Source organism: Corvus moneduloides, chromosome 1 (genome assembly GCF_009650955.1).
Source record: "Corvus moneduloides isolate bCorMon1 chromosome 1, bCorMon1.pri, whole genome shotgun sequence".
Classification (NCBI taxonomy): Eukaryota; Metazoa; Chordata; class Aves; order Passeriformes; family Corvidae; genus Corvus; species Corvus moneduloides.
The window spans coordinates 121,783,802-121,855,890 of record NC_045476.1 but is presented as its reverse complement, the minus strand read 5'-3'; the positions used below and the strand labels follow the sequence as shown (position 1 = coordinate 121,855,890).

At 38.0% G+C, this 72,089-nt stretch overlaps 1 protein-coding gene across 4 annotated transcripts; it reads left to right on the top strand.

The window, feature by feature from the left end:
* The first annotated feature begins 28,212 nt into the window (after window positions 1–28,212).
* Window positions 28,213–69,125, top strand: PCMTD1 (protein-L-isoaspartate (D-aspartate) O-methyltransferase domain containing 1). Of its 4 annotated transcripts, none has more exons than XM_032125046.1 (7): window positions 28,213–28,450; window positions 45,486–45,912; window positions 49,843–49,945; window positions 61,490–61,661; window positions 62,169–62,189; window positions 63,210–63,333; window positions 66,340–69,125. In XM_032125046.1, the coding sequence occupies exons 2-7, from the start codon at window positions 45,606–45,608 to the stop codon at window positions 66,708–66,710; spliced, it is 1,098 nt and encodes a 365-aa protein (XP_031980937.1). In that variant the 5' UTR covers window positions 28,213–28,450; window positions 45,486–45,605; the 3' UTR covers window positions 66,711–69,125. The 4 variants fall into 4 exon arrangements, with proteins under 4 accessions (XP_031980937.1, XP_031980960.1, XP_031980950.1 ...); XM_032125059.1 differs by lacking the exon at window positions 28,213–28,450 and adding an exon at window positions 28,864–28,956; XM_032125052.1 differs by lacking the exon at window positions 28,213–28,450 and adding an exon at window positions 29,218–29,321.
* The last annotated feature ends 2,964 nt before the right edge of the window (window positions 69,126–72,089 follow it).

Genomic DNA, 72,089 nt, shown 5'->3' with positions numbered 1-72,089 from the left:
GCACTACATATTGTTATGTTGGTTTCTGACTTCAAGCAATTCTTTTCTTTCATTTCCTCCTATTTTTAGCATCTGAAGGCTGAAATTTTACAATATGCTATTGCTCTTTTTTTTCCCGGGAACAAATGTCAGCGCATCAAAAGCTCACCACTTTTGTGTGGTGTCACTTGAGATCACTGGGAAAAAATACTTTGTAAGCCTCCTTTTTGAATCATTAACTGTGGGCGCTACTATGAATAGTTTTCACAAAACTTCTGGGATCAGTTATTTCAGCATCACTTCACTGCTAAGTAAAATCCATAAAGACTCTCAACACTGAACAAGGGGGCAAAAAAATAAACATTATCCCAAAGGTGAAGGGGTATGAGATCAAAACATTTCTCTCGTATGTAGCTTTTGTATGGGTTTTGGTATATGCCTCGTGGTGTTTTTTCTATCAGTTACATAGTATTTGCAATGAAAAGAACTGTACACATTCACATATGCATATACTTGAGTTGTTCACCTCCTCTCTCTCTGTTTAGATGCCAGTCCTAAATCTTCCAGACCTGAAATGCTTTCTGTAGCAATCCTATCCTCTCACAACCATACAATAGTTGTTAATTAGGAAAAGAACTTTGAATCTCTAGGAAAATGGTTCACATCATCTTTCTGATCTATGGTTATCAAGGCGAGGGGATTGTGGGGCCACTGCAAACACATTTGGCAGATACAGATGAAGGCCACAGTAGCTCCCCTGTTGCCTTTGGTGTGCTGCCACAGAAATTCACCTTCAGTGTATGTACATAGTTATGTCATGGTCCTATAGCTGTGGCTGTGGACAGGGTCAATCTCCTCATGGCATACACAGCTGCAACTCCTATACAACCTTAGCTGCACCAAGTATGTATTAAAGAGCTAGAAGGACCCTTATTTTTTCTTGATAATCAATAATTACCTTTCCTGCCACCTGGCCAGAGGTGTTCACTGAGTGCTCAGAGGCATTCACTGATGACATAATGAATGTCTGGGAGAGGTATGATAAGCAGAAAGACTTCAATATATTTGGCAGGAACAAACAGTACAGGTTTTCCAGAATTCTATTCAATATGTCATTCCTCAAGCTGGTATCTAGAGCAATAAAGAAATTAAATATATTAAACATTTAAAACAGGGCTACTAAATTGCCACCTAGTGGTCTTGTAATGAAGCTAATGTCTCCAGCCTGCTGATCTGGCTGAAAAAATATCAGTGTGAGTTTTGTATTTTTGTCAGGGTCCCGATGCGGCTGTTCACTGGTGCCTTGTACATAGTGTGGTTGGAGCAGAGGGGTGTCAGGGCACAACTTCCAAGCCAACACAAGACAGAACCATTGGGACTGCTGGGGTACCAGGGGCAGCTTGTACAGGATGTAAGACACCAAAAGGGAATCTCTGAGCCACTCAGCCAGCCTGTGCATAGGGTAAAAAATGCTGCCAGGTAGGAGCCTTAGTCTATTATCTGTACTACTTGTTAACTTTTCAAACAAACAAAACAAGTAAACAAACAAAGTAAATAATTTGATATAAAAGGAAATAAAATATTTTCTGACTGTTGGTAAATTAGTTAGGAATTTTGTTCTTCTGAGGCTCAATTAGCTCCAGAGAGACGGTTGTGGCCTTTCAGTACCTACAGGGGGGTCTGCAAGAGACCTGGAGAGGCACTTCTTACAAGGAGAATGGAAGGACAGAAGAAGGGACAAGAGCTTTAAACTGAAAGTAGGTTTAGGTGAGGTATCAGGAGGAAATTCTCTACTGTGAGGGTGGTGAGGCACTGGAACAAGTTGCCTAGAGAAGCTGCTGATGCCCCATCCCTGGAAGTGTTCAAGACTGGGCTGGATAGGGCTGTGAGCAACCTGGTCTATTGAAAGGTGGCAGAGGGTTTGGAAGTAGTGGATCTTTAAGGTCCCTCCCAACCCAAACCATTCTGTGGTTCTATGATGATTCCAGTGGAAGAAGCACTTTGCTCTGCTGGGGTGTTCTCCCACCTTCTAGTCTCACTCTGCCTGAGCCATATGTTCATCAGCATGTGCTGTTTACACAGAGCCAAGCAGATGAGGAACAACAAGGAAGCACAAGTGGAACAGTAAGTTTTGCAGTTCTGCTTTTGTGATTAATCTGCCCAGAAGCGACTAAGAGAGATTAAAAATAATTTGCAACATGATGAACTGCATAAGCAAATTCTCTGGGGATTAATGCATAGTCAATCATTTACCAATAATCAGCTGGGGGAGTGCTGGACTGCATGTTGACAAAGCTGATGCTCACAGGAGGTGGAGGAGGCAGAGGCCTCGTGTTAGGAAGCATCCTGGAGCGGGGGCTGCTGGCTACATCTCTGGGAGGGCACATCAGTTGTTTCACAGATAAGTCAGAGATAAGTCAGTCCATGGCAGCAGAATCCAAATTATTCATCTTCCTCCTCCATGCTGTCACCTGCTGGGACCTAGTACAGTTAGTGGCTGAAGAAGAAACATCATACCTGAAAGACAGACTGAGAACACTTACTGCACCTTTATTGAGGTCCTGGGTAGATAAGGTGTCACATGAATATAGCATTGGTCTGAGGATGCTGCATAAACTGGAAGTTTAACCCTGGCCAAAACACATCCCCCTGCAGATCACTTGCGGATCAATACCTTGATTAAGGTGTTGGCAATTCTTGTGTCTCCTCTCCTCTTGTGATGAACTGAGAGCCTTGCAAAGGTCATTGCTTCCCACAGAATATGAGATGAGATAGGTCAGGAAAACTAGATGAAGAGAAAACAAACATGGATGGGGCATAGGGTAGGACTTGGCAGCAATAAAAACAATCAATCACTGACATGGATATTCTCTTCCTACACTTCAGATTTTGTGATTAAAGTACAACTCACCATATAGAGCACCATACGTAGTTCTACTTTTCCTCTCATACCACTTTTGGCCTGGTTGATATTAATCTGTTTTAAGATAAGTCTGATTTTTATTTGTGGACATTTTCCCCATCTTTTTTGTTTTGTTTTGTTTTGTTTTGTTTTGTTTTTTTTTTTGGTTTGTTTTTGCATTCACCTGTAATTTTTGTCATGTTGTACTTTGGTTTTGCCCAGTAGTGATTCAGGGAAATTTGCACCTCATTTCTCCTTGTTTCACAGATTTGATTTGCACACTATTTTGTTTTAAACAAATATCTATCGTTACACTAATGTCTGACCTCACTCCATAAACTTAATCATATTTTAGTCAATTAAGTTCTCTGGACAGTGAATAGCTATCTAAGCTGATTTACTTATTTCCTTTTTTTTTTTTGTAAGGCCTCAGCTTCCCTTCCTGTAGTTATTATTCCTCTAGTTATTACGGTTATTATGGAAGCACAGTAATAGAGGAAGCTGTAAACACACTCCACACACTGACGTGCCACTAATCTAAACTACGCAGTATAATAAAAAGGCACTCAATTAAAAGTTAGTTTACTTCTTAATGTACTCTAGGTGATTTGATCTTTAAGGAGTATACAATATAAGGTGAAAGGTAATCAATACAGTACTGTCTGAGAAATTGCAGATTTAACTGCATACCTGTTGTCAATAAAATTATCCAGGGACAGAATGCCCTATAAATGCAACCAGCTTTTTCAAAAAATAAATGCTCTGTTCCACACCTGAGAAGCTGGTAAGCCACAAAATAGAATCCACATGACAATTACTCATTTCAACTTTAATGTGTGCCATGAGTTTCTGTTTCCCCTAACCTTTTCTGAGTTAGTCTCTTCAGGGCTTATTAGGATTGCCTTTGACTAAAGGATTTACCATAGAGTCAGTCTGTTCTGCTATCCCAGTAGCTTCCTGAGTTTCCAGATTCTCCTCAAATTGCCATGCCAAATGGCATCCACGTAACTGTAGAAGACATGCCTTTGATTTCTGGGGCCTCATGCCTGCCATAGGTAATACTGAACACCTTCAAATACATCTCTTGACAAGTTTTACACTTCCCAGGTAGGAAGTTCTAGATCCTCCTGTCTTCATCCCCACAAATAACCAGAGTTAATGGCTTGGGAATGTGCTAGATGGATCATTCAGTACGGTACATTTTTTTCTTGATGTTTATACATTTACAAAACCACTGAATGCTTTCAGGAGGAAGAACACATCATCCAGTGTTGCTGTGCCAGCATCGAATAACTGTTCAGTTGCCCTGTGTAGAGAACATGCAGTGGTGAGAACATACTTGTGTTGGCTCTGAAATGGTATCCTGTCTGTCTTGTCTTCATCTTATAGGCTATGCAGTTTTTACTCAGTTCAGAGCAGTCAGACTGAACTGGTGCCTCCCCTAAAATACCTAAGATGTGCTGTAAGGGGCAAGCTACACTTACTGCTCTGGCAGAGAGCTACCTTAAGACTTTAAAAATTGAAGTACAGTCAGGCACTTAAAAATGGACCGTAGTTTTCTCAGCCAGTTGACATATCTCAGGTTAAATGCCAAAATTGGGCCTTCACAGGAATTTCTTCGAGAGATCTTAGAAGACATGAGCAGAATACTCACAGTAACAGAACAGTTGTGATCTGAAATAAGATTGTTCTCTGAATATATGGAATGGTATTCAGTCAAAGTGATGTAAAAGTTGAAGCACCCAGAATGTTGTGAGGTTTTTAAACAATTTTAAATCAAAATTTTGCATGAAACAAGCTTGACCTTCTACAAAGCAAGAATTGCTCTTATTTATTCGTTGTTTATTTTCACTTTGTGTGTGTGTCTGTCACCTCCAGGAATAAAAACACTGATGTCAATTCCCTTCTGCCTTTCTTCATATGGAACTGGTATTTATAATGAGCCTCCAGTCAGCTCTGTCATGTTAAAATGAACTTTCTGAATTATTGTTGTTCTCCTGATTTCACAATCAGCCCTTTGCAACCCACAACACTGTCACTAACAATCTAACCAAAGGCAAAAATTTCTTTAATGTCTAGATCAGTTTATGTTGAATAATCTCAACACCTTTCAGCAGCAGTAGGATTTAAATACAGCTGGAGTGGAACAAAACAGAATATCTGAATTTTTAAAGAGCCTCATGCTTCTTTCCTTCCTGCTGGAATCGTGTAAGTTATAAATGTTGGGGGCTCTTTTCTTCCTCTTTCTATGTCTTGCTAATACTTGGTGCTTTGCCTTGGGTGTAAAGGTTGAAAGGTCTTTGCCATAGAACATTAGAAAGCCAGTAGATTTATAATGCTATATATAAATTCCATATTTAACAACTCAGGTCAAGAAAAATTATCCATTCATCTAGCAAGTATGTCTCAAAATGCTATCATTTTGATAGATAGAGCAAAAAATCTACTGTCTTTTGGAAGTCCATTTCCACTTAATGTATTTTTCTTTACTTTTTCCATGACTATTTTTAGTTACAGTTTTTCAAAGTGAGACAAAAGATAGGTTTGGAGGGGAGTGTGAGGAGGAAGATAGGGAAAGAGATTGCCTATATCCATTCTCTATTCATCATCTTTTCAATCATCTTTTCATCTCCTAAAAAAAATTAAGATCTTCACAAAACACAAGGTAGATTACTCTTCTTCCTATGTGTTTACCTGTTGGGGTAAAGAAAATATTTACACCATCTGGTTCCAATAATTGTGCTAAAAAAAGACTGAAGTATATTCACAACAGGTGATTTTAAGAAAATGTATTAGGTATATAAAACATTAATAAGATTAAGAAAGTAATTTTAAAACTCTTTTAAAAATAATTTTATACATTTTTATCTCTGACAGCAACAGAACTGTTCAACTTCTATGCTCCAGGCTGAGATGAACTTTGAAAAAATGCTAAAGACAGGCCCCTGTGCTTATTACCAGGGTAAATTCTTTCTTTGCTATATAGTCCTCTGTGTTCAATAAAGATACACAGGAATAAATTCTGAATAAGATATGTGTTTTATTTCTAGTCCTATGGTAGAGGAATTAGGAGTAGTATCTGACTTTAACTCTGCTTCAGCACTAGCAGGATTCTTGCCTCTTCCAAGGGCAGTACCGCTCACTCACGGCAGGGCTGCAGGAGCTTTGTAGCTCTTTGAAGCAGCTCTGAATAAAGCCTCACCACTAACCTCAGCCACTTGCCAAAAGTTATCACAACTGCAGGTCGCTGGAAAAGCTCTGTCACTGAGCTGCAAATCAGAGCAGAAGAGAGGCTGCACATCCAACTGATGATTCCCGTTTTTCCAGTACTTTGACTTGCCATAAAGCTTGTGCGCCACCAGAGGGCATTCCATGCCGCAATAAAATGCAGCTCGGTAAACAATTGGAAAGCGACGGGAAATTATTGCTCTAGTCTTCTTAGGATGTTGGACATTTCATACTACTAATCAAAAGCTTACTGCAAACTGAACTATCCCAAGCGCAGCGTCTACCAGGTATTTCTCAACTGCTCTTTCATTCCAGTAGCTCCTTTACTGGGAAAAATAGTAAATTAATTAGTTCTCACTTGTAAACAAAGAGGGAAAATAAACAATTAGAACCGAAGACATATTTTCCCTTCAAAACAGATGAATATGAGGAAAAACTTAAGATTATTTTGATTTTTCACCTATTAATTGCATAGTTTTAGGTTTCATTTCTCCTAGTGCTTAGCTAACACACTGCAGATTTTTTCTACTTAGTGAGCCATATGTTTATGTGGATTTTGCTTTACTAGCATCAAGTAATACTGAATTTCATCAGCTGAGGAGCCAGCCTTTTGCATATCATTAGTTATAGAAATACGGCACAGCTGGAAGTACATTTGTCCTTTAAAAATTTTATTAGAAAAATATGCTTTCATTTTACAAGTCTGAAATCTTATAAAAGGATTCTGAACATTTTTTTCCATCTCAAAGAGCTTAACATGTAGACAGCCTCTAAATTGATACCTATAAATTCTGATTTTCTATAAATCAAGCAGAATGAATAATGTCGCTAAAACTGAAAGAAAATGACCATGGAAAAGACAAAGAAAATAGCCTTTCTCATGCTTTTGTGCAGCTTTTCATTGCAATTGCCTTAATGTTTGCATTCTTTTTTTCAAAGTCTGATAATTTTAGCAGCACTTGTAATGATCCCTTAGCTTCACACAAGAAAACAACTTTATTGTCCATCTCGAGATTCAAAACTAAGTTATCTCACAAACTCTTTTTTTACCAAGTAATGACTTGCAACTTCATAATATTATTGCATTTCCGTTCTTCAGGTAGCAATAGGGTCTTCAGGGAAAGCAATACAACAGGAGACTTCACATATTAATGTAGCAATGCATAATTATATCTTTTATATGTTACCAGATACTCTAATAGCCACTGCTTCAGTGGACCATACTAGCAATTTTCTAGACTGTTCTTAAAAAAACAAAAGAAAGAAATATGATTAAACAATCTTTTTTATAAATTCAACCTATCAGACAAAGTTTGGAATCATCTATATTTCTGAAATGCAATAAAAAGAAAGATTATTGAATAAATTATGTAAAATAATACATTTCTTTTTACAAAAACACTGAATTGTCATTGAGGTCATTGATTAAACTTTGTTACGTAAGAAAAGAAAAAATCTAAACTGTGGATAAATCATCACATAGTAAGACCAGAAAGTATTTTCTTCAGCAGAACACTTATTTTTACACAAGGATGTAAAGAATATAGCAGCCAATGATCTTCATATTATGCAAAGCATCCAGCTTTTCAGGTTTGTAGATGAGTACCTAACTTTAGATGTCAGAATTTAAACATGGTAATTATTTGTGTGTTTACAAGGCTGGCGTGTGCAGTGACTTATAACTATTCCTTGGATAGCAGAAGCCCATTGGATCATTTTCGAGGTGATTTTCAGAATATCATTACAGAGTAGGATGCACTCACTTGCCTGTTCATCCAGTGTGAGTTCGCTTCCTTATCTGAATACTGGCATAGCCAATTACTGGCTTATAGTAATGTCTATATCAGAATTCTACAATTTGAAAGTACAATGTTTACATATAAGTCCAGTCCTAAAATTAAAATATTATTTTGTTCTGCTTCAGTGGATGAGAGGGAAAATGCCTTTCCAAGAGAAGGATAAATGCCCAGAGGCATGTACACAAATGACTCACTGACACTTTCTGTACATTTTCCTTCTGGTTGTTTCAGAACTCAGCAAGACACTTTGTTGGTCACAGATGAGAGAAGTCCTTGTCCAGCTAAGCCTAAAATGATCTCAACTTTTGGCATCACCTAGGCTGCTCTATGAACAGGAAGGACTGTGCCAGGAAGCAAGGGCTAATTTGTCTGGAAAGCAGATGTTCTGATAGGCAGAATATATATTAATTGGAAACTATGGGGCAATATTAATTCAAACTGTAAGGTTAATAAGGACAATATTTGAGATGTGAAAGTCTCTTAACACAAATAAAAAGTGTTTTGAGTTGAAGTACACTGTGATTTCTACCCACAAAGCCTGTAAGTCACTTAACTAGAACTTGGCTCAAAGCCCATTTCTGGATATGGGCCCTGCAGTCCCTTGCTATGGTGCTATAAAACCTTACACAGGTGCTCTGAAATTTGAGCTATCAAAGTCAAGGAGTCTGCTCTCCAGCATTAAAAAAACCCTCTTCTACTTCATTGGAAGGAATGGGTGGCAGAAATCTTTTCAAAACACCTTCTATTTCTTACTACTTTTGCTGGCACTTTTTTTTTTAATGTCAGCTGTATATCACAAACACAGTGTAACCCAGCTGGCATGCAAAGAGGTTAATTTGCCACATGTGAGCAGACGTTCTTACGTAAAAACTTCTGCAGAAATTATAAAGAAAGATTATGTATGCATCCATATCTTAAGCAGTAATTAACTTACTGAAAAGATATGCTCTCTGGCCAAAAGGTTGCCTTTCAATGAATGTTTTGAATCATTGTGGTTACTACATGCTTATTGGATCTATGATTTATGAATGTGTTTGTGGTGGCTTTGTCTGTCTTTCATTTAACACTTTTTCTTTTTGATAAACAATAGATAGAAAGGACTTGCTAAGAGTCATCCCAGATTATAGCAGAGCCTGGAAAAAAGAGAAATTTAGCCTCAGTGACATGGGGAAAAATATGTTGCCCCTAACACTGGTGCAAAGAATAAAAAGTGCAGGTCAATGGCAGCAGCTGGAGGGAGTCAAAAAAAGAGCGAGCTAAATGGAAGTCACTTGCATGGTCAAGGAAGAGACGCCTCTGTATCAACTTGCAAACAAGTACTTTAATCATGTTTGCTATTTCATTAGCATCTGAACAATTCAGATTGAAATGTGAAAGATGGTTTTATCTCCCTTCTCTTTTATGCAGGCCCTGGACAGCTTTAAGCAAAACACTTCTCATTTGAATGATGAGGATAACAGCAACATTTCTCTGTCTCAAAGGGCTGATTATGAAAATAAATTAGACGCTCAGATGTTATAGCAATGCATCCCAGTAAATTAAAAAGAATTTTCAAAACAAAATAACCACATTTACTTTATTTTTTAGATACCTTAATTTCAAAAATTTCTTTTTTGAAATCATAAGCTGTTCGTATGTAAGCAAGGAATATCTGGATGGTTAATCCCAGAAATGTGAAGAACACTTCTTGGGAAATACTTCAGTTAGTTGACAGCAGAATAGGTAAAGAGGAGGCTATTAAATTAATAAATGACCTACACTACTGCCTTGTACATGCAGTTTTGCAGCTGGAGGAGAAGTGACTGCTAGAATGCTTAGTTTGGTGTCTTCAAAATGTCTACAGTGAGGCTATGGTTTGAAAAGTGATTATGTAAAAATAGCACTTCCTACTCAGCAGATCTGTTCTTGTATGCTTTAGTGGGGAGAGAGTAAAAAAAAAAGAAAAAATACCACTGCATGTCTTCGCTGCTGAGCCACCATATCTGGGGGGTGGGGGGGGGAGAAACTGCATTATACTCTAGTTTATGCAACTTCATCAAAATCACCAATTTAAAGCTATAATGTACCTAAGCAAAACCCGTCATTTCAAAATTGTGCCCTTTGAAATCAGACCTGCATAACCTCATTACCTTCAGCTGAATGGAAATGAATGAAATGAAAGGAAATAAACCCTTCAGATTGAAAAATCATGACTGGATTTCCTCCAGCTTCCTACCATCACCCAAACTAATCAAGCTATTTTCTCCCCAGGTGGAAAATGAAAAGAAAGAGAGAGGTGATGATGATTCTTTTTTTTAAATATTTGGCAGGTAATCTCAGAGCATGAAGCCCATATAAGTTTCAAGAGGCTACATGAGGACTACAGAAGGCTAATACTATGATAACAGCTGCTAGCACAGGGATGTAAGTAATGCAAAAATCAGATTCATGCAGTTTGGCCAGCCTGTTTCCAGGGTTGTCAGACTCCTAAGTGATGGAGTGGGCTTTGCCACTATCAGCTGCTTCCAAAGATCAATATATCACAGCAAATGTTCCTCTTTAAGCTTTTCAAAAGAAGTCTTCTTTGTCAGTGTGGTTTTTTTTTCTGAAGAAGAGCAGATGAAGAGGCTCTTGTAAAAAGAAAAAAAAAAAGTAAAATTCAGAACACGGGAAAATACATACTTAGTATCTGTCTAGAGATTTGAAAGGATACTTTGATCATTCTTGCCAATTACATACCTGTTAGAGGAGAGTATATTTACATATTTAATATTCAGCTAATCTCCAAAAACTTTGATCAAAAAGACATGCCATTTATCCTCAAACACTGTGCCAAAATTTCATCTCTAGATAGCCTAATGTGTGAAGTGATGAATTTGTTTTCAAGTCTTTTACAGAATGCCTTCCATTTTTCACTTCAGATTAAAACACCTACCCTTTTAACAAGTGTACTCCCTCTCCTGAACACTATCTTTAAATATAAAAGAAATCATACCACAATGGTTCCCTCAGGGTTTTGCCTTTTGACATTTCTCTACTTAGAAAACATCTCAGAAAGAAAACTGATGGCATTATGCTTGCAGACACAATCCTTTTATAAATGAACAGAAATGTCTCCATATTTCTTCTTCTCATCTGTGACACATTTTAGTGTGCCTTATAGACACAGATCCTGAGTGACCTTCACTAAGTCCCTGGACAAGAAGCCTGACTAGCTCTAGAACTGCAAGTTCTGAGTGTGGGCTTGTGCTCACATGGAAAATGGAAAGATTACTGCGTAAATTTGCAGAAAACCCCCCACATCAATTCTGACAGAAGACAGTCCAGCAGCAGAGGTTTTGCAACACACTCTGGACTCAGGTCTGTTATGTTAGATGTAGATATAACAAATCCCAATAAAAAGTGCCATTTTTTCTTTTATTTGTGTTCTTATAGAATGCATGCTTTCTAAGCAATGTCTAAGCTTTTAATTTTCTTCCTTGTCTGAACCAAGATTTCTCCTAAATCTCTTAAAACATTCCTTTCCCAAAATAAAAATCATCCCAAGAGTTCTTTATTCAACAAAGAGATAGATGCAAACGCAACATCACAATTCCTTTATTGATTAAGAATGCAGCGTTTGCTTTGAACCTCAGAGTAGATCTTGGAGATGTTTCAAGCATGGTCTACATGTTTACTGAAGTACCAAGTATTCCTCTTCTTACAGTGCCAAGCATTTTAACAGTAGAGTCAAAGACCTCCAGCAAGCAAGATGCACAGTCTGGTAACAAAACTGTAATCTATTTGGAGCCAGTGCCAGAAGAGCACTACTTGTTTACAGTCCTACAATTGAACTACCATGGCACAGTCTCTCATGAAAAAATAACAATTTTATTTTCAAGTCCTACCAGAAATTACTCTAGTATTTAACCAGAATATTCCTTAGTGTTTCCGCTTTAGGGAGCAAGTGTAGGAATGAAGCTTTGTAGGGAGGCAGCTCTGATTTGTCACACCGTGGGAGGCTGGGGTCCACTCTGGCAGTGTGCCTCACTAGTGGGCATTTGGGGCTTGTAGGAAGAACTGATTTTGTACAATTGTTTTCAGGGTTCAGGGTGCAACTGGACAGACATTGAAGCATGGACTGCAAAGCTCACTAACCTACAAGATGAAAAATAGGCAATAAGAATATGGGAGAAAAACATTTTAATATAGAAGAAATTATCTTTCATAGAGTGTAGCAACCTTTTTATCCTCATCTACCACAGAAATATTTTGAAAGTCATAAAACATTTTTTCTTACCAATGATTAGATCAGTAAACAGTAGAGGATATAAATAATAAAATTTACAAAGATAAAATTAAATAGCCTTTAGCAAGAACACTGTTTTTCTTTCCCCATCACTAGATTTGTTACTGTTTTTCCCTTTGGTCATAAGACTCATTTTCTTTGCAAATGTTTTTTCTACCTGGGACAAATTTGTAGAAACTGATTTACTGAGAAGAATTCTGACACTTTCCTGGCAACTTGCAGTGATGCCTGATGAAAATAGCTAAATTTTGCTGTAGAAGAAAACTGAAAAAACTCATGAAAACAGCTTTTGAACTCATCCAAATATGATCTCCCTAAAGAAAAATCTAAATAGAAATGTCAGGACTGTAATTTTTTACTCACTTCAGGAACCCCATTTGGTATACTGGCTATACAGCTTAATATTAAGGCTGCATTTTGTTTGGTTGGGTTAAAAAAACCAAAACAACACTGCAAGACTTATTTTTCTAGTAAAGCTGCCTAGACTGGATAGCTATCATACAATTTTGCCAGGAGACTGTTTTGCTTCTAGCAATTTCACCTTGAAGTCTACAAAATCTGGTAAAATCTATCAAAGAATAAAAAACCATAAATGCTGGGTATCCCTGTTTTGCCCAACTCCCCATAATCAGACACAAGGAAGCAAAAGTGGGCCCAAAGAAAAACCAAGAGCTCTGTCCCCGCATGCCATCAATCAGAGATCACTCTCCTTCGCCTTGTGAAAAATGTAAGGCTTGTACTGCAAAAGCTACTAGAGGACACTACCAGCATTTTGGGTTCCCTACAACAGCAGGAAACTTGTTCTTATTAAGAACCACAACCTAGGTATTTCTCCTATATAATGACAGTTTGGGCTTTGTTTTGGTAAGCACTCCAGCCATGAGAAGAAAATCCACAAGAAATTTGCATCCAAGCAAGCAGCATGACAGGGACTTAAAATTGTGTATACCTGACAAAACTCATCATCAGTGCAATGCTTTTTATATCCCGTCTTGGTAGTTAATTTCCTAAATAAACTTTAGAAGCCTCTAATTTAAATTCTTCATGGATATAACCTGTTAAAGGTGCTTCAGATGACAACTTAATAAAGCCTGATCTTGTGAAAACAGAACAGAACAAGATGACAAAAAATTAGAGCGCTATTCTTGGTTTTCCTTATTTTTTTCTACTTCTGAAAATTTTGTTTAACCTTGTTGTACTTCACTGTAATCAAAGGCTAATGATACATGCTTATTCTACAGAGAACTGGGAAAATAATTATCTTTACATTTCAAAGCTATGGGAATGAATAGTATCATTACTTCACTGTTATTTAATTGTATTAAAAATTATCCTTCAACTTCCATTAAAGTCTTCAGTATTTAATAAAACAAGAGAGCAGAAGTAATGAACACCAGAGTCCCTTATTTCCTCTATGGGTAAAGGTATTTATATGAATTGAATGGCAAAGCCAAGTCTTTTTAGAGAAACAGAGCCTATCTTCTTTCTAAAGGAGGAAGAACCCCTATCAAACTTGTATCACCAGTTTAGTTTAGGTTCTTCACAGTCATATCGTAGTCATCAGGTCTGGGAGCTTTTGGTTTCTGTGAACATTACATTGCTGCTCTAGTAATTACACTGCAAAAAAAAAAAAAAAAAATCTAAAAATTATCTAAAGAAATCAAGCTCTCTGGTGTTAATGTCCCAGATGGGAAGAGAACAACAACAGGAAGCTGACTAAGCACAAATCTCTATATAGAATTTTAGTAAAATTTCCTCAATACGGTGCTGACTTTAATAAGGTATTTCAGAGAATTTCCTGTCAAATAGAAATTTTATTTTATGACAGATCCAAGGGCTCGCTCACTGAAAATTAGTAACAATTCTTAATGCCACATAAATTCTCCCTTCCTTTGCACTAACCAGTGACTATATTCCTGAAAAGAACTCTTGCAAAATCAGAAGAGTTGTCAGCAGAAAGTTGACAACAACAGTGAGGTCAGAAGCTAAATTATCTACTAAAAGGGAACATTCTGATAGCTGAGCTGTATAGGTGAGATGCAGTAATAAACCCATGTAAAGACATCCCCTGTTCCCAAAGAATTTACACTCTGTTTTAGGCAGAGAAATAGTGAAGATATATTGGATGTTATTGTACTTCACAACACCACCATCTTTGGGTGCTACTGACCCCGTGACTATTGGGGGAAAAAAAAAGTGTGCTAGAATAACCCTAAGAATATTTAGAGTTGTTTAAATAGTAACCATCAAGAAAGAAATTTATCAGAGCTAACTTTATATTTTTTAAATTGATATTTAAAGTTTTTATGGCTTTGGATAAAATGTAGGTATTGAGTATGTTGGTTTGAAATTTTTGAAGCTGGTTATAGCAGGTCAGATTTATATCTTAGCATGCTGAAAGGTTTACATCATGACTCACTGAGAAGGCAACATTATTCAAATCCTGGGTCTTCACCTTTATGTGCTTCCATTTATTTTTTTTTTCCCTATGAAATGAAGAGTGTATTTCATCCTCTAACTATAAAATTATTCAGCCATTACAGATGCCTGCAGCTCCGAGTCACAAAACAAGTATTTATTACAGTCTGGACTCTCGGTATCTGATTGTGTTTTGACTCCCCAGTTCTGATTGCAATGAATGGTGTCACTCTTCTGCAACAGCTAAATTACTTTTAAATAGCCACACAAACCTACAACCATATACTTAGTTTGTCTTTGTTCTGGAAAACTAATTAACATGTGACAAAATAAATTCTAATGTTTGAAGGGGGTCAGTGAATGAATTGAGGGGTCTGTAAGACTTCTCTTACATTTAAACACCAGAATAAAGATGAGTTACGGTTATCGTCTGAAATGATCCTTCTTGGCTGCAGGTGGAAAATCAGAATAAAGAAAGGTAGTACATTGACTTTATTAATGTCAGTGATAGTGCAGATGGTACCAAACAAAAGGCAATAAAAAAAGCCTCAGGGTCACTTGGCTAAATGAACTTGTAACAGCAGCATACCCACATTACATGAGAAACTGAAGCTACTCTGACAGTCAAGGTCTAAAGCGCCCAAGAGTTCCAAGTAGAAAATTTCACAGAAATTTTTAAGTGTCTGGGGAAAAGTAGGATTAAGCAGTCAAAAGCTGCTTCTGTGGCATAACAGAGAAGAAAAATCCTAAACTAGAATCCAAGGAAGTGTGACATTTGTAAAATTATTCAGAAAAACTCTTAGGTATCTAGAATGTATTTTCCACTGTGGCTTTCTAAAATCTGTTTCTTGTGAATTATTCCAGAAAATAAGATGCTTCTACTCTTGCCTTGTCACAGCTGAGGTTCGGGAAACTACGGTTTTTTCTTCTTCTTGTATATTCTAAAACTTCATCTAAAGATTCTGGCAACTTTTGGAAGGCAGAATACTATCATAAAAGATATGAAGAGCTATGCAGTAGCCTTCATCTAATTTTTTTAATGTTAAAAGATACGTATGAACAAAATGGAGCAAGATTAAATAGCCTAAGTTCTGCAGGGTGTTTTTGTTTTGCCATTGTATGTATTGTATACCTATTTTTTAAATATATCTATGGAATTTTACTTTAAATACAGATGTATTTGAAGAATCCCCATGAATCCAGTTGGATACCAAATAATTTCATTTGTCACACAAGTCTGACCTATGTGGTTATTTACACGCCTAATGACTTCTATTGCTCTAGAGACTTAAAAAATTTGGTTGTAATTCTATTCATAGGTCTTAATTAACAACTTTGTGTACATTATGTGTTCAGTTTTCTATTAAATTCCAAAAATACAAGTAGTTTTATTCAGGTGAAACAAAACACAACAAGAAAAAGCACCAATTATTTTCACCAAATGCATGAGGTTGGAAGGGACCACTGGAGGTCATTTAGTTCAACTGCCCTGCTCAAGCAGGGCCCTCTAAAGCATGTTACTTAGGCTTGTGTCCAGACAGCTTTAAAGTATCTCCAGAGAAGGAGACTCCACAACCTCTCTGGGAAGCCTGTTCCATTCTACACTTTTTCACAGAAAGAAAAGTTCTTGAGCTTCATTTTCTATTCTACAGCATCAACCTTCTTTTCGGAGAACAGAAGCGTCAGATCAGCAAAGTTCTGCAATGAGAACTACTTAGAAGCCAAAGTGAGACTTGAGTATAATCTTTCTTCATTGACCTAAGTCGATGCTGGCCCAATCTAAAAAAGCATGTTTACCTGCCACTGCTACATTTACCTGTGATCTAGAGTATGCTTTGAGTTCTACTTTTTCAATAGGAAATAGTTATGTGAAGCACTGAAGCACCCAAAAATTACCTAGATACAGACCTTAAGAACAGGAGGTCCAACAGAGATAATTAGTGAGCATTCTCTAACAATAACATGTTGCTACTTATACACTGTAAAACATTTTCATGTATGCAGATTCCAATTAATTATACTCTAGAAATTGCAAAAAAGCACATCAGTTACATACAATTCATACCTTGGGGGAAGAAAATGAGGTTTGTATTACCACAGTCTTTTTATCTGCTTCAGTAGCAGGCTATCAAGTCATTCAGAGGCAAACTTAGCATCTAAAACAAAGAATTGTGTTCTTTTTCTTTAATATACTGAGATTTTAATTGTTCCAGGACCAGATTCTGCCACTATTACAATATACAGTATCCTGTTAGCAGAAAACATTTATACTTTTCTCATATGGGGTCCCCTGAAGATTTTCAAGACACTGAAAGGCTCAACACACACTCAAGAAGGAAGGCTATGTAAGGTATACCCTCACACTTGTGTGTTGCCCTGTTGATTTCAGGCTGTTATTTTACTTGAGAAAACACAGACTTTAGCAGAGTAATTTTCACACTGTCTCGTGTTTTTTCAATACTTTTTTTATTATTTTCATGTAATTGTATGGAAAAAATAGATTGGATAATACAGTTAAAGGCATATAACCCCTATGAAGATTTAGAGTTTTTTATTGCCAAATAGTTGATTATTTAGCTTTTTTATTTCTTTATGTTAGTAGAAAATTGAGAATTGCCAAGAAACAAGATGAAACAAACATAGAACCATGTAATGGTTTGGGTTGGAAGGGAACTTAGAGATCACTTAGTCCAACTTCCCTGGCATGGGCAGGCACACTTCCCACTAGATCAGGTTACTCAGTGCCCCATCCACCATGGCCCCGAACAGTTCAGGGCATCCACAGCTTCTCCAGGCAACTTCTTCCAGTGTCTCACCGTGATACAATCTTTCACATGATTTAAAGGGTGGAGATTTAGGCACTCATGCAGATCAGCATGCATCAGCATCACTCATGCAGTACAGAATGTTCAGTCCTGTAGTTGCATGCAAGAACGAGTTGGCTTTAACAAGATCTTCCACTATTACCAGTATACACTAAGGGGAAAACATTGGCCTTCAGCATTTGCTCAAGTCTTAGCACAAACTTACTCATCCTTGTCTTGCATATGAAGATATATGCATTAGGCCAAATTAAAAAAATGAGAGACATCACAAATCTATTTCTTAACACAACAGTAAGACATAATTTTTACAAGAGACCAAATGCCTACCTAAGGCTGGTGAAGCTACCAGAAGCTTTTTAACTTGGCATACCTTGAACATGACAAATCAGTACAATCTTGATCTGGTTATTACACCCTGTAATTATGTATTCACTGCAAATTTTGGCCTGCCAAGTTATGCCATTTAAGAGCTCCATTTGGGCTTGATTAGTTGAAAAGCTCAACATCACGGTCTAGTGCACCAAGAGGCTGTAATGGTCCTGATGAGAGTACACTCACAAGCCCTGACCCATGGCCTGAGAAGATTGATTTATCCTCAGGCTGCTCTATCCTATAGGTGTTACCTACCATCCCCATCCCCACATGGTTGTTCTGGCTTGTTGCCTTGCTTTTGCTCTATGATTTCTCCATAAACTCCGTCACTATTACTGCTTTCCTTTACTTCTCCAGCCCAGGTGTGATCAGACTGTGCCCTGGCAATGAGAACACTACTCATCCTCTGCTGTGGCTGCTCTCAGCTCTCGGTTCACCTTTAGCCTTGGAGTTCTTCTCTTGCTGCTGGCTGATACTCAGTGGCCACTGTTCCTGTCAAAAGGGACTCTCTTCGAAGTGAGGCCCCTGAAAGCATTCAGCATATCATGCAAACAGCTCTGCATGGAGCAGCTCAAATCTACCACTCACTGTGAGCATACTCAGTTACAAGATTTGCCTTCAGTATCTTGCATTCTTTTCTCACTCTTTCTTTAGCCACTCTTGCTTTTAAGAACCTTTCCAAAATGTGCTAGCAACTCTTCCTCCAACATGCACATGCACTTGCAGGATGCTTTGCCTGGAATGGGGTAAAACAGCTTGAACAATGCCCTATTCACAAAGCTACCAGTGGTAAATGAAGAAGGGACATCATACTGCTTCTGGTGTTGAATAAAGCTGAAAGCAGTCTGACTCATCAATCCCAAAATTAAGCACCCTGACAGTGAGATGAAGATGTGGTAGGACTGGTAAAGTATCCAGATAAAGGAATAAACAAGTGATACTACCAACAACTTATCTAAAGCTGCTGAACTGGCACAGCTGGCCTGGAGACGTAAGACTGACAGTCACTCTATACTATAAAAACCCAGTCCCAAATTTTAACGGCAGGGTCTTCTAACACATCCCCTCTTGGAGTGTATGTGTGGAGATTCCTCTCGTGAGTGGAGATGTCCCTCAAGGTTACTCCTCCAGGCTGAGCAAAAGAGACTTGCCCACAGTCATCGGTATGGGTGAGTAACATCAATCCCTACTTAATAATTCTTTCTGCTAGTTTTAATACAACTACTTTAATGCAATTGCTTCAATATTTTTATAATGCACTATATTATAATAGTTGTTACAGCTCCTATACTGTGTAGTAAATCTGATTAAGATCTTTTTGTCTAATCATGATCATAATAAATCATATATATTTATATAAATATATCTGTTCTTCCAACCTTAATCTTGCAGGACAAAGTTCAATTACACATATATACTCCTTTAGACATAAATTGTTGACAAAGTCTGGGGCTAAGATTGGATCCAGCCACACCCAGGCTCCTCTCTAAGAAGGAGTTTAGAGAGCAAAGGGGTCCTTTCTGCACCCTCAGAACCCTGTGACTCAACAGGAGGGCTTCTTTAATAAATTTTGTATGAAGCTACCACTGCCCACAACAAAGGGTCTAGCTGTGCTTCAATCTCTATGGGTTTGTATGAGAATAGCTGAAGGCAGAAAATATCTTGCCCTTAGTGCTAAGGAAAACAGCTGGAGAAATGGCCAAAGAGAGACTCATGTAGCCAAAAAGAGAAATGCATATTGCTCCCCATAGCCATTGTCAATTAACTGATTTCAGTGATGGTATCTTACCTAGCTAACATCTCAAAAATTTTACCTTTCTCACAATTGCTCCAAGAGCCAGGGGATAAAATGGGAGAATACTCAGGCCATTTAATTCCTTTTACTATATACCTAAGCATGTGGTGTACAACTGCAGATGAGGGACTCTAAGAAAGCACTCTAATTAATTGGTTGAGAATAGATCTGCTCTAGAGATCCTTTGCAGCTCTCCTAACAATGACGTTTCATCTTACTTACTAAATAATGTGCTCCTCAGACACAGTTATGAAGTTTCACTTCTAGTGCCCTTGCCATCTGCACATATATTAAAGACTTAATAATAGCCAACTGCATCATCCAAAAAGGCAAAAAGAAGCAAAAAAAAAAAAAAAAAAGGTGCTAAACCTCTGCCAATTTGGAGAAAAATAGCAATTGTAATTTTTTTCTTGAAAGCATCAGGAGTTTGGACATGGTAAAAAGAGAAGATTATGTTCTGTTAGAGGACTTTTCAAGAGCAATCTGCATGCTGCATCTCAAGCACAAATCTTTTGGTAAGCCTGTTGGATATAATGCATTATTTGTCCACATCTCACAAAAATTACTTAAACTGGAGGATATTATGTAATATGAACTTAATTAATATTATTTATTTTTTAGTGTCTATAAAATAAATTGTTTCTTTGTCTTTTTGGTAGTCTGTTGATAAAGGATGCTTTTATACAACAAAAAGAAGACTAAGTTTATGTCTCTAACAACTCAATCCTACTGTTTAAGAGATTTAAATTCTCTCAGGGGAAAAAAAAATATATAAACATAACCTTCTCACTTTGCCAAAATATTAAATGTGTTAGAAGTGGAACTAGAAGCATTTTTTGACACATTTAACAACATGCAGATAGCTTTCCTCATCTTTCCTACTTAAAGATAAAAGTTGCATGTAAGAAATAAGAGTGCTTGGAGCCTATTAGATATCTAGTAATCAAGTTGATCTTAAAAGCTTCCAAAATTATGGTACATAGGCCAGCTGACTATCAGTAACAGGACTAGTGTACACTGTATACACTAATATACTACAGTGTATTATCAGGCCAAATACAGAAGAGAGGCTCCACAAGTTAAATTTTAACTCATATAAATTACATTACATATTGTTCCATATTTGATTAACAAAATCAGGCAAAAATAAAGTGAAAACATTTATTATTTTCAGAATAATATTTCTGCTGTATATTTGCTATAAATACAGCAACGTCCCTTAAATATGACTGTGACAATGACTCATTCAAGGGAAGCTCAGAGACTGTCTTTAAAGTATTAACCATGGTGGTATATAATTTTTCTTGGTTTGAAGGACTGTGTTCCTTCTAAAAAAAGAACATTATAAAGTTAGAAAGCACCCTATTGATTTAAGAAAAGGATGACATAAAGAGTATGTTGTTGACTCACTGTCAGCTACATCTAGAGACAAATCAACATATTTCCATGGAGAATGTCTCGTGCTTGCAGTTTACAATCAATAAGGAGGACAGAAGTGATAATATATGACATTTTCTGCTTACATATTCATTTTGTATCCTAATATACCTCTGAGACAAGTTACAAATGGTTTAAAGCAGAAAATACTGAAGGAAGACTTTTTTTTTTCCATCACAGGTCATGGAAAAAATAAAAAGTAATATACATGAAATCTAAATACTGACACTTGCCTTAGTACCAAATTCTAGAAGACTTTTTAATATTTGATTGTGTGACTAGATTTTGTATTATGTCGATGGTCATCTAGATGTGCTCTGTTGTATTTACGAGCAACATTTGGTTAAGCACTTAGCAGTGACTACAGGCCACTGGAACCCTTCTGTTGCTACAACCTCAAGCTTGTTCTTAAGAGAGGAAAAAAACAGGAAGGCGCACACAGGAAATTGGAAGAGTAATCTAAAGAAGGCTGAACAGCTGATCATGAAAGACCCATCCTTAAGACCAATATCTATGGCCACAGATTCCATTTAATTTCTTTCTTCATTTCATTCACTCATTTGCATCTTAAAATTTCATTTCATTGTTTTGGTGTTTTTCTTTTTCTACTATGTGCTTTCAAGGTTTTAAAATCTGAACCGAGCTCAGCTTATGTTCTGACAAGTAAAATACTTCTAGCTCTGAAACATGCTTTGCCCACTGCCAGAAGCTCTCCCAAAAAACTGCTACAGAGGGGCTGAGAGTGCTAATCCCACCCTAGCAGAGGATGTCACGGCAAGGGAAAAAAGCCTCCTGCACTCTCCTAACCAGTTGTATGAAGGCATATCACTTTTGAAGATTATCACTGCTATTCCTGCCTACTCAGGCACCAAAAGAAGATGTTTTTCCTACCATTGTATCACATTTCTTGTAATAAAGTTGACAAAAGTTGTGACTCCTTAAATGGTATGTGAGAGGTGGAATGCACAGATAGATTACAGGCATCCCAAATAAATATATGTAACTCAAACCCCAATGCATTTTATTTGGTGTGCTTCAGAGGAGTATGATTGTGATGCACAGCATTAAGAACACTGTTCAATTGCTTAATGAAATCCATGTTTGAGAAAGGCACATTTCAAAATTTACAGCAATGAAAATCTCTATCCCTAAAAACTCCAAGTGTCTTAGCAAGATTACAGTAATAAACTGCCTCTCTGAAGGGGGCTAGAGAGGAGGAAGGGTGTGCAGATCTCAAAGAAAAAGCAGGAATGCACAATGAAGTAATCTGGCACATAGACAAGGCCTGTAGTAAATGCTGATTTACTCCTTTTAAAGGTGCTTTTAAAGGTGACTGAAAAGTCAGTCACCTAGCTCTGGAGCTTTGGGAAACGTTGTTCTGATCTAAAGCTCAATTAGCATACAACTACTATTATCTAAGACAGTAATACTGGGTTTGTTTATCCAAACTGCAGATTAACAAGGTCAAAGATGCTATAGACTGTGTATGTAGCTCTCACCAGTTTTACAGGTGGAATCTTTAAGTCTGACCTGTCAAAGCAACATTGTATGAATGTGACTAAACCGCTTTCAGAGCCAGGCCACACCTGAAAGAAGCGCAGCTGCACAGCTGCCGGTTCCAGAGGACCACATCAACACCCTCTGCATGATGTTTCACCAGGCTGGTGTTTGGCCACTCCTTGGGACTGCAGGTTACACCTTGACCAGTCCATTACATCTTAGCTACGGGTGCGTTCATCCTGTGCATGCAACCTGAAGGGACACAGCTTGGCACTCTCTGGGGGACGATCCAGTTCCCTTCCTGGGAACTTGACCACTACTTACCACAAATCTTTGGAACTGACATGATGACTGCTGGGATACAGATGAGAGCTGCAGAAGGTACATTCAAACATCAGGGGGCAAAGAATTCAAAAATAAAACTTTTTAAAAATATGAAAGGTAGGCCAAAAATCAAGGACAAATTAAACTGCTTTCCAAAAGTTATTTCACTCTTTTTTCTTTTGCATTACCTGTGATGTTTTCAATAGTACAGTACTTTTACTCCCCGAGATAATACATTGATGCAGGAAGATCAAGCCTGCAAGACAGGGGAAGCCACTGCATCACTTCTTCATTTCAGACCCTCTTCGTAAAACAAGCTATGCCAATGGAATGTGTGACACAGCGTGAAGAATGTGCTCATTGTCTCCAATTGCCAGAAGTGGTATCTGTTGTAGAGAGCAGAGGACATCATCTGAAAACTGTAACTGCTACTTCTGTAGCACATCTTTTTTGTTCTACACCTGTAAAACCAATTGGTCAAAGCCTGTCAGGAAAGAAAATCTACCAAAAAGAAAGGAACAGACAGAAGGCAATGAAAAGAAAAATTAAAGAGATAAAGAAAGAGCTCAGTGAATGAAAGGTGTCAGGAGGTTATGAATATGAGGGAGTATATAAAGTAGATATAGTAAATCAACTATAATTTTAAAATGCTTGATAATTAAAGATGAAACAAAAGTACAGAATGAGATTTGTCTGGGGAAACGAAACCTAGTAAGATTGTGGAAACTAGAGAAAAAAATTAGTTACATGCAAAATGAATCAGAAAAAAAGCGGAATCGGAAAATGATCACTGCTTCAAAATGACAGTGAGTTATGAGTATTTTTTAAAAAGCTGTGTCAACATACAAATGTATGTACCAAAGTGTGAAATAACTAATAAGAAATAGAGATAAGGTGTAAGTCTCTAATATCCTTATCCTTGCATTGAATTTCCGGAGCTAAACAACCAAGTAAAGAAGCTCTTTACTTGGTATGAATAATCCAAACCTTAAGAAATCCTAAAAAACACTGTACTGTCACAACTTGATTAAAATTAGACTGCACTGCAGAGTATAAAAAAATATTTTAAATGGTATCATCTTAAGCACCACCAAAAATCTTACAAATTTAAGCTTTATTAGATTAAGAAAATGGCATATGTCTAAAAACAAATGCTAAAGAAAAATACTTTAATACTTGTTCTGTATGTTTTCTGTAGCATTTGAAAATATTTAAAAATGCTTATTCAACAACAGAGAACATAAAGTTGAAGCATTCAAATCAAGGTACCTTTAATGCAATGATATATAAATGGTTTTCATTAATTAGAGATGTACAAATGATGCATTGTTAGCTTTATGCCAACAGGATTGCATTCGGGGAACATAATTTGCTCTACTTTGAAGCTATTGCAATTGTTAGGAGGGCCAATATGCTGCTTTAGTCTAAAGGACAACTTTTTTCTACCTAAATAAGAAATTAAATATGTCTAATAATATGCCTAATCAGTGTTTATGACATGATCTTTACCGGAAACAGTTTTAATTATAAATTACTGTGTAGATCCAATTTTCTGTTCATTATAGTAACAGTTAAGTCTAAAAACTTTAATGACCCCTGGTAGCAAATTTCAAATTTATCTAAAAAATGGCAGTCTTGAGCACTTTTCTATTAGATATCTGAATGTTATAACCTTCACCAGAAGAACAGAATGAAATTTCACTGGAGTCTTCAACATTGCTCAGACTTTATCTTCGTGATCATGAAAAAGTGACAAAGTAGCAGGACAAAATACTGAAAAAGTAAATTATGCTTAAATCTGCAGTTAAAATAAAACAACTGCAAACTTGCACAGAATAATAAAGTTTCGGGGGAACTTTAGCCTAACCCATTGTTTCATGAGGGTGAAAGGATGCTCACTGTGCTTCAGTTAAGAAGTGGCTTTCATTATTTCAATTTCATTCAGTTAAGAAGTGGGAAGCAAGGGTTTTGAACTCAGCAAGCTTATATGGAGCTTCGATGGGCCTTTTATGGAGCTTTTATGGACCTTTTGATGGGTCACATAATACTTTAGCTTTTTTTGAGAATATCAACTTACATTCAGATGAAAACAAAAGTTGCCCAAATGATGCATGTAGGAACTCAGAGTGCAGGGAATATTTCTCTGCCTGTTTTGAGGGGTTTCACCCCCCTGAACAACACAGCTTTTGACCTCTGTCCGTGGAAAAAACTGCCTACTATTAAAAAAGAACTAGAAACTACACTACTATAAATTAGGTGATAGAATACTATGTAAGATTGTCCCAGGGTGAAAAATTTAGAGGTTTTGGGTTTGTTAATGTAGTAAATAGATAAAAGCAAAAAACATCAAAATGGAGAATTGTTGCTGTTCTCCAAACTTTCTTCTTCTTTTACTACTCCATATCCTGCAGTAAAAGTAGTTTGGGATGATTGGACAAAGAATGCCGCAGTTCCTGGCTGTGTTACTAAATAATTGGCAGAAAAGTAAAAATAATGTACGTTTTTAGTAACTATTGGTTAATTTAAAAGGCTGTGTAAATCTTGATAATTGGGCTTTCTCCTGCATTCTCTGCTTTGTGCTATGTCTGGATCACACTAGTGACTCTTTTTCTCTGATAAGACTTAATAAACAACTATCAAGAAGCAGCAAAGGCTGAGAGTCCCCGTTTGTCTCTGGAACTCCTGGCAAGGACTTTAAAAACTCTCTCCCATCAGGAGAGGTTTGAGTACGGCACAATCAGCGTCAATGCACATCTTGAATTTAAAATAATGGGACAATAACTATCTTTCACATCAAGATGCAGAAGTTACATACTGCATCAGAAAATACCTTACTTCTTTTTTGACAATGGATGGACAGGAGTTAAAACAGATTTGGAGAAACTGCACATGCTCAAGTAGAATTTTCTGCTAGACCTGAATGCCGAAGCTTCTTTTCAGCTCTGAAAGAAGATTGCAGAATGGCCTTCCTAATTGTATGTCCACGTTCACTGCAAATGGAAAAAAAAAAAATAGTATGGTATTTTACAAATTTTTTTATAAATAAGCATGGTAATTTACAAAGCAAAAAAAGCTATCTGAAAAATTTTCTAAAAACTTCATGAGCAAAACTTGGCCATAACTCCTGTCCTGACTGAATACTGATTAAGTGCACCTTGTCTGACAGGTTATGACTACATGTTGGTCAGGCACAAGAATATCTAGGATGTGATGTAAAGAGAAGGAATTAACACCAGGAAACCCTCATACATACAAAAGACAGGGAATTATACACACTTACTACATCTAACTAAAAATTCTTAACAGAAGCAAACTTTCAACACACAAAGACAGCAAAAATTATTTGTTTACTGATTTCAATGCAAAAATTGAATTTATGTATTTATTCTCCCTTCTATTTCTCTCTTTCAAGGAGCCATCAGGTACATCACTAATCGGGTGGCAATTAGTAGCACTATTTGAATCACTCAGTCCAGCTGACAGGAGACTTATTTCTGAGTCCCAGCCTAACAGAAACTCTCCCCCTTATGTGGCCAATTATCTTCACCTCAGTTGTTGCCATCTACAGCCATTGTATGCGCCAGGTATTAACTAATCCTGCCCCCCAAGAGAGTAATAGTTACTCCTAGCCTCCTACAAGCTACACTTTTGTGTTCTTCAATTCTCAAGGCCTTTACTTACAAATCCTGTTCCGCCACTACTCAAATTTTGGCTAAAGCTCAAAACTTTATGCCTCTCAGCTGCATTTCACAAAACATTCAGTGTTTACAACACTCCAGATTAAATTATCATTGTAAATGTCTACAAGTTATCTAATTAGTTTTAACATCCACTCCAGATCTTCAGGTTTTCATATCCATTAGCCTGAAATCCTTAAATACCACATCTTTTGCCTGATCATTTGGTGAACATAAACTTACTGTTCCTGAAGTGTGAATGTCATTCCTTTTCTGATACTGACCTCAGGCATTTCTCATTCCTTTCCACAATGAAAACAGATTAGCCAAGTTGCTACAAGTCCTGACACCTGTGTAAGTCTTAATTCTCCCAAACACCAGCCAAGCCTACTTTCCCCACTGACTCTCCAAATCTCACATCATTCCTCTCGGCCAAACCAAACACAAGACAATGCCTTAGAAATCTCACAGGAGACCAGGGCTCAGAATGACCCAACACTCTTCATCACCTTGGGCTTCAAGTGCACACTGGGGCCTCAGGCTTCCTTGATTTCCACTTATTCATGTCTATTTCCTTCCCAAGTTCATAGAATCATATAACATCCTGAGTTGAAAGGGAACCACAAGGATCACCGAAGGCCAACTCCCAGCCCTGCAAGAATCACACCATGGGCTTTCAGAGTGTTGTCCAAACACTTCTGTCAGGCTTAGTGCCCTAACCACTTCCCTGGGGAGCCTGTTCCAGTTCTCAACAACCCTCAGGGTGAACAATCCTTTCGTGATATCCAAGCTAAACCTCCCCGACATCTTCACGCCATTACCACAGGCTCTTTATCGTCACTGGAAAAAAGAAATCAAGTGGCCGCCCCTCCACTTCCCATGGAAGCTGCGGACTGCTGTGAGGTCTCCTGCCCAGTCTGGTCTCCAGGCTGAACAAGCCAAGTGACCTCAGCTGTTCATGTGGCACCCCTTCTAAACCTTTTACCATCTTTACAGCCCTCCTTTAGACGTTTTCTGACACTTGTAATTATTTCTCTGACCTCTCCCCGTGATCTCTCTTCCTTCCCGTAGTTTTTCAAACTATCTTTCGACAACAAAGCCCAAGGGCCCTTCTCTCGGGGCGTGGGGGGAACTTTCTGACCCCCCCTTGGGAGAGGCGCTACGGAAGGGTCCTGCAGAGCCGCCGCGTCCCCCGAGAAAGGCGAGAACGCCACACAGCGCGGAAGCCTGGGGAAAGCGGAGCTATTTCGGACGGGCACCGGGGGCACCTTGCGCATGTTTTTAAATCCGGGCCTCCGGCGTGGCTGCGTGTCCCCCGCCGCCCACACGCGGTGCCGCCGCCGCCGCTCCTCCCCCCGCGGCTCGGCCCTTCCGCACGAGAACACGGCGCTGTTCTCCATGCTCGGCGGCCCACGAGAGATAAAAGGGCCGAGGACACGGGATTTCCAGGGCTTCCCAGCCGGCGGGAGGGGGAAGAGGCGGGAAAGAGAGGGGGGAGTCAGCGCGCGGGGCCGCCGCGACCCCAGGGCGACTAGTGACGAGCGCCGCGAGCGCCGGCCGCCCATTGGCTGTCGCGCGGGCGCCGAGCGGCCAATCAGGGCCGGGCGCGGAGCAGCGCAGCGCTCGCCCTCGCCCCGCCCGGCGGCCCCGCGCGCGGGGGGCGGGGTCACGTGACGCTCTGTTTACATCCTCTCAGCTGTCGGGCCCCGCCTCCCCTGTCCCGTCCCGTCCCGTCCCGTCCTTCGCACCGGCACCGGCCGCCGAACCGACCCGCGAGCCCCGGCCCGTGGCTGCCCAGCGCCGCTCTCCGCACGCTCAGCCGTTCGCCCGCGGCCGGCCGGAGTGCCCTCCTGCCTGCAATTCTCGCCCCCCCAGGCGGTCTCGCCGCTGCCGCCCAGCGCAGGGTCCGGAGCCCGCTGCGGAACGGGTGAGTCGGGGGATGGGCAGAACTGCGCTCCGGCCGCGCTGTGCAGCGCGGAGGCCCCGTCGGGTGGCCGGGACGGTGGGTTGTGGCGGGGGAGAGAGGGAGCGCAGCCCGCTGGACCTGCCCTCCGGCCCCTGCCCTCCGCTGGCGCCCCGGGCGCTCCGGTCCCCATTGTCCGTGGGCCCCGCACGCAGGCGCGGGCGAAGGGGGGTGAGGGGGGGGCGGTTGTTTTCGCACAGCCGGGATGGGGCGACGGCTCGCCTTGGGGAGGGACAGGACGGGCTCTGTGCCTACGCCCTCGGCAGCCCCTTCTTTTTCCTCCTCCTTTGCCCGACCCTCGCCACCCCTCGTGCCGTCTGCGTAATAAATAATCTCTGGCCCAAAAAGGGTTGGGAGGAGGAGATGTGGTTGGTGTAGCTGCCGCGGGCCTGGGCAGCTGTGAGAGGACGGGGACAAGAGAGAAGGTTCCAGCCTCGAGATCCAGGCGGGGGGATGGTGGTACGGGCAAGGTGAGGGCAGCACACGTCCCCCGCTGCGGCTCAGCGCCCTGCCTCCCCCCCATGACGGCTGTGGGTTTGCTTTTTGCCTTTGAGGAAATGCAGTGAGAAGAGGAGCCTGCGTTTTGGGGTTGGTTGTTTGTTTCGCTGTCGAGTCTTTACAATCTCAGGGGCTTGTGGGGGCTGCGTCTTCCAGGCCGAGGCATCGTTGGGTGGTGCGTGAAACAACATTTTGTTTTAAGAAAAACCCGTGGGCTAATGAAGGATATTTCTCCTTTTGGGAGTGGAGGAGGTGGTGCGGCTGCAGCGAGGGGAAGATACTTTGTTTACATAAACAAAGTGTGTGAAATGCGCGATAACTTCGCCCGCAAGCCAGGGTGAGTCGGTCTGTGAGCATTCCTGGCGGCAGCCGCCGGGGGAAAAGGAGAAGGCTGCCTCTGCCCCCCGCTTTGCCATAAACGCACATTTTTGTCTCTGTTTACATTGTGGTCTCTGTTTTGGCTGGGAGAAGCGTAAGGGGAGGAGCAGGAACTGGCTCCGGGGCTGCCACCTCCTCCCCTCTGTTGTCTTTGTTGTTATCTGCTCGAGGAGGCGTCCTGGGGTCATGTCTGTAGCTGAGCTGCGGTCTGAGGTGTTAATAGGATTCCTCTTGGGCCCGAAACCTCGGGCCGCCTTCTGCAGTGCATGTGCGGGTCTTGTTTGCCCTCCGTCCGCCCTCCTCCCCCCTGCCTCGGCAGTTGTCAGCGGCTCGCACTGAAGTTGCAGGAAGGGGAAGGGAGGGCAGAGGGGGAAGGAATCTTGGCATTTATTTGATACTCGGTCAGCAGCCTGGGCCTGCTTTGTGCAGCTCTGCTGTTAAAAGAAAAAACAAAAACGACACCTGAGGTGGAAGGGTGAGGGGATGTCTGTTTGAAAACAAGGTCTTCATGAAAGTACTAAACTGCTGCAGTGTGTGGAAAATGCTTGTGTCCTTGCAGTACTTGCCAGTGCCAACGTAGTTGGTGTTCTCCTGGGAGATATTTTTTTTTACTCCTGTCAAGTAAAAGTCAAGCAGAGTGGAACTGCAGACTTTAGTAAGAAAGTAAGGTTTCTTCTCATAAAGAGCAGCAAACTTTGGGACACGCAAAAAAAATACCCAGAATAAGGCTAGTCAGGACTTCGGCAAATTAATGAAGATACCCAATTCCTCTTGACCATATGACCTCTGTGTTACAGAGAATGCTTTTTAAGATGCAAGACACAAAAATCCAGTGCTTAGAGTTAGTAGATTACAGTAATACGTGATGAGAATGTCTTTGTAACCTTAATCCATTATGCTTGCAAATTAATCATAATGTGTGATGCATTTTTTTCCCTCAACAGGACCATTACCGTACTCTGGGCAGACGATCTCTAGAAGGAATCAGGCTTGGATAAATAGAGCTGTCTTCTGCAGAACTCCTGCCTGATTTGTTGGAAAAGTTTGAAAAGTATTTTGGATGTGTAGGTGGAAAAATGCGTGAAAGATCTATTGGTATTTTAACTGACTTTGGGTGGATAAATATAATGATAGGAATGTGAGGAGTATGTGAGTGAGGTCAGAGAGCCACAATGAGGGCTTTGGAGATGAACTCCTAGCCAGATGTTCTTTACAACAGTCAGTGTCCCTCAGAAATGCTAGAAAATACAATTGGATGTTGTTGGGAGGTCTGCAGTGAGGAGAATATAATGAAATCGCAGAAACAGAAAAAAGTATGTAATACTGAACAGTCCTGGATGGCCAAATTTTATTACTGTCTGTGCAGGGTTAGGTTCCTTCCCTGCATAATCTCTGATCTTCATTCCAGAATTCTTGTAAAAATTTTCTTACCTCTCTAATGGGCCTTCTCTCTGAATTTTCTTCATCTTATCTGTGTCATGACTTGCTTTAGATATGTGACTGGCCAGTTTCAATTTTGCAGTATTCTATTTATATATTATGAACTCTTGCCATTTTTATAATCATAATCTTGACAGTTTGGTGATTTTTATTGCTTAGTCTTCTATTTGCCTGCCAGTGACTGCCCAAGCTGCAGCTCCTTTTGAAGAGGCTTCTGCCTAATAGGAAACCTAAGAATAGGGCCTCAGTATCAGGCATGTATTGTAGTTTTCCATGCCTGTGCTGGACCATACCAGAGCAGTGACTTAGCTGTGTTTCTGTAAACGTGAAACACTTTGAGGTGGGAAGTGTGTATTCTGAAGCTAAAGGTAGGCTTAGGCATGGTACCAGTGCTGGTGGAAGTCTTAAAAGAGCATGTTGCCCGTGATGTTTTTGTTTTAGGCAAACTTAAAAGACATTAGCACAAATGTTTTTTAATGCTAAAAGACATTAGCACAAAATTCCTACTGCAAGACATAATAGTGCATGGTTCTTGTTTTTTCCCCCCAGAACCAGGCAATAAAATGTCCCCCTGCTGTGTCTCAGAAAGGTTTATGTCAGGTGTTTCAAAAGTTCCCCAGAACAAATACATTAAAAGCAATTCTGAAATATTAAGCATTATGGGAATGCTTGTGCCAGTCTTGGGCGCATGGGGAGAAACACCTGAGAATACAGTAGTTTTTTTCTGGATGAGAGGTGTCTTTACATGTACCTGTTCTTGTCATTTCCTGCTTTGTTCCCATTTTCAGCAGGAATGACACAGAGATCTGCTATTCTACCCTGCTGAACTGAAAGTGATGTTCTGTAGCTGATGATTAATTAGCTCTCTGTGTAAGAAAAGTACCTTGAAGTCTACAGCTCTTGGTACTCTTGAATGCAGACATGGTTTAATATAATCTCATTTATTTTATCTACTTAGAATGTAAATTCCTCAAAGCAAAAGTGGGTAGAATGTATGTGTGATCATGTTTTGCAAATGAATAATCAGTTATGTGACTGGCCTAAGGCACTCCAGGAATCTTCCGGTAGGGTCAGAAGTGGATCTGCGTGCTTCATCCTTTCCAACCAACAAGGGTGGGTTTTTGGGATGGAGAATTATTTTAGTGTATCTGCCTTGCAGAAAGGGTGATCATGCTGTTCCACTCCATCATTTATGGAGTTATAGGGACTAAAGTCTAGTAGTTTATATTAAATATTATGGATATAATTGCATGAGAGCATCAGGAAATGACTACTGTGCTCCAATTCCTTTGGGACCTGTTTGTGTGCACTGGATGTTAATGAAAGCCTTCAGGCCTCCTTCGTGCAAGCTGTTAAAGCAGTTTCTACTGCTGTGTTAAGAAATTTGGGCTGGACTTTCGGTCCTTGAAGAAAGGATAGAATTTATAGTAGCTTAGGATGCTGAATATATTTTTTTTCAGAACTGAAAGATAGCTGGCTGGCATTTAGAAGAGTGGTGTTGGTCCTCTGTCCTTTTTGTCCTGGTATGTCACGCCTACTTCGTGTTTTAGAATAGTGTTGCAAAGTTGGCAGTGATGTTAACTAACCTGAAGGAGCTTGGAATACTGATGGAATGTATGTTGTGTGCATTCTTGCTGAATCTACTTCTGATCAGAAGCTTGTTGAAAGTAAGACGAAAAGTAAACCATAAGCAAAGATGTCTTTAAAAATGGCAGTTAGTCCAAAGAAACTTATTTTTGGAAAGGAAAAAGGATTGGAAGCTGTAGGATTGGACACTGATCTTGAGAATGACTGCAGGGTCTTTGTCACTTGTACATTGTGAATACAATTAGTATGTGACATATTTCTCAGTAAATTTTATCAGTCCTTTAAATTGAAGTGCAAAAATATAAATTGTCCTTTATTGTGAGGAAAAGACGCTGGTTTAGAGGTCATTACAGAGCACTTAAACAAACAAAACCAGACAAAACCTCAAACTCCACAGCCCTGAAAGAGTATAGGCGTGACATCAGGAGTCACCGTGGGAACTCAAAGGCTACAGATTCTGGTGTATTCTCATGTGGTGGAGTTCTAGAGTGGGGAATGACTGCAGAACTCCTCTTCTTAGAGGGGCTGTCTTGTGGCAGAAAAATACTGGAGCCTGCTGCTTAGAAAATGTATTTAATGAAGGCTAATTTTGGAGTTCTGGCTTTGTTTTGTGTAATGTTTAGTGAAGAAAGGGTGTAAAGATCTTCCAGGTGCAGAGTATTGAGCTCTATGAGTTGCATGCAATTGGAGATTTGAGATACTGGGAGTGTTGTTAAGGTGACATAACAGGGGAGGTTTGAAATGCCTCTCAAGTACTGCATTTTACTTGATTTTTCTCAAAGTAGTATTTGCTGAGTGTACAGTTGCAAAACAAAGTTGGATTTGCTGTGTTTCTAGGGTGTAAAAGAGTACAGTTGGAATTAATGTTGAAAAACTTGTTTGAGGAAACAATTCAGAATTTGACAATAAAACGTTAAAATCAGGGTTAAAAGGTAACAGGCTTAGATCAAGTGGTTTGATAGCAACATGCGGTGTTCTGAATGCTGAATGAAAGACATTTATATGGAGGTGCTGTAGGGCATCTGAGTTGTTAGCATGCTGTTATATATGAGAGGATTTACTGAAGGTCTACATTATTTGAAGTATAAAAAAACCCCCAGATGTCAGACAGGATAAATCTGAAGCAGACGTAGCTGAGCGGTTAGGGAAGAGAGCCCTTGTCTTGGATGCTGACATGCATGTTTTACTGGAGATGGTGTGTGTTTAGAGACATACTTGCACAAAGAGCACGTGGACAACCAACCAATTCTGTGGCAGTGTGGAGACTGTAAACAGGATCCCTGTTCTGAATGTTTTTAGAACCTGGTGATGACAGACTGGTTACAAGTCACTGTCTCCAGGTTTGCTCTTCTGGTCTCTTTTGGCTAATGATGCCTTTTATCTGGTTGCTTTTCCAGTCCCAGCTGTTAGGTTCCTTTCAAAGCAGTCTTAAAGCCCACAGAAAGAGCAGCTCCTCTGACTTACTTGCTGACAAGCAAAGACGGGATGTGGGCAGAAGAGTTTTCTGTTTTGTTTTTTAGCACTAATTGTTGCTGTAGCACTGGCCAAGTAGCCAATAGTTAGCGTGTGCACCTAAAATAGCACTAGAGGTCTGTGTTTGAGCACTTGAGTCACATCGCAAGTACCAGAAGCTTGCTGTTTCTATTACAAAACCTTTTCTTTGCATGGTTTCTAAATAGATAAGTCTTATTAAAGCTGTCAGTAATCATAATTATTTCTTCCTTTTTTTTTAACAATTGTCTCGTTAAAGTCTTAAGTGATAGGTGCATATTTCTAATGGCAAATTAAGCAATCTTGAAAACTATTTTCAGGATGAATAGTGACAACTTTGTAATGCTGGATAATGTTCCTCCAGGAGGCATCTGTCACTGGGAAGATTTTTCTTCCAGCTGATGTCTACAAATGTCTTTTTAGATTTAGTGGTAAGAGTTAGAGTCAAATCAGAGTTGTTCTAAAATACTGGTTTAAGATGTAGTGAAAGGAAGTATGCAGTAATATTGTAGACACAAAAGGAATGTAACTATTAAAAGCTTGTATTGGTACCATCCTTCAAGCAAAGCAAATAGAATTTGTTATGAGTTGTCTTCAGGAGTGAAAGGGAACTAGATTTTAAAGAGATCATCTCAGAGATGACGTCTTAATTATTTGCTCATATTTTAGAAAGACAGATCTTCTTCTCCAAAAGGAGATTTCTGCAATATGTGGGTTTTTTTTAAGTGAAGTGATAATAATTGGAATTGTTTATAGTAATAGTCAGCTAGTGAATCACAGTCAGTAATTGATATGCCTGTGGCATCCCTGTCCCAAATGAAAGGCTTGATTCCTATAAATGGTTGTTTTAACATTGAGAGGAATTAGGACCATGTGGTTGGCAGAAAATGAGAAGTGATTACTATTTTGAGATTTTATTATTTCCGTAGCAAATGTTTTTAGCAGATATTTGGGAATTAGCATGTGGTTTTCTTGACATATAAAAGAAAAAGCCAAGTAATACTACTCAACCCAGTCAGGATGACTGTACTGTATCATGGTCTGTATATCAGACTTAGAGATGATTGTGGGAACCACTATCCTCGTAATCATATTTGCAGAACAGTTGTTTTTTCTTGATAGGTATGACCGAAATGAATGCAAGTCAGCTTTGCTGAAAGAATGAACTCCAAAGTTCTCTAAAGGAGATGCTTAATTTTGATAAATGGTTAATATTTCTGTAGTACTAATAAGTTCAAGTAATCAGGAATGCTGTATTTCTACTGGGACATGAGTTTGCCATTACAGAATTTAATTTTCATTTGAAAATTTTTGCCTGACACTCATGAAGTTCTTGTCTACTCTTGAAGTTCTTGTTGGTTTCTGGTGGATGGGGTTTTGCTGGCTATTCTTCTGCTGGGGCATGTGATCCTGCTCTTTATTTGCAAAACTGTCCCCTTTACCGTTTTGGGAATGAACTGTGGTTTTCTTTCCATTCAGTGTAGTCCAGTTTGTTAAGCTCTGCTGTATTCTTCCTTCAAGAAACTCTAAATTTGGCATTATTGCGGTCAGAAGGTCAGTGAAACTGGAAGGACAGAGAAAAGTCGAGTTGCTGAGTTTTTGACTTCTGCTGAGCTGAGATCTGCAGTATTATAAAATCCCATAGGCCTTAGTCTCTCATTATTTGCTTCAGTTAATTATGCATTCATCATGACTAAGACTCATTACTGCCAAGTTTCCTGAGATTCTGTGATGTTTTCTGAAGTAATTCAGTTGTCAGAAAAAGTCAGTGTAAAATTTGACTTCTCCCTTCTGGCATGCTCTGGATAAACTGGAGTTGTCCATGATATAACTACATCAGGTTGTGTGAGTGTAGCAGCCTCTTGCGTTATATCTGTAAACTACAGTTCTACCAGGTGAAAACCATGTGCTTTGTATGACTGCAAAAAACCTGATACGGTAAAACTGTGGGAGTGATGATTAACTTGAGCTGTGCAAGTGCACAGCTGCTATATGATAAAAGGTTCTCAACTTCCATTTCTTGCTGAAGTATTTGCATGGATATTTTGAAATGGTTACTGGAGCTTTCACAAATGCTCCAAATCCCTTCCAGACGACATCTGCTGTTGTTGGTACTGTAAGTAAATTATAACTTTGGAGTCAAATTTACAGTAGTACTTAATTCATACCTGAAGAGAAAGAAAAACAATAATTCAGAACCATTTTCAAGTTAAAAATGTGTTTATGTTTTGGTTTTCGCTTTTAAAGAAGGCCTATAAGGGGTTTTGTTCAAGCATTTCCAGTTTTTGGTTTAGGTGTCCGTGGCAGCGTGTACGTACATAATTTGCTACCACACCAACACAGGAGATGGCATTAATGCAAGCACAAACAGCACCAGTGACCTCATCCTGTTACCTTTTCTGGATGGCCAAGCTGAATGTCTGCGAACACATGGGTATATATTACAAATCTTTCCAGATACTGGGTTTAGGCACTTGTTCTGCCCTGGAGCTCTTCCATCCATTTATGCCACATTGCCTCTTACACACATGCACATGCTCAGCTGCCAGTCCCAAACACCACAGATTCTCCAGCAGCTCACCTTGGACCCCTCTTTGTTCCTCCAGCAGCTGAGTCCTTCAGCTGCCTCTCTCAGCCAGTGTGTCCCATCCCAGTTCCAAGGCCACTCTGCTGGTTTGCTGGCCAGTCCAGCTTGGTACTCTGTGTGGTTACACCCAGATCTGCAGAAGCTCATGCCCTGCTTTGCTGGCACCACAGACCCACTGGCCCCTGTGACTCGTGGTCTGACTCCATGTCCTGTAGATACTGATGGACACCAAACAGAGGCCCAAGAGAGAGTTGTAAAAGGAGATTAACAGTCTGACAGGATAGGCAGAGCACAGCTGGATGCACATACTCACCTACAGCCTGCTCACAGGTGACCTGTCCCTCTTGTCATCGTAGCCCTGGCTTTTCCATGCTTGTTTCTCACCAAGACACTGTGATTTTTCCCTTTCCTCACCTCTGGTTCCTCCCCTATGCATCCCGTCACAGGACTTGTGCCATCCCAGAGTCCCTTTCCCCTGAACTCCCTGGGAACTTTTGTAGCCCTGTAAGAGGCACGGTGGTGGTGGGAGTGTGGAGAGAGCCGATGGTAGCCCGGATCACCATATTCACTTGTGTTTCCCCCATTTGTAAGTGCACCCCTGCTCCTCTGTGTGCAGAACAGCTTTCTATCACATAACCCAACAAGGTTAACTTTGATATGTGCCGGCAAATCATCTGTTTAATCATTTGCAAGCCCTGTGGAAAATTTTAAGGTAGAAGGTACTGACTGACCACAGAGGTCTAAATTAAAGTGATACCGTTACAAAAGCAATACTTTGAAACATTACCTCAAAGTAGGGAGAATAATAAAATATTTGCATGAAGCTTTGTGAAACAGACTTTGGTAATGGTATTAATGCTATAGCCTTTTACATTGTAAATTTAAGTGTTGATTTTTATTTTCCTGGATGACTAGGGACTTTTTGTTAAAATTTTATTCTGGATTTAGTTTATACTTGATTTGTATGTTTTGAAAGTTTTGATAAATCATCTCTTTTGGTTAGAACTGTGAAAGGAGAGTTGATCTCTCTTTTATATAAAGTAAGCATTGAAAATCTTAAGTTAGAGAGATTTATGGACAAAGTCACATCACTTTAGGTTGTGCTGAACACATGGATTTATGGTATGTGTGGAGACTGAGACAAATTATGATCTGAATCCTTAAAGTCTAAAGATTTTGGATATGCAGGATTTGGGGATTAAAAAGAAGAAAGTGAGGTGGATATCCTTTGCTTTCTTTGACAAGATAAAAGTAACTCAGTGTGCAAGTGTTAGTAAACAAGTTACATTTGAAAAAAATAGTGATTCCAGTGTGATGCTTCTGGAGATTGCATCTGTGAAAGAATTTTGTGTCATGGTTCTGAGGAAGAGAAGCAGGAAACAGGAGTAGGCTTTACTCATTCTTCCCTCTTGAGAATTACAGGAGTAAGTAATAAAATAACTTCTCAAAACATATTATTGTATTGCACTGTACTGTTTTAAGAATCAAGCAAAGAAGCGTCAGGATTTATTCTTTCCTTAAACTGTATTTATTTAGTATCTCGTAAGAAGAGGATGCATAGTAAATAAAAGTTCTCAGGCTGTGAAAGAAAACATCCTGATAATACAGTATTTAAGTTATTTATGCTGTGATTATTGCATGCTATTTTGATGCTTTTAGATATATTTCCAAAGATTAGAAACAAAAAAGTTTTAGTGGTAAAGTTGATTCATATTTTTGTTTTTTAATTTGGCCTGGGGTTTTTTTTTGTAGAGACTGAAGTAAATGCATAGCTCCAAGATGAGGTTTCAAGTATCAGGAATGTAACTATCTTCTATTTTTACACTTGACCTCATTTCTATTTTCTTTTGCTAAAGGCAACAGGCATATGTTGTTCTGTTGCTGCTGGAAGTGAGTTATTTAAATAGCTTGAAATGTTTATGTGCAATAAGTTTTTGAACTTTAGTACTGGCTGAAATAGTGAAAATTCTGTCATGGGCCACATTTTGCCTAGTCAGAGTTATATGAACTGTGACTTGATCTGCTTGAGAACTATAACTTCTGTGGTGAAAGGTTAGAAAAATATGTTTCAGTTCTTGTACAAAACCTACTTTGTATTTAATTATAAAAAAAGATTCTCCCTCCCCATCCCCCAGTTGTTGCTGGTGACTCTGTGAAGGTGATACTCAAAGTAAAGGAGCATCATTTTACTTTGGTTTGTTATGTTCTGGTCACCCAAACTAAATTATTAACCATTTTCTTTCATGAAGAAAAACAAGTTTTGTTTTAAAAATGTTGAGTATTTCAATTGTTCTTTATATATATATGTATATCAAGGTGTCTTAGATGGAAAGTGATCACAATAATATTAAAAGTTGCAGAAATGTTTGTGTCACTTTAATGCCTTTTGCCTTTTCAGGCTAAACAAAATTATATATACCAGAACTAGTTCGTTTTACACATCACTCTACAGCTCTTCTAATGCTTAGCATTTGCCTGTTGTGGCTTATATGAACCTGCTCTCTGTTAAATATTCTTCTACAAAGCTGTGTATTGTGGCAATGAATTTTGCAGCCTGGTCACTCTGTAGCCCACTAATTTGTGAAATGTGTGCCCAGACATCAGTTTCTGATCTGCAAAACAGGTGCATGAGACTCAGTGAATATCAGACATCTGTATGTATTAAACAAGATTGATTCATATCCCTTGTGAACTCCTGATATTTTAAGCAGTGAACAAACCACTATTACCTGGTACCTCCTGGCCCTATGGGTCTGTTTGGCCCTTGAGAGAAGCTTTTCGTCTTTCCCCTTTCTTCCATCCAGTCTGTGATAAAGCTCTTCGGCTAGTTCACGCTGGGCTAACTAAAAATAGTTGTGGCCTGGGAATGGACAGAGCTGTAGGCACACCTCTCAGGAGCTGAGACCTTTACAAAACGTGCTAGAAGAGGACTGCCAGCTTCTGCATGGACACTGGTATCAGAGGAAGGATAGGGGATCTTCTGCATGTTAGACGTTAGGTTAAACTGATATCTTTTGCTTAGGAGATTTGTAATGGAACTTTGAAAGGTCACTAAGTCATCTTAGGCTCCCCAGAGACGAGAGTATTTTATGCATTGTCTTAACAACTAAGCAACAGGAAATGTTTTGGACTGGTGTGGGTAGAGAAGCAATATTAATTATTTTGAAGTCTGCAATTGATGGTACACTATACAGACACAGAATCAGGGCAGAGCTAGTGTTCATTCAGTCATAAAGGTATACATATAACCTGTTGAGATGTAATCACCAGTTTGCCTATAGCAATTAGTGAGTCTATGTTTGAAGAAGAAACTGCTCTTGAAGTTTAAGAGGCTCAGCTTTGCAAGAGTTTTTTGGTTGCCCAGATTTTAAGCAATTAGGAGAGCTCAGTCAGGATATGGGGTTAGCTGCACATTAAAATTTCAGTCCAGGAAGTATGTAGGATTGTTTGTTTTGCTTTGTAATAAAAGGTAATGAATTTTCAAGTCTTTATCAACATACCTGAGAACAGGTCTGGCATACAGAACTGATGTATAGAAAAATGTTCCTTTCAGCATTCAGTCCTTGGTATGGTGTGAAGGGGGTAGGTAGAATTTCAGATGAGAAAAACAAATTAAGTACAAGAGAAAGCCCAGACCAAGACAGGAATGTATTCTAGTTCAAAGAAGAGAGAAAAACAATCAAACACAAAAACAACTAACAAAATTCTATGTTGTATTGTTATTTTTTTACTCAAGTTCATGTGAACTGTCTCAATTAAAAAAAAAAAAAAAGTTCAGTAGCTACTCAGCAAGTTAGTCCAAAATTATGCCCTTGGGCAGCTACCAAGGTTAAATTCATTTGATCATGTGCTTATATGCTTGTCACTGATCATACATTTGTGGAGTTCCAGAAGTTTCAGTACCTCTTCTGAGAGAAATGCAGTACCATGTCTGCTGTTCAGTGTGTTCAGGTGACTGGAGGTGGAGGAAGAGTGAGAGCAGGCACATACCCAGAATCTTGTATAAACAGCTGTTGAAAGCTCAAACAGGAAGGTCAGGGCTTAAGCTTACATCAGACTTGACAAACATTTTCTGCCCAAGTAGGTCAGTGCAATTCAGGCTAAGTCAGTAGTTGTAGCTGTTTACATTCATTTGACTTAACGCTAATCCTGTAGTCTGTTCTTTGTTCCATTGCTGTATTGCAGAGAACCTCGAAGCATGCTTTGTGGAGTGCACTGCATTGGAGAGCTGACTCTACTTGGTTTTGTACTTCTTTCTGTTTAACTTGAAGGGCTTCTTGAAGTGACCCACTTAACAGTAGGTTGGGAGTGAATGCTTTTAAGTAAGATTAGTCTAGACTATAGACCTCAAAAACGTGCAGTGTTCTCAACAGAGTTTTCCTTAATGCACCAAGTAGGATCATATATCCTAAAAACAACAGGTTTTCTTCTTTCATAGCTGTTAGGAGTGACAAAACAAATAGCTGTGGACGAGAAGGCAGTTCCAGTAGTTGGTTTTCCAAAGCACTTAGACTTTTTGCTGCCTTTAGTATCAGTTTAGCAGCAAGGTGTAGGTACAATTTTTGTTTTAATTGTTTGTGAAGATTTCATTCCAAAATACCTCTGTGTTCCACATTTTATTCTTATTTTTGTGGTCACCTACTACAGTTACTGCCGGCACATACGTCATATTTTGGTTTTCTCCATTCTTTGCTGGGTGAAGGTAATATTAGAATTATTCTTTCCCTTTCATATCATAATGAATTATACTGTTTATTTTAAAGCTCCTGTTGAAATCTTAAGCTCAGCTCTGCAGTTCGAGGTTGAATTTCCTTGTGTGAGTTGCTGTTACAATACTTGGGAGAAAAAGGGAAACTAAATGGAAAATGGAGTCCTGTGGTTATAGGAGTCATTGCATGGGAGGACAGGTGCAGCATGATCTTGAGTTCATAACAGCTACAGGGGTGTCATTAATTGAGTCTGGACAGAAAGATGTAAGTCTGATGCTTGATTGGTGGCCTGGGAAACTTTAAATCTCTGCTCATCAGAGCAATGTTGCTGATTTTTGACATGAGTAAACTGAAACTGTTAAATTGAATGAAGTGTTTCAGGCTCTTGTGTGCATTCATGGCTAATTCCCTTCTATTGCCAGTCACAGAATATTCCTTTTTGGGGATATTGAACAGCTGAATCATAGTATTAATGTGGAGCTCAGTAATTTGTTGCTGTTTTCTCCCTCTCACAGGTAAGAGGGAACATTGATCAAGCAAGATTGTATTCTCTCTCTGAGTTTAAAGTATTGTATCACACTCCTGATTCAGTGTCATGTTTCTCCAAGCCGATGTGTTAGTGAAAATAGTTGTGAGGAGACTTCAAATATGGCTGATTCCATTTATTATTTTATTTTCTATTTTCCATCCTTTGAAACAAAGTGAGGATCAAGTTAGTTGGCTCAATTAGCTTGTATTTCTAAGTAGTTATCTATATGGAGTCAGGTTGTGTCAGTATTACAAGATACCAAATTTTTTAGATACTTGACATCATACAGATTTAGCAGTGTTGATGAGGTTTTGTCTGGCAAATTAACTGGATACCTTGCTAGGACAGTATTTAAACTGTATTTAAGAGAGTGTGCAAGTCCTTAGTGGCCCAGGGAATTAACCTGAGGTGCAAATATATTTGTAGAAATTCTGAAACGTGCAAAACTTGTGTCCCTTTAAAAGCTGGCAAGGAAATCTGGTAAACCTTCTACCTCGTTACTAACTTCTCAGCTAAGAGTTTTGCATATCTTATAAAATAGTGAAGAATTAAAATGCACTCAAATTGTTGTCACTTCTTAGCCACATAGCCAAAAAATGTGTTCAATTAATGTAAAAATGATTAAAAAAAAAAAATCAAAAGAACGCCCAGAAATACTGAAATTGGTTACTAGTTAGGTCAGAAACAGAGGTGGTGTTACACAGTTGTGTGGATTGTTATGGAAATTGGAAAGTGTGTTTCCATCTCATTTTTATTGTAAATATAAGAAACTTCAAGATAGGGTTCCAACTTCTGAAAATAAATTCATGAGTAGTGTGGAATGAGAAACGAAGATTGTTTTAATTGTAGTTGGTTTTACTAACTGAATGAACCTTATCAAGACTATATTGAAATGTTAACTCCTAAACTGTAATTTCTATTGGCTTCTGTATTCCAAAGATTCCTGAGGCTAAAAGCAGTAGCTGCATTTTGTTATCTTGTCAAACCTTCCTCTGTCTTGTGAAATTGCTGCACCTCTAATAGGCGTCAGAATGCTGCTGCTTGTGCTCTTTGTGAACTGTGTGTTTTTCAGTTTTAATATCAGGGAGCTTCACAGGATGTTTTTGGTGAGCATTCAGCTGTGTAGAAAGTTTTGTCATAGTGTGCTCTTCTGTTTTTATCTTGGTCCTGGGTCAACTGTCACAAGGAAGATTTGAGTAACTTTCCCTTTTTCTCCAGCTGTGCTAAAATGGCTTCTGAGATGCTTTCTTTTGTGTGTTTAAAATATCTATCATCTCTGTTAGTAGTAGTTTTATTTTGATAAGCAACAGCTTATGAATATAAAAGCATTGGAGGAAAGTGAACTATCAGAAAGTATTTCTCTGCAGCACAAGAGGCCACTTCTCGTGAAAAGATCTATTTCTTTCACTTCCTAGGGCATTTTTGGTTTTGAAAAAAATACTTTCCATTTGACCAGCACTTTTTCCTACCTGTAGCTGTGGAGTCCAGAGTAGAGCACTGTAGTTGATTAATGAAAGCAAACCTAAACAAGATACCTAAAAAGCAAACACCATCACTGTCATCTACTTAATATCACCTTCTTCAGACAGGGGCAGTATATCCAGAATGAGATGTAACCTTCAACTGCACTGCCAAATAGCTACACTGTCCTGCTGTCTCATTCTTGAGAGGAGAGACTGTCCATTTCTTGTCTCCCCTACTTCCCACAATGTCACGGTGTCAACCACGCCTTTTCTGTTCTTGGCTTTGAGATTTTGTGTGATAGCTATTACTGAAGTTGAGACACTTGGTGGGTGTCATCAGTAGAAAGTCTTGTGATACTGCAGTAACTTGAGCTGTCATGTAATGCCACGAATACAAAATTACCAAATACCTAAAAAATTCTGTTTCAGTGTTGTGAGTATTGAAAATCAGAAAAATGTTATTTACAGGAAGTAAATATTATGTGAAAGTAGTGAAGACACTTGTTGATGGAAATGCTGATAAAGCTTTACGTTTTCTCATCTGCGGGCTCTGCACATTTGCTGGCGCAGTGCTGATGGCGAGCCGAGTTCTCCATCTGCTGGTGTGAGGTGGAAGGACTGGAAGCAGCAGTCCCATTTCTCAAATGTAGCAGCTGAGTTTAGTCTTCAGAAAACTCAGTTCTTACCTTTGTGTTTTTATTTGAAATTACTTTCAAACATATCTCAATATAATCATGAACTTTTTAGTATGAAAGATGGCAGAAACTATTTCGTTAGTCACTGTAGATTATTTAACCGAAGTATCATTTGATTCATTGGACCTTGAGGTGTGGTGCAAGTGTAAACAAATGAGTAGGGCTGGAATATTTTTATGAACTACACTTAGTAAAAGTCTCTCTCAGGTTTCATATTTTCTGTCCGAGTTGTCCTGTAATTTTTTCACAAGTAGAAAGAAATAATTCCTGTGCAGTTGAACACACACAGGCCTACTTATCCTGCTGTGGAACACTAGGGTGCTCAGAAGTCTATTTTTTTACTTTAATCGAAGATTTTTTTTTTGCTGGATAATTGCACCTGGTGACGCTTTACCTCTTTCCATTCCTGAATGTCAGTGGGAATTGGTTTTGCTTCAGAGGGAAACACACAGCTGGATGGTGAACAGTCATCATTTCACCTCTGATTTACCAGGGCTTTAGCAGCCCTGAACATTCCACCCCCTCCCCAGTAAACTCCCCCCAGTTTATATGACACCCTATGGGATGGAATATCCCTTTGGACAGTTCAGGTCAGCTGTTCTGGCCATGCTCTCTCCTGGCTCCTTGTGCAGCCTTGCTCATTGGCAGAGTGTGGGAAATGGAAAAGTCCTTGGCTTAGGGTAAACACTACTGAGCAACAACTAAAACTTCAATGTGTTATTTTGATACTCACTGTGTACTCTATCCACCTAGAAGTGGTGCATTAAACTTCCTGTTTTCCTGTCTCCTAGCCTTCTGTTGCTATTTTACTGGTAATTCATGCAACATGAAAAATGTTAACATCTGGATTTTGAGTTTAGTAATTAATAATGAAGTAACTGTAGATAACTAAACACAGATCTGAAGGAATTATTTTGAAGTTAATATGACTTATCACAATGTGCTGTGTAGAATTACACTTAGGACTTGGCAAGCTGTTGAAAACTTCTAGGTACTTAGGAATTTTTATTCCTCTAGTGAATATGGCAGGTGTTAGGAGGCGCTCAATTACTTGGAGGGCTTTCCTGTTTTGATTCCAGAGCAGAGCAATGTGCCATTGTATCTGCACTAGTGTGCTGTTTCAGCTCAAAAGTGAACATCTGAAAAGCATCTCCATCACCCCTTACTGGGCTTTGTTTCCCCCCATGGGGTGATCTTAGAGCATAGAAACCCAAATTCTTTCAAAATTAGTTAAGGTGGTACATACTCCAACTGCTGTTGGGCATTTAGTTCTCAGGATGGGATTAGAGCTTGCCCAAAGGCAGTTGCTGTCCCATCCGTGCCCCCTCAAATATATAACATGGGTGATGGCTTCTTGGCCCTGCAGTGTTTGCAGTGTCTAGTAAGCACTTCAGCATAAGGGTTTGCAGAACGTAGACAGCCCATGTTGATGTGTTAAGTTTGTGTTCCTCAGCTTTGAGGTAAAGTGTGAGGGGCAGAATTTTGATTAAATACTAGCTGTCCTGACTCATAGTTCTGCTTCACAAAGTTACCCAGTACTAACAATATTTCATCACCTGCTAATAGTTGTTAATTTCTTTGCCTTTTGAAACTCAAGTTATGTAAATATATCTGTTTTGCAGGATTCACTTGTGATGGCCTTCTGAAAAAACAACTGAGACTCCATTACATACATACACTTTTGGGAAAACGCTCCTCCTAATGTATTTTGCAAACTAATTGAATTACCGTAGAAGTTCAGCATGGGAGGAGCTGTGAGTGCTGGAGAAGACAACGATGACTTAATTGATAACTTGAAAGAAGCTCAGTATATTCGCACCGAGAGTGTGGAGCAAGCCTTCAGAGCAATTGATCGTGGTGATTATTATCTGGAAGGATACAGGGACAATGCTTATAAAGACTTGGCCTGGAAGCATGGAAATATACACTTGTCAGCACCTTGCATTTATTCTGAAGTCATGGAAGCACTGAAACTTCAGCCTGGATTGTCTTTTCTAAATCTGGGTAGTGGAACCGGATACTTGAGTACAATGGTGGGATTAATATTAGGTAATTATTAATATTAGGTAACCTGAATGTTTTTATTCAAATATGGTGGGTTTGCATATTTTAGAAGATTATGCAAGCCCTGTAAAACCTTACTTTTACTTCTTTAACAATGACAGTACCATACTTAAGACTGGCTCTTTGAGATGTGTTGTTCAAATATTGTTGGTTATCTGCAAGCAGTTCACTGGTGCTGTAGTTTGGTGACATTTTGTGGGATGTTTTGAAAGAGGCAATTCTTCCTGCATTCTGTAGTCTACAATTCTCATTTGAAAGAAAACAATCCTTATTTTTGTTTAAAAGGGAAAGGTAGAGTGGAACAATTTTTGAAGACTAAAATTTTCATCTGCATTTGCACTCTATTCGTGCCCTTACTGTAGGTTACTGTTTTGATCTTCAGTTTATGGAAAGGAAAATCTAAATCTAAATTGTAAAGGCTAATTTCTCTTGAAGAAATTTAAATGAAAAGTAAATTTGTATCAGTATGCAAACAGTTATTTTAAAATACATTTAATCTTTTTTTAGTGGGAGAATTTTGGGATGTAGACTGATGAGACTGTTTAATCGCGTCTGTAGGTTTTGAAAAGAGTTGAACACACTAGCACTTTTTTCTTGTTTTCAAATACATTTCCTATATGAAAAAAGATGGAATTAAATATTGTTGCCTAAATTAAATTTTAAAACCTGGAGAGAAAAATGCATTAAATTTCCTTTTGCCAAACATGTAGATTACAGAACACATACACCAACAACTAATTTTTTTACAAATTAATTTCACATTAAAATAACTACAGCTGTATTATGTAATGTAGTTTTCATAGATACAGTTTTTTTGACCACATTACGTGCAATTTTTCTTTGGTTGCAGAAACCTTGCTGACAGGTAGTATACAGATTTTGCTTATATTTATTTATATACAAAACTAAGGTGTCAAGAGTTGGTTTTTTATTTTTCAATTAATTTAGTTACTTTTTGGCATCAGTTCTTATTTATTGGAAGGAAGAAATTATGGCTAATAGTGCATAACAAACATCATTTGTTGGTATCTGCAGTATCTTTTGTTCTAGTTAATACTAATAAATACAAGAGATTCCACTGTGTTGTGGAAACAGGAATTATGTTCATTCACAGGTAAAAATAAGATAAAGCTATCTACTCTCTTAGAGTGTTTCTTTTCCCTGTTTGGGAGTGTTCCTAATTGAGAGTAGATATTTTAACTTAGATTGTAATATTTTAAATTTGGTATTAAAACTATTACTAAATAGTGCAGCATTTTTTTCTCTAAAGTGTTTTTTCAGGGTAGTGACTAATGGTACTTGTTTATTTCTGTTTTGTGGAAAGCTTTGTTACGTCATTATTCTTTCTTAGCTACTGTGTTAAAAAAAGAAATTTGTTTATTGCACTTAATTGTCTATATTATGCGTATCTCTGTATTTAACCAATTGCAAGTGGCTGTTGAATGCTCCTGGGTTTGACCTCTCCATATCAATCAGAATTCCTGTCCTTCAGAATAATATATGCAGAGTTGAGGAAATCAAACAGGAAAAGACTTGTCTTCTATAGGGGGTGAGATTGGCTGACAGCCTGTGAAGAGCACAGTTACCCTGCAGATGTTCCCAAAAAGGCAGCTCAGGTGCTGATAGGCACTAGCAGGTCTTGTGCAGCCTGGAGTAGCAGCTGCCCAGCTACTTACAAAAGTAGATTTTCCGTGTTTCCAGAGTGCTGTATGCTGTCACCAAAGTCTTAGTGCTGTAATGTGTTTTAAGTTCTAGCCTGAGGCGTGGAAGGTGTAAATGCAATTTGTGCCTTTATTTTCTTACTATACTCCTTCTGATAAAATTAGTTACGTATAATAATTCTACTTCAGTGTTTGTTTTAAATCAGGGAACAGTTGCTTTAACACAGAAAAATAAACAGATGTAATTTTCTGACAAATAAACCATGTTCATTTTTAAAAGTCAGGTTTTTTTCCAAACAAATTTCAGCATATACTGCAGTGAGGAGCAGAATCATGCGGGTTTTGACAGTAGTTGGGTATCTTTCAATTTGACAGTGTAGTGAGTAACGTTTCTACCACATTGGTTAAATTATCAAATAATCTGAAATCAGTGATCATTTCTAAGTATAGCAACATGCTTAAAAGACCCTGCACCAATCCACAGAGATTAAATTAACTGTTGCTGATACTGTTAAAATGTAAACGAAGTTCCAGCTAGGTGGTGGAAATGCTAGCTCATTATGCTGAAAGAGGCCAGTGGAGAAGTTGGTTTCACATTTTTATAATAGCTGACTCTGCTTACATGTCCAGCTGTGACATTCCCAGTGAAAGAAGAGCACACATTTCTCATCTTTCCATTTAAATTATGGATACTGTGGTATATAATGATGTGGTAGTGTTTTGCATTCATAGTTTTAATTTCAAGATGTTGGAGCAACTGACATTTGCAGGATGTTTTAGTTGTTTTTAAAGTTAGGTACTTGAAGGAATGTACATGTGAATTTTTGGACAGATGATGTTTATGCATTTTGAATTTACTTTGAGGTTAAAGGAATTTTGATTAATTTTTAAGTAAAGAAAACATACCTTGAATGCTGCTGTATGCTGTAGAGCTGTTAGAAACATCATAGCTTATTATGGTACAAGAGAATATTAAACAGCTAGAAAGGAATTGCCTATGCCAATGCTTGTCTTAAAGTGACCAATAAGAAAATGAATTTACAGTAAAAATGTCAGCAGGAGGTACATGTTTTCACAAGTTCTGAGAAGATCTCTTGGATGATAGCTACCTCTTGCCTGCAGTCAGTGAGGTCTTATGAGCACTGCCGGTGGTAACCTTGTGGATTGGTTTTATTTCACCCAGTAGGAAATGTTCTAAACTATGCTAAGAGTTGCAATTTTTGATCAGCTTAATGATACATAGCTATATGCTATATTTCTATTGCAGTAAAACAGAACCTCTCTTATTAACCCTAGTCTGTTTTGTTAATCTGTAGAAAAGACAAATTGAGTTCTGTTTCACTGGAGTAACATCATGGAGCTAAATATTTAGGAAAGATTTAGAATGCAGTAGAGGATATAAATATAAGTTTTGTCTAATCTTATTGATGTTTACTTTTCCCCTTCCCTCTCCCTTTTCCAATTCTATGCTCCAATGACTAAGGACCCTGGGCTATGAGTGCATGTTAAATTTAGAATCCTCACAGCAAATGTGACTGTCTGATTCAGATTCCTTCCTGATGTGGATAATCCTCATAATACTGTCTCATGATTTCTTCTTGTTCCTGAAATACAGCATTAACTTTTAGCACACAGTATGACTTGGAATTATACTTGGGTTTGATCACAGGAAAGCAATGCAACTGTGATGGGATTGTGATGAGTGAACATAATGTGTGGGCAATTTCACTGTTCTAGATGGAAATTAATTATTATATATAACTAAATCAGCAACAAATTTCTGATTTTGCAACCTGCAAAATAGAAGAGCATATAGGGCTAAAGTATATAATCCTCAATCTCTAAATTGTGAGAAGATTAAAAGTTTGCCATAAGAAAGCTTCAAAATTTAAATACAAAATACAGACTAAATTATAATTTTTATTTGTTGTACTCCAAATAAATAATGTGTTGAAAAAGAGTTTGCTCAGACTGACTTCATCATAGTCAACATTTCCTGCATGCTTACAAAGAAAATTCATTCTGTATTCGTTTTGCTGTAGTTCTGTCCATGTTCTTTTATTGAACCTTTGGCCTTTTACCTTCCTCTTAAGCACCAGTAATGCAGGTGCAAAAAGTAATTTTGTCTAGCAGTGTTTGGAGACTTCGGTTTTATGCATTTTTAATGTTTTCACAGTATAGTGCTGTTCCATTCAGTTTTGCTGTGCTTAGAAAAGAAACACCACAAAAGACACCATGCTATTTTTATTTACAGGACCTTTCGGGATAAATCATGGAATAGAGCTTCATTCAGATGTGGTAGAATATGCCAAGGAAAAGTTGGAGAGCTTCATAAAATACAGTGATAGCTTTGATAAGTAAGTATCTAATTTGTCTAGCTTGCTTTGCAATAACATTTTTGGTTTTAAACTCAGTGTGTCATTGCTTATGAGCTTAGGGAGGGGAGAAGAATGGCATCACACAACCAAAACCTAAGACTTCCAGTTTGTGGCTCTACTTCATGAGGTAAGTTGAGGCTTAAGAAAACACTCTTTGGAAGTATGGGAGTATTTCTGCTGTGCAGTGCTTAGTGAAATGGATTTCCCTGCATTTTGTCAATGTGTATACATACATGGGCACACATATGTATGTGCATGTACATGCATATATACATTTAGGAGAGTGCCATGATATGTGGGTGTCTTTGCATGTATAGAGCAATTTTTATCCATTAAGTCAGTTTTTATTATGTAATTGTGCATCATCTCTCTCTACAGTATTAACTTTTTTTTCTAATCTACCCCTGTTGATCTGGACACGAAGAAATTTTTCTGATGGTCCTTGTGTTTACTCCCTGAAGAGAAGGACTTAAGAGTAGTCATCTGTGCTTGTAACACTACTCATTTTTACTTCTGGGTGTAACTCTGGGTTACAGGGCTTTGAACCTGATTGCTTCTACCTACTCAACAATTTTTTATTATTTTAAGCTGGCCTGTAAGTGTGTTGGGCATCTCTGCCTCTATGGAAGGGAAAGCAAGGTTCTGGCTAGGGCTGTTCTTTGTAAAGACTTCTTTCCTTGCAGGCAATAAATTTTCCAACAGTGATTATAAGGTAGCATCTGGAAACGCAGAAAAGCTTTTGACTTATAGGAGGAGTAGCCTAAAAAATTGCACATTCTATACCTCTTTCTTCCCTAGTGGGCAGTAAAGAAAATTCTTGCTGTCTTTTTACCTGTGTAATGTGCTTTATAACTGCCACATTCTTGATTGTTGGCTGAAGCTCAATCCACTTTTTTTCATACCCCTAACTTCAGGAGCTTGTCTGACCACAAGTCTTTCTCTTCATGTTCCTAAGTAACAGAAAAGTACCATCCTAGTGTTACCTGTGTCTGAAGTCAGTTTTGGAGTTCTGATACTGGTTAGATTATTTTAGTACTGTGTTAACCCAGTAAAATAAATAAAATCATGTAGGAGAAAACGCCTATGTTTCATTACTATTGTGTTAATTTTAATACAAGCATTTATGTTGGCTGAGGTTAATCTATAACGCAAGCTAGAACAAATAAAAATGAATTCAGTGAGGAGCTTTATGATGCAATTTATGGGTCTTAAAAAATGTGAAATATGGTCATTTTTGATCAATCCTAATACTGCATTATTGGCTCTATTAAGTTGGATGTATCTGCTAGCTAGTGAATTCCTGCACATACCTGTACTTGTGCGTTACTGTAGGTGTCTGTACAAGACATACAAAAAAGCTGGTTTTGCTTGGAATGTCTTTCCAACCAGGTGATAGGTTTATATACAGAAATTAAAGGAGATTGGGGTAGCAATGTTTTCTCATTGTTGAAGCAAAATTTGATTAGGATAGTTTAGTAAACGAATAGCAGAACACTGGGGGGCGGCTGGTTACACTTTAAAACATGCAAGAACTTGAGACAAGCAAAACAAAACTGTTAAACAATGCAAGCAAATGTTAGTGTTATATGTGTATTGTGTTTCAAAGAAATAAGACTCTCACCAGCATAACAAAAATTATACTTTTATGAAAGTGCTTTTTGATAGAAATCTGCCTGTAATAGCTGCAGTGCAGCTGATACAATAGTGGTTGCCTGGTTGGATTTTGTGTTTTGGGGGGAATTTCCAAGTTGTCTGCATAGCTGATTCTGGCTGACTGCTTTCTTTGTAAATATTCTGTATTTTACTGTATTTAATGAAGATGATGTGTGGTTTTTTCTGTGGTAGGGTTCTTTAGTATTTGTTTCTACTGTAAGTATTAATATAATATACTGAATTTTAAGCAGACTCTCAAAGTAATGTTCTCTGACTCAGTAAGTCTGGTTTTGATTCTTGTTTCAGTAACTTTTTCCCGCATCTTCATTTATAAATGAAAGATTTTTACCTAGAGTTATGGGACTGTGGCATCTGAACTTAACTATTGCTTTGGTCAGCTCAGTATTTCGCTGAAAGACCATCCAGGGAAGAGGTGTGCGGTATCTGTCTGCTGCTGAGCACTGGTGTATACTGAGCAGGAGGTCTCACTGTTTGAAAACAGATTATATGGCAGACTGGTATGAATGAAGTCACTGTCTCAGTGAATGTGTGCGTGAAAAATAACTTTCACTTGACCAGCAGCCTCTAACAAGGCACCCAGAGGACATAAGGAGCACAGAGACCACAATGTGTGTTCCTGGCACTAATGGAGTTATGTGAATGGGAAATTCAGTAAAGCTTTGCTTTGCCACTTCCCTGCGTTCTGTCTTTAGTGTATCAAGTTCTACAGTCTGGTCTGACTGTTCTAAGCATTCTGCTTTTGAAACAAAAAACACGATTTTAAATTTATGGGTAGGTACCTGGAGAGCTTCAGCATGGATAAAGTGTAAGTAAACACTTTGTTCCTTTGCTTGGACCAATAGGCTCTTGGTTTTGCATCTGACTTTTGTGTGTAGCTGGGTCATGATGGTTTAGGTGGGTTCTTGCCTAATAAAACAAGATAGAATATTGCTTTGATGCTGTTTGTATGGGAGAATGTTCCAGTGCTGTGTGATACACTATAACTTGCTTTTTTGATTCCTGGTACTAATGTTGTTGAAGTACAATTAAAAATTTGCTTTTCTATGATTCAGGTAAGGTACTTCACCAGAGACCTGATACTATATAATATAAAGTTATCATGTCCAGAAGGATTTGAGACTCTCTCTCAGACTAAAGGGAGGGTTGTCTATCTGTGGTAGCTGGTCTTATCTCAGTTTTGGCTTCTGGAACTGTTCATTGGAAGAAGACTTCTCAGATACCTGTTTTAAGAAAGGCAAATAATTCCAGTAATTACTTGTATCTGTATCCATATCCCACCAATCTATAAAAACAGTGTTCCTCTAAATGGAGGTGGAGTTGTGCATTCTGAAAGATAAAGTGTGCCTTCATTTACTTGATGATATATGTTTGCCAGTAAAAGCAAAGGAGAAGTTTTTTCTTGAAAACCTCTGAAAGTGTCATGATGGTTGAGGTACAAAGATTTTAGGTATAGACTAAAGAAAACTCTTCTAGTCTGAAATGTATGTAAGGCTCTCTTTCATTCTTGAAACCTTCAGAGAATGCATGCCAATTAAGGGGAAAAGAATCATTCCTTAAGAAGGCACTATCTAAAACACGTATGTTCAAGTACCAGGCCCCGCTTCACCTGTTTATTGAAGGGGAATGTGTTGTCTTTTCTGCTCCCATTCAACTTCTAGACCTAGAATATCCAGCTCGGAGAGAGAGCCAAAGGGCAAGGCTAGGTTGCCCATCTTCTAGCACCTTATCAAAACCCAAACCTGGGTAAGCTGGTGAAGTCCCTGCTGTGAAAGAAAATCACCAACCCTTCTCAGGATCAAAAGAAACCACTTCAATGGTAAGTGACAAGAACCCTAGTACTAATTCTGGGATAACTGTTACGGGTGAAACTTCTTCCTGAAGTCCTGTAGTAGATTGTGTTGGCATTGAAGAACAGTAAAGAACGTCTTCCATCAGAGTATTTTTCTTCATTGAAATGGACTCTAAAGGCTCACTTTGTAAATTAAAGTAGATTTGAAAGGCAAGTCCCTTAGTGTACACACAAAGGAGAATAAAGCTCCTTCTTGCTGGTCAGCTGGCTAGTGACTGCAGTAAAAATGTAAGCAGGAACAGCGAATTGTCTCCAAAACTTACTGATGGCTTTCTCAGTTTAAATCTTACTGATAACTTAATTTCAGATAGTGTAAATAATGTTTTTTTAGTGGTGAGTTCGTTCTTGTTGAGATTTAATCTAATCAGAGCAACACAGGTAGTGGGGTTCTTGATGCCAGAGATTATGTTAAAGAAAAGGGAAGGAAAACAGGGGTTTGAAACATAGCCTTTTTTTTTTATTTAGGGATATGAGGGAAATACTACTTCTCATTCTTTTATCTTGTAAACCAGAAGGCTCCAAAGACAATTGAATCTCCTCTTACCTGGGGAGGAACTAAACCTGCATTTTCCAAGTATTTTATAGTAACAAAAATATATATTCTTGCCTGTAGAAAAACAAATAAAATACCTTTTAGAAATAAATCCCATGATGGACACTGCCTTTCTTTGGAAATCTTTTATGTCTACAAGTTTGGTAGTACTTAAATTTTTTCTTACAATAAAACAAGTGATGACAATACTTGGTGTGTGGCTCCTATAAAAGCTGTTGTTTCACAGAAATCCACAGTAGAAAATACGACTTCTTCAACCTATAAAGTCATTTTCTGCTTCAGTAAAAATAGAAGGAAAATACTTTTCTAGTTTTTTTTTTAACAGACAAATCTTTCTGTAGACTTTTTCCGTGGGTATATTAGGGCCTTGATAATAAACTGAACTGACAGAAATTTTTTCTTGCTTCCCTATGCTTGTTCACTTTTCTTAAAATTCTCTGTGGAATTGATAAAAAGTACTCCTTCAGTAGTATTTTCAATTTACTACCAAAGTTTAGATATAATATAGTGAAGTTGTATTATTGAGGTTAAATTTTGTAAATCAGTGTTGAAGGAAGAGTATCATTAGTCCATAAGTATTTTTAAGAACCAGTATTGGACTTTTTTTTCAGGAATGTTTGAATAATGTGCTTTGAACCACTCAATGAAACTGATGAGAATATCAGAAATTATGAACAAGATAGCTAAGGAGCAAGACAGTTTTAGTCAGACATGAAAAATGACAAATACAAGTGAGGTAGAGAGATTCTCACTATCCCTACAGCATTGCCTGGAAGCTGAAAAAATGTTCAAGGCAACATTACTGAATAGAAATTTTGCCAGCATCGCTTTTGGCTATTACTGTTCTAATTGGGTGCAAGGGACTTAAAATGAAGTCAACAATGGGAGCTTTTCAAAGATGTAATGTTTTAATCTGTTTGTTTTCTAGTATTTCTAGTATACATGCAAAAGGTATCACCAATACTAGTAGGCGAAAAATGTGTAACTTTTCAGCAAAACATGCTAGAAATACATAAATATACATTTATACAGAGCCAAAGACTAGTTCAAAAAGCTTGGAAAAATACTTAAAAGAGATGCAATGAACAGTGGAGAAAGAAATAGAGAAAAGGTGATAGAGGAATAGAGGAAAGAGCTTGCCATCTTGTCCTGATATTGCCCCACTTCACGGGAAAAGAATTAACAGTCTTCAAACATTGTTTACCTTTGTATCTGACTGGTGTTAGCTCTAGAGCATTTTTGCAGTCAACTAAAATGAGAGAGACTAATGAGTCACAGAAATCAAAAGCTATTTCATTAATCTGCTTTATGTTCTTGTGGCATGTTATATCACATAAAGCTGTGTGAATATTAACCTTCATCTGTTGTTTTCAAAGAAGAAAAGTTTTAAAACCTGAAAAATTGACTAAATGATTTGAAAACTTCTTCAAAGCTTTTTTCAGTGAATACATTAGTGTTTAAACACTAGGTTCTCGGAATGCTTGGAGTAAGGTTACTGATTTAGGAAATACTTGTTTGATATAGGAAAAGCTCTGAGATTGTATTCTTAATTCAACTGGACAAAGAAGCCGCACCTTTCTAGGTTAAATGATGTGTAGCTTTTCAGTCTGTGTCTTCAAATCAGTATGGGAACTCAGTCTGCAACTGCTGTAGCTTCATACACCAGTTTTTGGGTTTGTTTCTCTTCACCAACAAATGTGCCAGTACTGGTGGGGGTTTTATTTCCTTCTTTCCTCTCTTTTTCTACCATCCTGAGGAGTCCATTTTTGGAAAGTATGGCTAGCAGTATATTAGAGCTAGGACAAAAGTGCATAAGTATAGGACAAATGTAAGTGTTACTTCCTCATCACAGTAAGCAAAATTGTTTAATGTTTTATCACTTATTTTCAGACTCAACACATTTTGCAGATTCATTTCAATGTCTGGTTATTAATGTATTTGATGGTTTAAGGGTAGTTTGATAGAAAGCTAATTCCATGAGTTCTTATGCTGGATTTACTATTCTGTTATGAAGTATTTATTAAGATAAGTTACGTTTTGGGGGTTTTTTCCCCACAAAGACTTGAGTGAAATTCTTTCTACTAATGTCGTGTCACTGTAGTTCAAATGACAAATGTTAACAACTTGCCAACCTTTTCTTATACATTATTAAAATAGAACGGTGGTCCTTTGTGCCCTAAATTTAAATAAATTTAAATAAATTTCCCATTAGAAGGGAATTACTTAAAGCAGTTCGGTGGTACTGAATGTGAATTCAGGCTTTTTAGACGTTTGAGTTGACCAACTAAAGGAAATGTGTGGATTGGAAAACGGCATACTAAATTCATGCTGACATGGATTTTCTTTCTCTAAGGGCTGTGAACAGTAAGCTGAGAGATATGAGTGTGTTAGTAAATATGGGGATAGGCGGAAGTGTACTGTCAGATGATATTCTGATGTGAATGTAGTAGTTAGGAGGTGTAAAATGTACCTGGAGTGGTGCTGGTTTTAAGAACTAAATAATTCTTCTCTTAGCAAAAACAGTTTTAAGTGGTTCCCCAATACTGCTTTTTTTAAACATCTCCTAACATGTTTTACTGTTTCCTTCAGATACAAATCTGTGGATGCTGGCAGGTTTTTTTCCTTCAAATAACTTGTTATTTTTCTCTCCAATTTTATTGAACTTGTTTTTTTTTTTTTTCTTTTTAAATCAAGTATGTTTACCATTTAAAACAACAAAAAGGGAGACAATCCATACCTCCTTGCACCTAGTCTCATCTTCACGAGACATCAGCATAACATCCTGCATTCATGGAGGTTGTATAGGTAGAAGAGCTTAGCCCAAGAAGTGTCCTGTACATATTCAGAGCTGGAAGTAATTAAAGGTAGGGTTCACGGGTGGGTGTCATATTAGGACTAACCAGTGAATCCCCTTGTAAAAAAATCCCTGCTGTTAGGGTGAGTTAGTGCTATACTCTCTTGTTTTTTTAATTAGTATTTTGCTATGACACATACACTAGATTGGTGGATATGGATACAAGAGCAACAAACTTTACCTTAGTTCTTTGCTGTAAATGTTTTAAATGGCTGTTTATTTTATTACAGTAGTAATACTTTGCTGTGTTGATATCTATAGGGAATCTGACTTTAAAACATGGGCAGTTACAATCTATTACTTGATCATTTTCTTAAGTTTCTGCAGCAGAGGCAAAAACTCACTTTAAATTCTACAGATTTTTTTTTTTTTTTTTTTTAGCTGGAGAAAAAGTACCTTGGCTATGTTGAGTGCAAACTTGAAATGCCTATCCCATGCAAAAGTCTTACATGCTTGAAACTGCGTGGTTATCTTGGGCCATTGCTTCATGTGATCTGTGTGTGCTTAAATTTATTCTGTGGCAAGTGTTTGTTTAATCAGAGATTTTCTGTTGCTATTTTATTTGTAATGGGAACTCTTAATTTCTGTGTTCTTGGCTGTTGGTTCTCTTGTAATCAAGATAGCCGGATTCCACTGAAGGACCTGAAGTGACTGAACCTTTCCAGATAGTTACAGAAATTTTTTCCCTTCTTTTTGTTACCTGATGTGTGAAATAAGAGGTTTTCTTCATTTTACCAATATAATGCTCTGTAAAGCCACCCTGGCCACATGGTAGAGGTAAACAAACATTAAAGAACATGGCATTTCTTAGTTCCATTTCAGCTTGGAAATAAACAAAGTATTAAAGTGAAATATTAGCTGTTCTTGATAGTTACCTTGCATGTTTTTCAATACTGCACGTTAAAGCAATAAACAATTTTATTTTCGTCAATATTAATAAAAGATAGCTCCATGTAACACAAAATGAAATGTAATATCTGGTCTGTTTTGATACCCCAGATGCAGTAGGAATCAAAGAAACTTTTTGGATGTAGTGACAATTAGTACTAGAAGAATTTGGGTTTGATTGTTTTAAAATGGAACTTGACCTAATATGGTTGGTACTACTTTCCTAATGTAAGACTAACATGCTTGTGTTGCTCTTGGTAGGTACTCTTAATATTGAGTACTTCCTTGTATTTGTAGAACCTTTGTATTTAAATTTTAAGTAATTTTGTGATCAATTGATGGGGTCTCATATACTTGAGTAAAACCAATCTAAACTTCACTCTTTTTGAAAATCACTTAGGCAAGTTAGTAGAAACAATTTTCAGAATTATACTTCAGTCTGTGTTCAAAGGTCATCTCAAATTACTAGATTGGATAAGTACAAGAAAATGGTACATACCTTTATCAGCTCTTTCTCATTCAGAGGTGTGTGTATATAATTGTGAAATGGAAATAATTTCAAGATTCAGGGATCTAGGAAAGAGTCTTGCCACATCACTAGTGAGATCTATGTTACATGGGAGTGTGGAGGAACCAGATTCACTGTTCTACAACTTAACTAGTCCATGAAAAGTCCATGGTGCTGTTCTGAAAAGTAGGAATGCAGTATGCTTTTCTTGTATTTCTGGTATATCTGGTATGAGTCACTGCTCAAACCGTAACACGTGAAGCAGTTACTTTAGAATAATTTCATGAGAAGCACGAATGAGGGAATTGGCTTTTGAACAGGCATGTTGCTGTTACCAGAGACAGTTGATCACCTTTTCCTCCCATTTCTTCTACCTACTTTTACCTTTCTGGATAACAGGGAACTACATGTGGCAGTTCCTGAACTAGCAGCACAGCAGCAGCTAGCACACCAATTCAGGCCAGCTGGGGGTGAGCATGGCATGGCCAGGTGAGCTGATTAGACTTCATTTTTTATCTGACATGGATTAAAGAGGTGTCTTCAGAATTTACATGTAACCTAGTCCATAAAGTGTTTAGTTTTGCTGTGGGAAATGAGTGTCAGGAAGACCAGCCACTGACAGACTGGGTTGAAACTAGCTGAAAAACTGTATAGAGGAAGACAGTATTTTTTGAAGCAAATGGAATAATAAATGAACAGCTGTTTTGGTCATGAGCTTTGTGTGTTCACAAAACTCTGCTAATAGCATGGAGGGAGCACAGTCCCGCTAATTTAAGGTGCCTATAGACAGAGTTGGTCTCTAGTGCTTAACCCATTTCACTCTTATAAATGCATTAAGAAGTTGCTTCTGTGTCTTTATTTGCACTTTGTGCCGTTCTGGTTACAAGCCCTGGAGCTAAATGACAAATTATCTTCAGATTTTACTGTATTAGTGAAGACTGCTGTGGATTTTTGTCCTCAGCTCCTGTATAGAGTATTTTGTGTCTGGGGAATGTTCCGTGGGGTTTTGTTGTGTCTTGTATTTCTTGGACAGTTTGGTGTTCCTCCTTGTTTTAAGAGGCTGTGATCAGTGTATTCTTGAGCTTTTAAGGTGCTTTCTGGTAGAGGAAACAGGATTATCTGGTAATAAATTTGGTGGGTTTTAGAAGAGCGTTCTGAGAAGTTGTAAAAGCTGTGTGGGCAGGCAGGCAGGGAGGCTTGTCTTCATTTTTCTATAACTAACCAGGGACTGTGTCAAGATTTAAAACTGCATTTTGGAAAAGTACCGTATTCATTCTCTCCCTGTCCCCTCTCCCTTCCTCCTTTACTTTTTAAATCCACAAAAGTACTTTGCTCAAACTTTCAAATTAAATTGATGCGGTAAGGTTTAATTTAAACTGTAGACAACCTGAAATGAAAACTATAGCATAAACTGCCTGATTGACCTGTATGTGGAATGTAGAAAATGTAGAACATGATAGCACAAGTGCTTACAAAATGAGATTTGCTTCTTCAGCACATTGATCAGTGCCTTGGATTTAATTTTTTTCCCAGCATTTAACCTTGTCTAATGTATTTCTAGATCTTTCTGTGTTAGTCTGGAATTATTTCAACCACAGTTCAGGCCGGTCTAGCTTCACCTTCCCAGTTGTGTGCAACAAGGTAGTTTATCCCTACTCCCCTTCCATCCTGTTTTTTTCTCTTTAATTGACCAGTGTTGTTTGTAGTTTTCTTTTTTTTTCCCCCCATCTGGGTTTGGAAGCGACAACGTGGACTGTTGACCGCAAGAAGTACATGAGAGAGAGCCATTCGGTAGTTTTTAAAAGATTCTGGGTCTCTCTGGACTAATCAAAGGAAGAAGCATTGGAGTATTTTCAAGATCAAGCATCCTATCTTGGAGGAAAAAATATACTTCTAGGAAAAACTTCAATTTCCTGATTTGTTAATGGCAGCCCTCTAGATCAGAAAGTCAGCTAACCCTTACAGGCTTCATCCCTAAGCAGTGAAAGCTGCCAATTTTACTGTAACTGAACAAAATACTGATTTGAATGTTGTCAGGTGGTGTACTGGGATTTGCTAATGGTAGCCAAGCAAAAAGAAAAATTACTTTCCATTGACAGCTGTAATGTTGATAAAATGGCCACATGTATTTGAAGTTTTCAGAAAAATCATTCCTTCTGGATGATGTTTGAGATGCACTGGACTTTAATACTGCCAGATGAAGTTTATGAACTTCTTCTTGCAACGACAAGGGTGTTAGGTTTTATGTAATATTTTTTTCAAAGAAAATCATAAATCCTTTCTATGAGCTACTTTGTAACCTCTCTTCTTAAATATAAAGTGCCTGGGGAAAATGTACAGCTATTCACGCAAGGAATTTTTTTACAAAATGGTAAATTTTGTTATGGTGTTAACAGCTGAAGCAGTAACATGCTTCAGAGATTTAAAAAATGTCAGAAAATAACAGTGTTATGGAGAATATATGAAGCTTTAGCAATAAAGTACTGCCCTGTACATTTTTCATTGGGTATTCCATGCAGTGAGAGAGAACACTTACAGTCCTTGCAACTTGTGTTATAAATTTAGGTCCACTAAAATGCAGTTGTATAACTTTCATTTGCGGATGAAAATGAGATGTTTCTGAGATAATGAATCTTTATTTTTTTGTCTTGCTTTGCGTGTGTCAAAAAAATGTCAGGCTTTTCCATTGAATTCCTTTTGGGGGAAAGTGGATTGGGCTCAAGGTGGAAAATCGGGAGGTAGAGAAAAATGAGTCTTTAAAAAAACCCTAACTTAGAGAAAATGGCGGGGAGCTACTGGGAAATGAAACTTTTCAATGTTTAGTCAACAGCCTGGGTATCACTCATTGTTGATAAACATACTGTTTTAGTGGCACTTGTACCATATGTCTTAAGATTTCTTTGGATGAATCTACTTGCTTGTAGTGAGGAAGATGATGTTTCTAAGCTTTCTCTGTTTTGCATAGTACATAATTATAACTGCTTAAGAGTTTTTCTTCAGTGGTCCCTGATGTGGCAGAAAAAAACCAGATTACTTTCAAAGTAATGTCTTAATACAGACTTCTAAGTTGTGTATGTTAATCTTTCTTCATGATATAAGGGAAGATATGAAATACATTTTTCTGTCTTTATCTGGATTTTCTTAAAAATCCTAATTTGAAATGTGTCCCCTCTTTCTTTTTTTCTTCTTCCCCTTAGATTTGAGTTCTGTGAACCTGCCTTTGTGGTCGGTAATTGTTTGGAAATAGCTTCAGACAGCCATCAATATGACCGGATTTACTGTGGAGCTGGAGTCCAGAAAGACCATGAAAACTACATGAAAATTTTATTGAAAGTTGGAGGCATTTTAGTAATGCCTATAGAAGATCAGGTGACTTAGTGACAATTTCCCCTTTTTATCTTCTAGTATGATAAATATGTAATTTAATTTATGCTTTGGAATATATATTTGACTAAGTTAATATTCAACTAACGATACCTTGATTTGGTGTATTGTTGCAATTAAGCAGATACTGATCTTTTTAATGAAGTCTTGAACCTTTTTCCCTTAAATTTGTAGGAGGGCATCAATAACATGCTTTTAACAGTCTGTTTCTTACTATCTCCTGTGTGTTATACCGCCCGAGAACTGCTTTGAAATCTCATGCCACACAGACATTTTCAGTCAATATTTCAAAACAAAGAAACTAGGAGAATTGATTTCAAAGAATACAAAATAACTGTGATTAGTGGGACATTGTGAGGGGAGGAAAAAAATGAAGGGAAAATACTACTTCATTCCCAGCAGTTTTCAGTGTTGCTTTTCCATGTTGCATTTAACAGACAGGGGCATATTATTTTAATAATGCTTCGCACTTTTATCACTTTTCATCCTTAGACCTCAAAAGGCTTCTCAATGGTAAGTATTATTCTCCCTGTTTTACTTATAGGGAAATTGAGAAAAGTACATCGTGTGACTTAAGTTGATGTTGTCCTAAATACAGATAATTACTAAAGTGCTTGTTGATAAGCATGTTAGTTACTTTACTTTCAAAAAAGAATTCTCACATTATCTACCTGCTTTCTTAAAATACCAAAGGGATTTAAGCATAGCCTCCATGATTCAGTTCCTGGAGTTTCATTAAAAATTTCATTATTTATTCAACTAAGATACTGTCAGTTGAAATTGATGGAATCCAACTTAAAAGTAGTCACAATTTAAGAGAGAAATTGTGACTATTTTTACCTTACATACAAGGTACATAGGAGCTTAGAGCATGTAAAGTATGAGGAGTAGCTATAAGATCTGAGATAATCTATCTTGCAGAAAAACAATGAAGAAATGTTTGATTCTTGTTGTCTTCCTGAAGGGGTGGAGAATTTACTTGATAGACAGGAGTCCAAGTCTCCTCACAGGTGCACAGCATACTGAAAGAGTGTTACAAATCGGCAGTAAGGGAGCTTTCTGCCTGCAAATAAAGAAAACAGTTTTTCATAGTAAGAATGGTTGAACACTACAGCAGGTTGCCTAGACAGGTGGGAATCTCAGTCCTAGATCTTTTTTCACTTAATCGGAAAACCTTCTAATTTTACTTTGAAGTTGGCCCTGTTCAAGGAAGAGGTAGGACTCCAGAGGTTGCTTCTGATCTAAAGTGTTCTTTGATCTTTTGGAAAAATGAGAAAAAACGAAACTTACCTTAGTTTTTACCTTAGGGCCTTAGTTTTCCAGCTGCATCTCTTCCCGTTACCAAAAAGCCTTATTCAGTACTCCAGTCACCAAGTGATAGCAAGGATTATCAAAGTTCTTTCTGTTGATAAAACAGCCTTAATTTATTAATTTTGAAGCAAAACAAAATAGCAGTGTGTTTGAACACCAATCTGAATAGTACTGAGTATGACAAAATTGTAACCACTGATTTATTTTGGTTTTGTTTTGCAGCTAACACAGATCTTGAGAACAGGACAGAACACATGGGAAAGTAAGAATATCCTTGCTGTTTCATTTGCTCCACTAGTGCAACCAAACAGGAATGACAACGGCAAACATGACACTGTAGGACTGCGTAAGTTTGTGTTCCCTCCCTTTGGCTTGAAGCGATGTTACAGTGCATGATGTTGGAGGTCTGGAAGTTGAGAGGCTGTGGTGTAGAGACATTCCATTCAGCAAAGCAGTAGCTCACTGATCTGTTTTTGTGCTCCTGGTGCGTGGTTTGTGTTGCTTCACAGTTAATATTCTGAATTTAAGTGATAGAATGTTTCTACCTTGTTTTTCTGGCCGCCTTTTCCTTTTAGGTTCAGCTTCTCTGTTACAGCAGTACAGATAAAATAGGCAGCTACTATTAGGTCCCTCATAGTGCTAACTTTCTCATGATCTACCAGAGAAAACTTCTTTTCTCTTCCCTCTGAAATGGAAGGAAGAGTCTAAACTGGGGCTGTGGTATGACAGAGTATTAATAAGCCCGAGTGTGCTTTTATGTCTGTCTGCAATGGTTATCGTCATACCTAGCTGTTTGTTATTAGTCATCAGGATTGGCTTTGTAGCTGCAATGCTTTGAGCAGAGGTAGTAAAGGTAATTAGAAAGTCTTTGGAAGTCCGCCTGTTGCCAGGATGGTAAGATAGGATGATAACAGGGAAGGACAAAAAGCTGATAGAGAAAAGCATAGAGTTGAAATTTTCTGTCAGAGTAGTCAGGGCTGGGAGAAGAATAATACAGAGCTTCCGTAGCACATGGGAAATGAAATAAACCAACAAAGAGCCTAAAAGATAACATCTTTTCTCTCCTCTTTTGATCTGTTAACAAGTAACTAAAGAGAACTGTCCCCTTTGTATGTTTCAAGTGCAAGTGTTTTAACTGTGTAAGCCCTTCAGGAGTCCAATCAGCTTGCATTGCCTGTAAGTGCTGATCTGGCTTTTAATTTTGAGTGTTTGTGAGCTTGTTATGATAGTTACATTTACATTTTTTTATACAAAGTATAGAAGAGAATTCCCTTTATGTAGTCTGTTCCTTTGCAGAAATAATTAATTTTGGTTGGTTGAACACTTGTTTCAAGCCCTCAGAAATCATTTCCTGAAATTAACTTACTAATACAAGATTATTTTTTCCTCCATTCCATAATAGGTTGTAACATATCTAGCAATGAAATACAGAGGTGGATAGTCAAACTTTACAATGATTTTATACAGTCTAATTCCCTAGAACAAAAGAGGATTTTCTATCAACATTCCTAGATTTTCAGAATGAGGATTGCGGACTGTGGACATTCAGAGCTGAATGCTAGTGCAAGAAAGGTGTTTCCTGTGCTACAATTTCAAAATGACTTTTTAGTGAGAAGAGGAAAAAAATAAGCAAATGTGGTACTGTTCGAACTATTTAAAATAAAAAAGTGTTGGAGACTTGAAGTTGCACTGTAAAATGAGATCAGAGAGATAAGCTTCTTTCCACAGCTCAGGCTGATCTGGTTTTATTTTGAAACTTAAAACATTTGCGTGGGTGTGCTGGGTGTACGTGGAAGAGGTCGGGGGTGTAAAAAGCTTAAGAAATAAAATTTTTAGGTAATTTCTCTTTTATAGTAACATTGTCTATTTGTTTCAAATCCAAAGGCCTATAATTTATCTTAAAAGTTCAAAGTAGTCTAGTGAAAATGCTCCTTCTGTAAACTTTAGCCAGTGGTTGCAAATGTCATTACGAAGTAAACATGGAGTCTATGCCATACTTTGGACAACCCTTGAATGCCTTCTGACATATATGTAGTGTTTATATATAACTAAAATAACTCTCATATGTAAAATATCTGTCAGCCATGCTCAAAGTAGAGTCTTTTTTCCTGTAGAAAACTACAGAGGTAGTGTTAAAAGGTTTATCAATGTTTATCATTGTTTTATCAATGTAATTGGTTAGGATGCAGTTCACTGGTAGTAGGTAATTGGAAATACATGCACATTAAATATCCAAAATTTTGCATCCTGTTCCTCTTATTAAAAAATGCTTGCTTTTGTTATAATTGGCATACAATCTGCAATCATGGTTTGTTTCACCTGAACTTATAAACCTGTTCTGGATGGTTAGCTAGGGTTGTTGTTGAATTTTGAACTTTGAGCTGATTTTATACTAAAGAAATGAGACACTTTTTCACCCCCCCCCTTTCTTTGGCATGACCTGAAATCAGTATTGTCAGTCTTAACATCCTTTCTGTCTCAGATAAATTAATTAGTCTGCAACTGAAGTCATTGTATGTGACAATAGATCTTGTTTCAACTACATTGGGAGCTTTTTTAGCTGAACAAATTTCCTGGAAGTGTAATTTTTGAAATTACTTCTTTACTAACTTGCTCTAGTCCCCATTAAGTGTAGGGTATTTTGTACAGGAAGGAAAGTGACAAGTAAGAAAGTTAAACAAGCTTTAGCTGTGGTTGGTGTGCTTTTTTTGGTTTTGTTTTCCTTGGAATTAGCCATCCATAGCTCATCTAGGGCAGGTGTCGAGTTACCAAGCAGTATTTTATCACCTGCCTGTCATTGGAAAACATAAAGTTTTGGCTTTTTCTTGCTTGTTGGTTTGGGGTTTTTTCCCCTTAGGACTTGAGTAATTTTAATTCCTCTTCTGCAAAGATATAGGTGGCTTATCTGGTTGGTCACCTGTGAATTAGACATGTCCTTCCCTCATCAGTTATATTCAGTAGGAAGTGAGGAAAAGCATGGTGAGCAGGAGGCGGCAGAAGAAAGGCATTTGCCTAAACAAATGTGACACAGAGGTAGAAATTGTTTTCCCACAACAGGATCTTAACAGTGGTAGCAGTAGGTGTCAAGATGTGCCAGGTGCTAAAAAGTGACAGTACTTGTATGATTTCTTATGTTTATTTTAGTGATCTGTACATGCTTTCTACTCCTGGACTGTGCCACAGGGTTTGTCAAGGTGATACTATCTAACCTTGTTTCATTTGCATATTGTATCATTCAGTAAATTTCAATTGAATTGTTTTTGAACATTAGTCTCACCACCTTGCAGCTAGTTTGGGGGTTTTTGCTAGAGGGAAATTTCACTTAGTATAACTTACTTTTCTTTCATTCTAGCTCCATGTGCTGTTAGGAACCTCCAGGACCTAGCTCGAATATATATCAGACGCACTCTTAGAAACTTCATAAACGAGGAGATGAAAGCCAAGGGTATTACTCAGAAGGCTCCTCCAAAACGCAAACGCAGGAGATGTCGTAGACGCAGGATTAACACCTATGTGTTTGTTGGTAATCAGCTCATTCCTCAGCCTCTAGATAGTGAAGAAGATGAAAGAATGGAAGAGGATAACAAAGAGGAGGAGGATAAAGATCACAGTGAGGCCTTGAAGCCAGAAGAGCCTCCTCGAAATCTGTTGAGAGAGAAAATTATGAGTCTACCATTACCTGAATCTTTAAAAGCATACTTGACCTATTACAGAGAAAAATAACTTGTTTTAAGTAGAGATAATGCCTACTGATAGTTCCTTTATTCTTGAAAATGTAGCATTTATTAAGAAGTAGGTGGACAAATTATTATTAGTCTTTCATCAAGACTGAAGTACAGCGATAATGGTAACTTGTCTCTATCTTGTCTTTGCTACAAGGAAGACTTGCATTCGACAGTAGAATCCCTTTTTAAAAATCTATTTTTCTTTAAATTTTGAAAATGCTGTTTTAACTCTGATAGAAATATATATTCCATTATGCAGCACTAATCAATATTTTGCATGGTAAGTCTTTTTTGATCCCTAACAGATTTGTATTGATAAAAGGATGAGTGAAATTTTATATATGCTAAATAATTGGTTAAACATGTGCATCTGACTTGATGAGCAATTTGTCTGTATTTATTACTATTAGGGAAGCATTTTAAACATGCAGACACTTATCCTCTAATGTCCAAATCAGACCCTTTTAAAGTTTATTTTACTATGGCTTTGTTGCAATCATTATTACTATGTTGGTATAGATGTATTCCAACAACACAAGTGCAATAAATGTATACAGACACTGAATGAGCTGGCTTTAGTGAAATATGAAAATTCAAGTTCTGAAATGTCAGACGACCCTGCTACTTCTGTATTTATCTTTTGCCAAAAGATCTTGAGACAACTAACAGCTTCTCTCAGAGCCTTAAAGAAATACCATATTGAATAAGAAGCAAAGCAATGCTTACTTCAGCTCTGCTTATACTTAACTCCATTCTACACTGTCAGTATTTCTAACTAGAGGCAATTCCTCATTTTTGGGAAGTATAGGGCAGTACATTTTGTTTATTTCTAAAGCTCACAGCATTGAGTCAAAAGGTTTGGTAATGCAAGATTGTAATTTAGATTTCAGTCATCTATATTTACTGCTTTTAAGTAGAGGTAGAATTTCAACAAAGTTTAGTTTGTATTGCTTATTGGGATAGCTGTAACAGTAGAAGTTAGAATTTGTTCAGCAAATGCACTTTAGTAAGTGAATTTTATACTTAACATGCATCTCCAAGAAGGTAGACTTGTGCCAGCCTATATTTTGTTTCTGAGCATGGCTCTTAGCACAAAAATATTTATAAAATCATACGCATCTTTGGAAACCTAAGAGTAGCAGTGCAACTGTGGGGACCCACAATAGTGCTGATTTAAATCCATCAATGATTTTTCCTCTTCTAGTTGTGAAGTTACTTGCAGTTCTCATTTTTAACTTTGCTTTTACCATCTTAATTTCTTCATTCTGTTGTAACATAACCATGAGGGTAAACAGTTTAGTAAGAACTTGGCATGATATGTATTAAAAACCACAATCATTGGAAACATATGCCTGTTACACCCAATAAAAAACATTCCTAGTGAAATATCCCCCATGATACATTTTATAATACTGGTGACACTTCTTTTTGTGTGAAACAATTAACAAAATAATCACATATTTCTAAAGCAGTAAATGTTCCTATTCCAAATATTTGTAACCAGCCAGTGTTCATATGGTCTAGCACTCCAAGATTAACTTCAAAATACATTAGCATTTTATTGCATCTGAGAAGGAAGATCAGGCACAATCCCATGACACTGACTCTTTTTGGTGCATTTCATGCTGTAGTCCCTGTTTTTAAGGTACATCATAGTAATGTTTAATTGGAACTTCATGAAGGCCTGTTGTACCAGCATGTGGAGTTACTTTCCGCAGTATATTTACTGTATAACTAAGGAAAAGTATTTGAAATAAATATTCTGACTTTATTCTAAAAGCAGGAAAACCTTATAAGAAATAGTTTTCCAAAATAATGATACTAATAAAGTAATTGTGATGCTTCAGCTATAAGAATTGAACATAATCTTGTTTTAAATGGGTTATTTTAGATGGAGGTTAAATAATCTGAAGTTTGAAATGTTTGTCTCTTCTTTTCTTGGAATCTACATCCATAATCTCAAGAATGAGATTACTAAATATTACTTAAGTACTTCAAGGACTTTATACAGGATGCTTTCTGAGAAAAAATTTCTGCATTCTTTCATGCCTGTATACTTGGAAAAGTGGACAGTGGATGACTTGTCATGAATCTTCAGTATGTAAGTTTTTTTTGGAGTCACTGAAAGAGAATGTTTCCTTTGTGTTTTATATGTGGATTTATTTTACACTCTTGAATTTATATTTACATAAATAAAAAAGTAGAAACGCAAAATTAATTAAAATTTAATTTTTGCCATCTCACTTGATGATGGGGACATTGTTGCAATAAAATGGTTTTTTGTGGTTTCTGCTTGCTTGAATTTCTGTGTTTCTGTGGAAGTATTTTCAGTTATTTGGAAATTCAGGTAGCAGTTGTTTCATAATTAGGTCAGTAATCTCTTAATAAAGGCTGGTTTTGAATTTCAGAAGTATATATTCTTGCTAAATTTTGAATTTTTGCAAAGGTTGAAAGATGAGATGTTATTCATGACACAGGGAAAGCTATTTTGGTCCCACACTACTTTTGAAGTACTCGCGTGGAGAGTTTCCTCTGGAGAGAGCCCAGAAGCTAATATATTGAAGCTATATACTGAAGAATATTTCCATGGTGTGTTTTTTTTTTTCTTAATATTGAGGGGGTGGGTGGTTGTTTTTTTTTTTTTTTTTTATCCTCAACTGAGCAGTTTCCTGGGTCAAAATAAATAAAAACTTGAAGGTAAGAGCCTCAAGGGTGGTGAGCAACAGTGAGTCACACTTCCTACTGCAACTCCTTCGGGATGCAGCTCCATTTTATTGCCAGTTAGAGGAAAGATGCAAGGTGGGTTGGGTAGGCTGATGAGCAGAGTTATAATTGTGGTCACTGTAAGGAAAGTTGTGATGAATTGGAACTTCACGGGGGTTTCTCTTCTTTGATCTAGAGGGGGGCCCAAGACCAGTGCAGTCTTTTCAAAAGACATGGATTTTTTAATCCCATGTCATTCAGGACAAACTGAGCAGCTGCCTCCCAAAAACTTGAAAAGAGCAGTTTTCATTGCAATGAGCCTGAACAGCTGTGCTTGACTGAGCACTCTGTTGCTTGTTCAGGTGCTGGCAACTTAAGTCTGGTTTTTTTTTTTTTAATTCTGTATTTTTTCTTTCTCTAAAGTACTTTTAAAAATGCATCTTTGCCTGTCAATTTGAAAACAAATAGGGAATGTAATAAAATGTGCTGTGTTCTGATTAAAGCTGTTTTAACTCATTAAATATTTATCCTTATGTCCTTAAGTGTCTGCTCCCATCATTCATGTAATTGAGTAAAACTGAAGGCTTTGTGTGATTTACTAATCAATTATAAAAGATAAAGGAGTGGTGTTCTGTGTTCTTCTCAGAGGTGTATATACTGAACTTCACTTTAATTAGCTGCTACTTATTTTGACAACACTTGAATCATGTATGAGGTGTTTTCCATAAACTTGATCTGAGAAGGTCATTGGAGTGTAACTGGAACAGGTGTGTATTTCTTGAGCTGCTTTAGTAAAACAACTTCTCAGTAAAATCTAGATGACTGGCTTGGTCAATGCCTCTCTTGCTTCTGTAGCTTCACAGTGTATCTGTCAACTTGTTGAACTACTCTATTTAAGTAAAGCTGGCTTGTTTAGCCACAAGACTTGCACCATGTTTGTGGTCAGTATGGAAGCAAGAATCTAATGCTGATTTATCAGTGCTTTTCAGCATGATGGTAACATTTTCTTTCTAGAGTTTTCTGATTGTCATCCTTTGTATTCTGCAGTGCTTTAAAGAGAATTGTCAGGGGAGCAAAGGGAACTTGCACATCCCTGGTAAAGCTCTGTCCTCTTCTACTGCGAGGGAGGAGTCTATGTAATACCTTGCCAGGATATTTTACAAAATACTGTCATGCTGGAGAGAAGCAAAAGCACTTCATTGTTTTCTCTCACTTTTTCTTCATAAATTCATGACTAGCCATGAATTTAGGATAAAGAGAGAACAGAGAGCAAAATTACAGGTATCAGTACAGGCTAAATGCTGGGTGGTTTGGTTTTTTTTTAATAAGCATTTCCTTTCCATTTTGGTAGCCGTTTTATCCTGGCTGAAAAATAATTGATTAGAGTTTCTAACTGCTCTGCTGCTTACTTGATTGCATTCAATGGATGATCTCAACAAACTGAAAAATGTTTCTTGCAGGCAAATAGACCTGAAGAGTTAAATTGCAGTTCTTTAATACAGTAATACAATTAAAATTGTAGCACATGCTCTTCATTTCTAATCCTCCTCTTGGAGTTATGCTCAGTCTTCCTTTGTTTACCTTGAGTTTTAAATCCACAGCTTGCAACTGCTTGAGAGGGTAACACAGAGTTCTCTGCCTCTGCCGTCTTTTGTGGGCGGAATATTTTGTTCACGCTGATGGTTCCTTCCTACCCTCCTGGGATCTGCATTGGGAGTCATTTGTATGTTGGATAATGTGCTTTTTGTATCTTCATTCGTTGTTCTGCATCTCCAGCTTGTATTCAAGTTACCTGTATGTGGAATCTGCATTATGTTAGATACTATATTTTGTTGTTTCAGAGACCAGTTTTGTCAAGTTTGGGGTCTGCATATTTTTAAAACTGACTTTTCTAGAGCTGTGTGTAACTCTGGAATCTCCAGTACCAAGGTGGCCCACACCTGTGTCCCTTTGCTGCTTCCTGTGTCTCCATTTTTCTGCTCCCAGACCACAGCTGTGTTTTCTGCACTATAGCATTGTGTGAGAATGATAAATAGCTTATTCTTAAAATAATATTGACATGCTACTCTTATATGAAACTAAGCTTGTGCCATACAAGTGTAGGAGAGTGAAAGGTTATCTATAGACAACAGGTCAACCAGAGAGACTGAAGTGTTTGTCCTGCCATGGGCAATGTCAGTGCTGTACATATGAGAAAGCTACACAAGCATGAAAAGAAGCTTTCATATCTCGACTCAGTAATTAAAAAGCATTTTTTTCAGGGCTGGAACAGGAGCAGGGATAAAGGAGAGATGGATAATTTGTATGGGGGAAGTTACTGGTAAATAAATGGTAGTGAGAGATCAGTTTATATCATAAAATTAGCTGCAAGTTTTGATTCCTCTTCAAAAATCTTCCATTTCTGCCATTTACCAGGTCTGTACAATCCATAGTCTTTGTATATGTTAGCTTGAAAGGAGATTTTTGCTCTGTGTTTTAACCACTTTAAATACCTGATTTAAATCTTTCTAACCTTATTGTTTGTCTTGGCCTTCAGTTTTCCCTTTACCAAATGGCACAGTGTTATTTTGTGCTGTAGTCAGTAAAAGCAACCCTCTAAAGCACTGCTTTTGTACTCCGCTCCACATATCACAAATTCTCTTCGGCTGACTTTCCATAATCTGTTAACAGCAGT

What these genes read in the sequence shown, in the direction of transcription:
- PCMTD1 (XM_032125046.1), top strand. Translation starts at nt 45,606, where the DNA reads ATGGGAGGAGCTGTGAGTGCTGGAGAAGACAACGATGACTTAATTGAT. An exon ending in TACAGTGATAGCTTTGATAA is followed by an intron (nt 49,946 to 61,489) that starts GTAAGTATCTAA and finishes TCTTCCCCTTAG; the next exon opens with ATTTGAGTTCTGTGAACCTG. An exon ending in ACATGACACTGTAGGACTGC is followed by an intron (nt 63,334 to 66,339) that starts GTAAGTTTGTGT and finishes CTTTCATTCTAG; the next exon opens with CTCCATGTGCTGTTAGGAAC.